Source organism: Mytilus edulis, chromosome 13, assembly GCF_963676685.1.
Source record: "Mytilus edulis chromosome 13, xbMytEdul2.2, whole genome shotgun sequence".
NCBI lineage: Eukaryota > Metazoa > Mollusca > Bivalvia > Mytilida > Mytilidae > Mytilus > Mytilus edulis.
Window position 1 is genome coordinate 16789750 of NC_092356.1, and position 57846 is coordinate 16847595.

At 31.5% G+C, this 57846-nt stretch overlaps 4 protein-coding genes and 2 long non-coding RNA genes across 10 annotated transcripts; 3 read left to right on the forward strand and 3 right to left on the reverse strand.

Annotated features, from left to right (window-relative positions):
• Window positions 1–3016: 3016 nt before the first annotated feature.
• LOC139500734 (uncharacterized) lies at window positions 3017–9053 on the reverse strand. Of its 3 annotated transcripts, XR_011658345.1 has the most exons (4): window positions 8959–9053; window positions 8574–8644; window positions 6402–6502; window positions 3017–3364 (listed from the first exon to the last, which is right to left on the reverse strand). It is a non-coding gene; the product is annotated as an uncharacterized lncRNA (long non-coding RNA). The 3 variants fall into 3 exon arrangements; XR_011658346.1 differs by lacking the exons at window positions 8574–8644; window positions 8959–9053 and adding an exon at window positions 8299–8351; XR_011658344.1 differs by lacking the exons at window positions 8574–8644; window positions 8959–9053 and adding an exon at window positions 8099–8236.
• A 3096-nt stretch (window positions 9054–12149) lies between these two features.
• On the reverse strand, window positions 12150–19232 carry LOC139501348 (cilia- and flagella-associated protein 107-like). Of its 2 annotated transcripts, XR_011658525.1 has the most exons (4): window positions 18840–19232; window positions 16786–17074; window positions 13439–15453; window positions 12150–13376 (listed from the first exon to the last, which is right to left on the reverse strand). XR_011658525.1 is itself a non-coding variant. In XM_071290394.1 (3 exons), exons 1-3 carry the CDS (start codon window positions 18942–18944, stop codon window positions 15179–15181), a joined length of 669 nt encoding a protein of 222 aa, XP_071146495.1. In that variant the 5' UTR covers window positions 18945–19045; the 3' UTR covers window positions 12150–15178. The 2 variants fall into 2 exon arrangements, 1 of the variants encoding a protein (XP_071146495.1); XM_071290394.1 differs by having other exon boundaries at window positions 12150–15453; window positions 18840–19045.
• A 2912-nt stretch (window positions 19233–22144) lies between these two features.
• Window positions 22145–25824, forward strand: LOC139501349 (uncharacterized). Its single transcript, XM_071290395.1, has 3 exons — window positions 22145–22324; window positions 24548–24878; window positions 25690–25824. Exons 1-2 carry the CDS (start codon window positions 22246–22248, stop codon window positions 24868–24870), a joined length of 402 nt encoding a protein of 133 aa, XP_071146496.1. The 5' UTR covers window positions 22145–22245; the 3' UTR covers window positions 24871–24878; window positions 25690–25824.
• Window positions 25825–31119: 5295 nt separating this feature from the next.
• Window positions 31120–45708, forward strand: LOC139501126 (uncharacterized). Of its 2 annotated transcripts, none has more exons than XM_071290108.1 (4): window positions 31120–31402; window positions 34464–34532; window positions 40525–41246; window positions 42032–45708. In XM_071290108.1, the coding sequence occupies exons 3-4, from the start codon at window positions 40532–40534 to the stop codon at window positions 42142–42144; spliced, it is 828 nt and encodes a 275-aa protein (XP_071146209.1). In that variant the 5' UTR covers window positions 31120–31402; window positions 34464–34532; window positions 40525–40531; the 3' UTR covers window positions 42145–45708. The 2 variants fall into 2 exon arrangements, with proteins under 2 accessions (XP_071146209.1, XP_071146210.1); XM_071290109.1 differs by lacking the exon at window positions 31120–31402 and adding an exon at window positions 31470–31625.
• Window positions 45709–46138: 430 nt separating this feature from the next.
• On the reverse strand, window positions 46139–48796 carry LOC139501127 (uncharacterized). Its single transcript, XR_011658468.1, has 2 exons — window positions 48595–48796; window positions 46139–46500 (listed from the first exon to the last, which is right to left on the reverse strand). It is a non-coding gene; the product is annotated as an uncharacterized lncRNA (long non-coding RNA).
• A 3667-nt stretch (window positions 48797–52463) lies between these two features.
• On the forward strand, window positions 52464–56851 carry LOC139501128 (uncharacterized). Its single transcript, XM_071290110.1, has 7 exons — window positions 52464–52652; window positions 53450–53504; window positions 54111–54225; window positions 54355–54426; window positions 55329–55571; window positions 55881–55976; window positions 56687–56851. The coding sequence occupies exons 1-7, from the start codon at window positions 52573–52575 to the stop codon at window positions 56692–56694; spliced, it is 669 nt and encodes a 222-aa protein (XP_071146211.1). The 5' UTR covers window positions 52464–52572; the 3' UTR covers window positions 56695–56851.
• The last annotated feature ends 995 nt before the right edge of the window (window positions 56852–57846 follow it).

The window sequence follows — 57846 nt, forward strand, 5'->3', positions numbered from 1 at the left end:
ATATCCCCAATTAAAAGTTGGATAAAAACAATAAAATATCCCCAATAAAATTTGATAAAAACAAATAAAATACCCTTTTCCCCTTAAAAGCATGTTACAGAGCTTCACATGCAGACTCAGCCACTTCACTCCCAGTTTGTACCATTAAAAACAGTAAAATATCCCCAATTAAAAGTTGGATAAAAACAATAAAATAACCCCAATAAAATTTGATAAAAACAAATAAAATACCCTTTTCCCCTTAAAAGCATGTTACAGAGCTTCACATGCAGACTGAGCCACTTCACTCTCAGTTTGTACCATTAAAAACAGTAAAATATCCCCAATTAAAAGTTGGATAAAAACAATAAAATATCCCCAATAAAATTTGTTAAAAACAAATAAAATACCCTTTTCCCCTTAAAAGCATGTTACAGAGCTTCACATGCAGACTGAGCCACTTCACTCTCAGTTTGTACCATTAAAAACAGTAAAATATCCCCAATTAAAAGTTGGATAAAAACAATAAAATATCCCCAATAAAATTTGATAAAAACAAATAAAATGCCCTTTTCCCCTTAAAAGCATGTTACAGAGCTTCACATGCAGACTGAGCCACTTCACTCTCAGTTTGTACCATTAAAAACAGTAAAATATCCCCAATTAAAAGTTGGATAAAAACAATAAAATAACCCCAATAAAATTTGATAAAAACAAATAAAATACCCTTTTCCCCTTAAAAGCATGTTACAGAGCTTCACATGCAGACTGAGCCACTTTACTCTCAGTTTGTACCATTAAAACCAGTAAAATATCCCCAATTAAAAGTTGGATAAAAACAATAAAATATCCCCAATAAAATTTGATAAAAACAAATAAAATGCCCTTTTCCCCTTAAAAGCATGTTACAGAGCTTCACATGCAGACTGAGCCACTTCACTCTCAGTTTGTACCATTAAAAACAGTAAAATATCCCCAATTAAAAGTTGGATGAAAACAATAAAATATCCCCAATAAAATTTGATAAAAACAAATAAAATACCCTTTTCCCCTTAAAAGCATGTTACAGAGCTTCACATGCAGACTGAGCCACTTCACTCTCAGTTTGTACCATTAAAAACAGTAAAATATCCCCAATTAAAAGTTGGATGAAAACAATAAAATATCCCCAATAAAATTTGATAAAAACAAATAAAATACCCTTTTCCCCTTAAAAGCATGTTACAGAGCTTCACATGCTGACTGAGCCACCTCGCTCTCAGTTTTTACCGTTAATATGTTTTGACTGAGCCTCCGCACATCAGTCAGACTGAGCCACCGCACATCAGTCAAACTGAGCCTGCTCACTCTCAGTTTGTATCAGTAAGAATGGATACTTGATACGTATGGTAGGGGACGTTACTATACCTAGAGCAAAGGTATAGTATCTGTGAACCCTAAACACAGAGTGCGGCTTAACTTCCCATACGTGTACACAAGTATCCAATGCTTACTAATACATAATGTGTCATGTTTTTCATTTTCAGTCACTGAAAATAATTTTTAAATGTAACAACTGAAATAATAACAAAAACCTTGATTCCGAGTTGCCTGTGGTAAGAAGTGAAATAATATCAAAAACCTTGATTCCAAGTTGCCTGTGTTAATAAGTGAAATAACTTTACTGTAAAATATATCTAGTTTTGATATTCTTGATGGTTTTCTTAAGGATTGTAGAACATGTGGCATTCCGGTAAACAGTGTGACAGCAACTCAACTATAGAGTAAAACCAGAAAGATATGAAAATGTCAAAATACAGTCTTTAATCATTACTTTTTCAAATTATAACTTGGATGGAGAGTTGATTCATTGGCACTCATACCACATATTCTTATATCTAATTGTTATTAGTTTATAATATGGCAAGCCATTTTACTATTTATTCGAATTTCAAGATATTTCATATAATATATAAGATATCTTATTGAATAAAAGATATCTTATATAATTTCAATTTTATACAATATCTTATATATTATATGAGACATCTTATATATAATATAAGATATCTCAAAGTATGTAAGATATATCATATACTTTATAAGATATCTCATTAAGTATATGAGATATCTTACAAATATTTTTTTATATAAGATATCTTGTATAGTTTATAAGATAGCTTTAAAAGAAAATTTTATAAGAAATCTTATATTTTATATGAGATATCTTAAAAACTATATAAGATATCTCATATAATATACAAGATATCTCATATAACATTTAAGATATCTTATATTAATCTGTTTTTCTAAGATATCATATATAAAATAGAAGATATCGTATTTTATATAGAAGATCTTTTTTTTATATAGAAGATATCTTATATAGTTTAAAAATTAAATTTATGATATCTTATAAACTATATAAGATATCTCATAACCTATATAAGATATCTTATAAACTATATAGGATATCTTATAAACTATTTAAGATATCTTATAAACTATATAAAATATCTTATAAAGTTTATTAAATATCTTGAAGTTTGAATAAATAGCAAAACGGATTGCCATATTATTGATACCTAGTAGTATTTAAATGTTATACTGTAAATTCAGAAATCATTGTGAGCATATAGTATTGCGATTTTTCGACTATGGACAAATGTGAGTTTAATTATCATGATTTTAAAAAAATCTTATGTTTCAGTCATCAAAATGAAAGTTCTCCTTATTGCGATACCCACCCAGTTACAATTGTTCACATTAAATAAAACTTGCAATAATCGCTTAATTCATAGTACAGTAATCTCTTTTTTGTATCAAATCCATGATACATTATAATGTATTCATTATCTTTGATCACTGGCAATTTGAGGGATAGTTGTCTCATTGGCATTTCTATCATACATCCTTTGATATTTTTTATATGGCTGAGAGATAAATTTAGTTTTCTGTGTGACTAAAACCTGTGTATAAAGTTGCACTTTCAGGCTAAAAATTGTAAATTTCTGGCAGCACATCTGTCAAGAATTATGTATATTTAAGATATAAAACATTTTCATAATTCATTTTATTTTAATGAGAAAAAAATCTTCAATTCATACCCAGATTTAACAAATTCTACTGAAATCTGAAGAAGACAGTACAAGTTCTTCAAGTCTTTAAATGTATACAATTGTTTGTCACAGGCTATTATTTGCCTTGTAAGTCTTCAAATGAAAAATACCACATTTAGGTCATACAAATGCTAGTCCAGATAACATCCATGTAGTCTTTAAATTATTTGATTATTGTCTCATTTCTGTTGAGGCTTCACTTCTAATACAATTGACTTTATTCAAAGATGACGTCTTGACAACTCCTCTGCAAACAAACTAGCTTGTTCTGAACTTCTCACAACATACTGAAAAGTAAAAATAACATTTATAATCCATAAAGTATGCTTGTTTGAGTTTAATCAGCCATTCATATTACAAGTTTAGTTTGATCAATTTTGAATGGTAAATGTTTCTAAAAAAGATGTGGAATGATTGCCAATAAGACAACTCTCAACAAGAGACAAGACCAAATGCCACAGAAATTGACAACTATAAGTCACAGTACAGCAAAGTATGTAATGTTAACTTTTTATAAACTGTTATCACAGAGATATATGTCTCGCCTTTTTGTAATTTTGATTATTCAATTATGTTGAAATCAAAATAGCAATACTTTAACATCTTACACAAGTTATGCAAATATTCAAAGTAAATGAACCATGACCGATCGAGTTACATGGCTAAACAATCTCCAAGTAAATAAGATGTGCCAATGCTAATACAACTGCATACCAAATACCATTGACTTATTATAAGTCGTTCCCAAACCTAAATGCAAAAATTAACTTGTAAACTATGTAAAAGTTTCAAAGTCAATGAAGCATAAAGAGGGGGTGGGGCTATATAATCTCCATGGAAACAATACTTGCAAATGTAAATAAATTTGAATACCAAATATCAGATTGATTTAACATTAGCAGTTCATCTTAAACTGATCTAATAAAAAAAAATAATACATGTAAATTAAGATAAGTTTCAAAGTCATTAGACTTTGACTGAGGGGCGAGGCCAAATATTCTCCATGGAAATGAGATGTGCCTATGCTATATACAACTGAATACCAATTTACATTGGCCTACCACTAATGGTTCCCCTTGAACTGACCTAATCAAACTAATACATGATAACTTACAAAAACTTTCAAAGTCAATAGACCATGACAATGGGGACAGAGCAAAATCATCTCCAGGGAAATGAGATATGCCAATGCTCATACAACTGCATACCAAATATCATTGACCTACCACTTGTGGTTCCCCATTAACTGACCTAATCACAAAGTAATACATGTAAAATAAGCAAAGGTTTCGAAGTCAATAGACTATGACTGAGGGGGCAGGGCCAAATAATCTCCATGAAAATGAGATATGCCATTTGCTTACACAACTGCAGACCAAATATGATTGACCTACCACTTGTGGTTCACCATAAACTATGCCTAACCACAAACTAATATATTGTTGCTGTCACCGCCGCCAGAATCTACATACCTATGTCTGGCTTTTTGACTCCACCAAAGGGCAGAAAAAAATATCTCATCTGGCCAAGTATTTAAGATGTCTTTTTAAACTCAAATTAAAATAAGATATGACATAAAAAATACTACATTTATTATTTACTTTGCAAGATATATAAATCAATTTGTAGGATATTGTTTTAGTTTACACAATATCTTTTTTAATTTATAAATTTGGTAATTCTTATCTTATTATTTAGCTTAAATAGATATACCGGTAAGAAGATGTGGTATGAGTGCCAATGAGACAACTTTCCATCCAAGTAACAATTTATAAAAGTAAACCATTATAGGTCAAAGTATATCTTCAACTCAGAGACCTGGCCCACACTGAACAGCTACAAAGGGCCCAAAAAAAAATACTAGTGCAAAACCATTTAAACGAGAAAACCAATCTAATCTATATAAAAAATTAGAAACACTTATGAACCACATCAACAAACTACAACTATATACCAAACATCATTTATTTCATTAAATTTATATATATATATATATATTTTATTCTGAAAAACTGCTGATGCTGAAGATACAAGTTTATAAGATATTTCTGAAAAAATAGTAATAAGATATCAGTTTAGATAAACAAGATATCTTTTTTACTCAATAAGTTATTTTTCAACCAAAAACAGATAATTAATAAACTAAAACAGATACCCTTATAAAATGTTAATAAGATATCTCATCCAATATTATATATAGATTCTACCGCTGAACTGAGTGTGATATGATATTTATACATGACAGTTAAAGGAGTAGGTTCAGTAAGACCCCATTTTGGACCCAAAATATAGCAGTTTTGCAAAATTGTGAAAATGTAATCCTTTAGCTATTTATTGGAAAGTAGAATGCTTCTGCTACACAAATATGGTCTGTTTTTGACAATACAATGCACATATATCGGGTACTAACATCATTAAGTCATGCCAAATTACTGAAATCTTCACAATTTTAGCATTTTGGTTAAATTTTAGACGGTTTCCGTCTCAAATGAAAGTGGCCGCATTCGTGTTCATTCATAATATTGAAATGTTAGTTGTATTTAATGATAATACATGACATATATAAAGATTGAGGATGAACACGGATGCGGCCACTTTCATTTTTGACAAAAACCATCTGAAAAGTGACAATTTTTTGCATACTAGTATTTGATAGATTTTTCATATTTTTGCTTGAATCGGAGGGTTTTTAATGACTTAATCAGCTAAAATCTTTCACATATACTAATTGAATCAATTGAAATAGACAATTGAGTGTTTAAAAAGTGTCCAAAATCTTTCGTTAGATGAACCAGAAATTTGAGGCCAAAATCAGCCCTTACCGGCTCCTTTTCAAATTAAAAGGCGAGGTTTGCCAAGTTTTTTTAATATTCAAAATTTAAATGTCGAGAGTGGATAACTACCCTATTGCACAAGATTTGGTGGTGAAATCTGTTTCTCTAATGATTTTCAAACAATATGCAGGCAAACTTATTCCTTCTTTTTGAATGATCTGCAAAAAAATGTGTTTTTCTATGTGACGTCATCAGGTATGGTTGCCTTTTTTTCATACCGTCACAATAGGAAATCCAGAGGAAAGCAATAAAATTCGAGGTCATAATTGGATTTTTACCAATGAATAACTGAAATCAAACGAAACCACACATTGATTAAATGGGTGCAGAAAGGATTAAATTGATGAAAAATTCGAGATATAAGATATATCATGTAATATACAATGTATCCTTTTTAGTTTATATGCATGATAAGATATTTCAATTGGTTTATATATTAGACATAATATATAATTTTCAAGTCGAAACATTAAACAGAATACAAACCTACCATGTATGAGGTACAAATGTCCTTTGTACACAAAAATAAGGAACCCTGGGATGTGGTACATACTACATCATGTACAGTATTGGAACAGTCTGGTTCAATATCTGCAATGAAAAAAAACATAATCATAACTGATGTTGCTTAAAGTTTAATAAATTTGTTTATACAAGTTAAAATTAAAAAAATTGTAAGTGTTGCACAGTACCCAGTGTCTTGTCTACTTTTGCTGTTAATCGCAGGCTCAACAAAAATGAGGGGAAAAAAAACAATAAAAATATTCCTCTCGAAACTATCTTTTGATTGTAAGAAGCTTCTGTCCAAGTTTGATAAATCCAGGATAGTTTATGAATCTAATAAATGTTTTAAAAACTTTAACTGCAGACTGTATGTAATGTTAACTGGAGAAAAAGACTAAGTTTATAAGTAAAATACAGAAAAACTGTGAGGTACAAAATTTTAACAAAATTTCCTTCTAGATACTAGATTTGATCATAAACAATTTTCTGTCCAAGTTTGGTATAAATCCAGGATAGTTTAAGAAAGTTTATAATTAAATTTTTTTTAAACTTTAATCACAGAGTGAATGTAATGTTTCCTGGCAGAAAAATTAAGTCCATTTACAAGTAAAATACAGAAAAAAAATGATTTTTTAACAAAATTTGCTTCTGAATACTATCATAAAATAATGATCATAAACAAGTTTCTGTCCAAGTTTGGTAGAAATCCAGGACAGTAAGAAAGTTATTAAAATTTCAAAAACATTTATGTGTTTTAGCAGGTCAGGACTAACCATTAATTGGTCAGTGAATTGTATCCCAACTTAGGACAGGATGACACGCAAATTCATGAAGCTTTCCATATTTTTTTTTTAGATGTTGTTGAAGATGAAAAACATGCTTTGTTAAACTGTCCTGTATATTCATATATCTGTAATGTTATTTTTAGTCATGCTAGTATTGTTGATCAGAATTTTTTACATGTGTTTGATAATGAAAAGTTGATATTTCTTTTTACAAATGAAAATATGGTATTTTATACTGCCAAAATCTGCTGACATTTTAATATGCGAAAATGTATTTTATCCTCATGATAGTTGACTTTTATTTGTACTATAAATCAAGAAAAATTGTTATAGGATCTGCCTACCCTTCGGGAGCAACTGAGATCACCCCCAGTTTTTGGTAGGGTTTGTGTTGATTAGTCTTTCGTTTTCTATGTTGTGTCTTGTGTACTATTATTTGTCTGTCTTTTTTTTTTAGCTATGGCGTTCTCTGTTTATTTTTTATCTATGAGTTTGACTGTCCCTCTGGTCTTTTTCCCCCCTCTTTTATAGTCTCTCATAACTCTTTATAGAGTGGCTCTTGTTGTTAACTTGTGTTTTAAAAAGCTGTATATTTTATATGTAACAAGTAGTGAGACTTTAATAAAGTATTTGTCTTGTCTTGTCTAAAATTTATTTTTTGTCATATAATGAGGTATAATGCAGTTTTTATAAAAAAAAAACATTAAAGAAATATTGGAACATGGCTTCTTGCTTTTCTCCACCATTGATGTAGAATCAATGCTTATTCCTGACATGTTTAATCTTTAAAATATCTGGAATCATTCCCCATGATCATTTATACAATAAAATTATATCAGTATATATATATACATATATGTTGAAATATGAGATATTAAAAATGTAATAGAAAACTGACCTTTTTTTTTTTATATGAAATCAAAGATGTCCATTAAATATGAATACAAATGATATCAGCACCACTCAGTTCAAGATATAAGAAAATTCTAACCAAACAAAAGAATTTCCCTCCAAAAAAAAGACATATGACTTAATGAACCAATCATTATAAAGAAGAGAGAGTTGTCATACCCCAAACTTTTTTTAAAACATACTCACCCCTTCTCGTCCAATGAAAAGTCAGTTTTTAGCCCTCTAATTCTCATAGTACATGGTTTTCCATGCACTATGAAATGCTATACACGAATGACTTTTCATTGTCAGTTAAATAAAAACTAAGGGGTTATAACTCATTGATCCATGAAGAAGTTTAACAATAAACATAATCACTAATGCATGGCTAGAAACTACTCACTAAGTACTTATAGAATTTAAAATATTAACTCATCAGATAATATATACAGAACATTATTAAAGAATTAATAATTGTTTACCTCTCGACTGCTAGTATGTATAGAAGATTATTCACTGGAAGTTTTGCAAGTTTCTTGTGATATGGGTCAATCTGTAAATAAAAAAAAATATATATAATTATTAAAATTTCTATGTTGGAGAGTGCAGAACTATTGCAAACAAGTGCTATTTAATACCAAAAGATAAGCTTTAATAGTCATTCTGATAATTTCAATAGCTTATTAGTACATGTATCTTAAAAACACTGCCAATCATCAATTGGTCAAGTTATCATTGAACAACTCAGAATTAAATTGTGTTTCTATTCATTTTGTTTTCTTTTATCATGGTAGTATTAAACATACAACTTCAATAGCTAAAATCCAGTATAAAGCAAGCTCTCTCTGTATAAATTTCTTTTCATACCTTGTTTAATTTTATGACCAGTGTTTCTTCCTCAGTTTCTTCATATCCAAAGTTCTGTTCGTGTTGTGTATGGGAAAATCAAAATACATTCTCCAAAAAATGCCTCATTAATTAATGCTGTAGGTAAAAATTAGCTGAAAGGTACAGACTTCTGGAAATACAGTCTTTTTAACGACCAAAATAACCCTTATGGAAACAAACTAAGAATAGACAGAAAATTGAAAAAAGATTATACAAATTAGAATTTTTTTTTATGAATAGATTTAGATCAATACATGATATCAAATTTTATCAAAATAAGAACAAGTAATACTGGTTGTTATCTAAATATTGAACAGGGTAGACATTGTAAATTACCTTTGAAAAAAAAATTGTGTCCTCTCTAAAAAGGAGGTAGAAGATAAATATTCTTTTGCTTTAAAATGTCAAATTTTAGAAGAATGTAGGCAAAAACTTTTTCAGAAAGTAGAGAGTATAGTTCCAGAATTCACCAAAATGTCCGATGAGGAAAAATTTATATTTACATTTACATTTAATGAGTATGACGTAACTAAAATTATTGTCAAGGGATCGTGAGTTAATGATTTATATGTTTTAAGAAATAGCCTAGCTGATAAGAACAAGAGGCTCTCAAGAGCCTGAATCGCTCACCTGAATTTTTTTGGTTTAATCTCATATCAATGATTATTTTGGCTTTTCAATTTATTAAAATGTTCTTTGAATCGTCCTATTTTCTTCAAAAGCAAAAAAAAAAATCATTTTCTCCTATGTTCTATTTTAGCCATAGGAGCTATGTTTCTTGACATACAAGGAAATGAAATATAAAATTTATACTAGATACTCTGAAACTCTAAAACTCATTTAGCCTAAGTTTGGCTGAAATTGATACAGCAGTTTCAAAGGAGAAGATTTTTTAAAGTAAGTCAACATGATGAACAAATTGTGAAAAAAGTCTTTATAGGGCAAGAACTCCTTAAGAGGTCAATTGACAATTTTAGTCAAATTGACTTATTTGTAGATCTTACTTTGCTTAACATTTTTGCTTTTAACAGTTTATCTGTATCTATAATAATATTCAAGATAATGACCAAAAACTGCAAAATTTCCTTAAAATTACCAATTAAGTGGCAGCAACCCAACAATGGTTTGTTTGATTCATCTGAAAATTTCAGGGCTGATAGATCTTGACCTAATGAATATTTTTATCCCTGTCAGATTTGCTCTAAATGCTTTCGTTTTTGAGATATAAGCCAAAAACTGCATTTGACCCCTATGTTCTATTTTAAGTAACAGCGGCCATGTTTTTTGACAGATCAAAAATCGAAGCACACACTTTGTGCAGGATAATCTAAGGAACAATCATGCTAAGTTTCATCCAAATCCATTCAGCAGTTTCAGAGGAGAAGATTTTTTAAAGTTAGCAAATATGATGAACAAATTGTGAAAAATTGTCATTAAAGGACAATAACCCCTTAAGGGGTCAATTGACAATTTTGGTCATCTTAATTTATTTGTAGATCTTACTTTGCTGATCATTTTTGCTGTTTACAGTTTATCTTTATCTATAATACTATTCAAGATAATGACCAAAAACTGAAAAATTTCCTTAAAATTACCAATTAAGTGGCAGCAACCCAACAATGGTTTGTTTGATTTGTCTGAAAATTTCAGGGCTGATAGATCTTGACCTAATGAACATTTTAACCCCATGTCAGATTTGCTCTAAATGCTTTCGTTTTTGAGATATAAGCCAAAAACTGCATTTGACCCCTATGTTCTATTTTAAGTAACGGCGGCCATGTTTTTTGACGGATCACAAATCGAAGCACACACTTTGTGCAGGATACTCTAAGGAACAATCATGCTAAGTTTCATTCAAATCCATTCAGTAGTTTCAGAGGAGAAGATGTTTGAAAAATTGTTAACGACGACGACGACGTCGACGACGACGGACGCCAAGTGATGAGAAAAGCTCACATGGCCTTTTAGGCCAGGTGAGCTAAAAACTAGTTGATGTAACAAAGTTATGACTATTTTATATTTTTCTTTTAGTATTTGTTATAAGGAATTACACCACTAATTCATGGTCCCATTGCTTTTTATGTTAAATTCCTCCATTTCAAGCAGGCACACCTCTTTTATTTCAAGTTCAAATAAAGTGGCAATCATTGCATTTCAAAGCAACACTTTATGGTGTCTTGTACTGAAAAAATCAACATACCTTTAATGGCATATAAGAACTGGTTCCTGGAACTTCGGATGTACCAAAAACAGGTACTTTAGATCTAACAAACAGAATAAATGTACCTTCCTTTTAAAATGCAGTTTTTTTAATCTTCAAAATTATAAGTCCAAAAGCATTCTACAATGATCACAAGTCCTTCAACTTTCATTTGATGCCAAAAATACCTAAATATTCTACATATTTTGAAAGTTACACTCATGCGTAGGAACTATTTTGTGTTAAATATTTACTACTTTCTGGTATGTGCTTCCTGGCCTGGCCCGAATTAGTTGTGTTACACCATTATATATGTAGTAACAATTGCATTATGAAATTGTACTTGTAATTTCAAATTTGCAAAAGTATCACCTCCTCCAAAACATCTACATATAGTCTTATAGAATATGAATGTTGTTAAAATTTAAATATTATATGTTTGTCTTGGTAACAATCCAATATTTGGATTTTACACCAATAAAATGATTTGATTTGATTTGATTCGACTCTGTTTTTCGTTTGTTGTCAGTCTGATTAAAATCAAATCGCTCAGTGCTCCCGTTTCTGATATTTCGCCGACATGATACCAATATACAGCCAACATTTTTTTTTATTTTTGCAGTCATATAAAAAACTGGATGGGTCCATAAAAGAAGATTTTGAAAGCAGAGAAAATTGTGCACCTTAAAATCAACACAAATACATCAGGTGATAATATGAATACTCAAAATCCAGGTTTAAAATGAGGCATAGGTACTTCAGTCACAGATCTTTTTGTGTTCTTAAGTCTGTTCTTAAAATGTCAATGATGGCATTTTAAAGTAATATTTAAAATTGGAGTTATCTTCCTTTGTCCATAAATGTAGTTGAAACAACATACTGTCAAGTTGTACTTGAAACGAGTTTTGGTATGTCCTGCCATTTTTTACTTTCCTTGCAGATTAGACAAAAATCAATTAACAAAAAAAAAAACTTTATCACAGTTTTTTATTGAAGTTATCACAGAGTGCTAATGTAAATATGATCATAAAATTCTCAAACTTAACAACACACAGCTTCTAATAAGTTCTAAAAACATGAAAATCTTTCTAACGTTCAAAAGTATCAATTCAGCATTTTGTACAGCTAAAAAGGAAAAATACTTTACGGTTAATTTCTAAATGAAATTAAATACTGACCATTTTTTCTAACACTTACAGTTCTGCATTTGTATGGTTAATTAAGAAAATGTTGTATTTCAGTCAATTTATAAAATATGTTGGGACTGAATATTATTTAAAGAGCCATTCTTGTTTTTTACAAAAAAAATAAACTTGAATTTGAATGTAAATACAACCTTTCAGAATAAACTTACAAAATAGTGGTTTCCTATACATGTATGCACTTCAATAAACATCAAAGTGTTCAAATATAAAACAAAGATTAAAGCTAAAAGGTAATGTTAAAAGTAAGGCAAGTATAATAATGATTATAAACACAGCATATGTGTAGTTACAATTACTATGATAAATGCTATTTAATAATATACTCATGATTCATATGAAAAAGATAAGAATACTGATTTTCAACATTGCTTAAGTTAGCTCTGTTGGTGAGCAATAAATAATATGAAGAGTTATCTCCACTTAGTGCAACATATTTTTGTAAGAATTAAACTGACCTCAAGAATTTTTAAAAACTTTACTACAGTTTCTTTCTTTTAATACTTTCAGTAAAACATGTGTTTATGATTTTCAAACTTTTCTTAAAAAAAAGTTATTTAAAAACTGTTATAGTATTTACTGAGCAAAATTTTAATACTTATTTCTAGTGATGTATATATATATATATTAAATTCAAGATTTATACCTCCAAACATATAAAAATGTTGAAATACTTAGTTTATAATACTGATAATGAAAATGTATATATAAATATATGCATACATATAAATTTGAGCAAAAGAGAAAATAACTAAGAAAACAGTAACAAGCGTAACAAAAAAGTGTAAAGATAAAAACCACACACCTATATTGTTGGTGCAATAATACTTTATAATAAATACTATACATCTATCAAGATTCCACAACTGTGGTTACAACATTCTCTTTGTGTCGTATAATTCATCTATATAAAAAAAACATATATTTCAAGTCATGGACTGAAGTGTAGAAAGGTGACAATAAGGGGTATATTTAAAATTATTCAAAAAACAAATGTTCAATAAAAATTGTTTGGGCGGTTAAAATAAAAGCTTTTTGAAGGCGAAATCAAAAAAATGATTCAGTTCAATTTCTTATTTATATTTTTTTATAAATTTTACAATTACATGTATATGAAGATTTCAATTATTAGGTATTTTGTACCAATTTCAAGGGTACTGTCCCCTTCAATTCATAAAAATTTAAAGGTGTTAAAAAAAAAGTACAAACAGACAATGATTGCACTCAGATTAACGCACAACAAGAAAAAAAGGTAATATATCAACAATGCTCAAGTTCAAATTATCAAAGGAATAAATTTCTATTTCTTATTCTGTGTTTGTAAAACTTAAATTTAAAATTTGATTTATTTTTCAAATTGTTCAAATTTTTCAGATTGCATTTCACTCATATGACTTTTTGTCCCAAATCTATAAATAAATCTGCAATCATTATAATAATCATGTGCATATAATATTTATATGATTGTAATCTATAATTCATAGTTTTTATTGTCATTATCAAAATAGTATCAAAAAAACAAATTTCCCTTCGTGTAACACTTTTCTAATATTAAATGCATAAAGCTAAGACATAACATAATAAATATTTTTCAGTTGAAAAAGCTATAAAAAGCAAAAGATACATACATCATATGAATAAAATATATATACATTTTATAAAGAAATAAATATACACTCTAATGACCCAACAATGAATAATTGGTCTTTCATAATAATTTACCATCCATCCATGAACTATAAAATATGTAGTAATACTGAAAATGAACACACTAATGCATTTTATAAGTACATGATAACAAAAACAAGTTTTTCTAAGAAAAGAAAATGATAATCTAAAGTAAATTCTATAATGCCATTTTTTAAAAGGGGCCTTTTCCCTTAAAACGGACAAGGGGATAGGGACTTTCGAAATCCTCATTCAACAAACATCTTTTTTAGAGTAATTTTGTTTACAAAAATGGACATAAAATCATGAATGCTCAAACAACACATGTCCAAATATGAAACGTCCCTGCCTACCTACCCACATCTTTTCTAATGAAATAGCCCGAAATAAATAATATCTTAGAAAAATATAGTTTCCCCCTGTATAACAAAGTAGGTTAAAATTTCCATTTTTACCAAAAAAAATTAAAACTCCTTTATTGGCTTTAACGTTTACTAGTAGATTTCATTTTTATAATCAACAACCAACTCATATTTTTTTTTAATATAAAAAGAAAATGTTTCATACAAAAGAGATATATCACATATACATAATAACAGTTTCTAACGTAAAGTAACGCCACAAGGACTAGAAATGCAATATTTTGATTATAAAAAAGCAGTTATAAAGGACAATCTTATTTAATATTCGCCTTTTCAGAATCTTAAGCAATTGGGGTTATATTTTCAACAGACTACACAACTAATATTATTTGATCACTTACACCTTCTTAGCAGTGGCTATTCATTTAATGGAATAATTTTATTTTATTTTTGGTGTACACATTAACAAATGTCCCACAATCCTTTAGAATTTGAAAAGTTGAATTAAATATGTAAGTATTAGTCTAGAAAGCACTGAATTTTCAAGCAAGAAGTTAAATATAAAAACAACAGAATTATCTCCCCTTTATAAAGATAAACCAGGGGATACATCTAAATGATGTTTCTCATCTTCAACTAACAATAAAAAAAATATCACATATTTCTATGAATGTACATAATTTTCATAACTAATATTGAAATAAATACAATATAAATGGGAACTTCAAGTTAAAATTATAATAATATTTATAAATGTATAAACAGAATTAGGCGGTAACTGGAGTAATTTCTGGTAGTCTTTCAGGTGACTTGAAGGAGGTACCTCCACGTAACTTTAAATCTTTGTTTACACTGTTGTATGGGTGGAGAGTTGTGGATTGTGCTTTAGGTATTGCATAGCGAACAGATGTGAACGCTTCTCCTGAGGGTTTGATGAATGAATTCTGGTATGTGGATAGATAATCTCCCTTTGTTTCATCAGCGATCTGATCTGCCCATTTCTGCTTCATGGTATCTAATAAACCATAGTTTGTAGGTTTACCTAAAAGAAATAAAGAATTTGTATTGGTTAACAAATGTGCAAACTTGGGCTATTCTATTTAAATTTTAGTGAGAGGACAGGATTGGTATCCCTAACCGTGCGAGGAATGTTAATCCAGTCAAGGTCGTTAAACACTTTCATCATCAGATGGGTATCCTAAATTATTTTGCAAACATCAATATTTAAAGTATTAAAAAAGTAATAGTGAGATGTGGTAGGATTGCCAATGAGTCTATTACCTATCAGAGACCAAATTCTGAGGATATAAACAAACATAATTCACCATACAATGAATTACATATAGCAATTCCTGTACTGATCTTTATGTAAACCAAGTAAAAGGTCCATGTATGAATTGTAAAAGAAGTCCATTAAACCATTCATAGATCTATATGTTTCTTTCTTTGAGAGAGAAATGGACCATGTCACATAAAACTGGCATTTCTTATGCCTTTTCTGTGCTTCATTGAGGATTTTTAAAAGACTAAAAAGTATAACATTGAAGTAATATTTAATATAAATTTACAAAAGAATGTATTTATACATTTTATAGTAAAATATTGAAATAATGTGATAAAAAATGTCTCTGAACAAAACGCATCATACAACAAAGTCACATGTATGATGTACATTCAATAAAATTAATTCATGGATTTCATGTTTTCATTCATGACTGAACACGAATTTTGTGTTTATGTAAAATAATGTTCTAATTAGTTTTTTTGTGACTTATCTAAATTTAACCATGTAACTACCACAAATATTATTAATGGTTTAATTAGTGCAATAATCCTTCTTAATAAGGTCAATTACTGAAATAATGTTTTTTTTTATCACCACATAAAGAAAATAAAAATAACACAGATGTTATTCCATTTAATCAATAATATATATTGCTGATACCTAAAAATGTCCCCAAAAATCTTTACTATCTGTAGAATTAAAATATTATAATGGATTTCTTGGGTTGAGGTTACTGAAAGGAAAATGCACATGTTTTATACATTTGTATGTTAAATGTTTGTGTTCTGTATTTGTGTTATTAAATTCTTTGCCTCAATCCACAAAGAATGGTACCAGTACTTGCATGATAAAGGAACCTTCCCACAATTATTTTAATTTTATTTTCAACAACTTGTACATGTGTAAAAAAACTTTTGAAAAGTTTAGGAGTTCTACAAATGTACATGTACATGCATATATTTATATAATCATACAAAAAGTTAAATATATACATGTATATACCACAAATTAGATTTTTTTCTAAATCCACATTTTTTTTTAATAAATCTACAATATACGAATTTTATTCAATTATCATTTCATTTTTACCTTGTAAGGGAAAGTCTGACTTTTCTGGGGCCCATGCCAGTTGGTGACCATTCCAGTCACGTAGGTCAGGTAATGCATTGTCCTTCCATCTTCCGTTAAAGTTCTCATCATACCAAGAAACCATATTATTTGAGTATCTGTTACCATGGTGATGGAAGAGAGCTTCTGGTCCAATTCCATCATTCTTCATCAAAGCTTTCCTCCTAACAAGCACATCTGGTCTATGTCCAGCAAAATTTCTGAAGTCAGTTCTGTTAGTGCTATTGTGTTTCTGGTCACCTCTTAAAAACTAAATTGATAAAAGAAAATATGTATGGTTTATTCATTTGAATTCTTTTCTTTTTCTTTGTTAAACTACAATGTATATATTTTTTTTTCATTGCTTATAAATCTTTATTTTAAATTAATCCATATTAAGAGAAAAACTTACCATGAGATTAAGTGAAAATAAAAGGTATATATATTAGAACAAGTACTGTATATTCATTATTTTTTTTGGGATGTCAATTTCATGGATTTTTTTGACACAGGCCTAGGTGAACCATGAAATGAAATGTTCAACAAAGTACAAATTTTCTTTAGATTTATAATCTTTTTATTCAAACTTTGGAAAAAGCATGCCATCAAATATCCATAAAAATGTAAGTTTTCCTCAATCTATGAAAATTAGTACTATATACACAACAGATAATGGCTCAACAAATTTCAATCATAAACTATTAATGAGGAAGTTGAATAATTTATTTATATCCTTGACCTTTTTTTAAATGTCTTTTTCTTTATCAAAGTTATATTCCATGTGGTTAAAATTAAAGTTCAGCAAGTTGTTAACGTTGTTTCAAACCCGGTCCATTTTGATTAACAATTTTTTCAAAATAAGTGTCTGTTTGCAGGGGGTCTCATTGGGGGGTTCCGATCCCGGATCCCGCTTACTGTTTTGTCAGATTCCTGTATCCCGCTTACACTATGTACGTAAGCAATTCTCATTTTTTTTTGTCATTTCCCGGGTCCCGCTAGACCTCATTTCCCGTTTTCACGACACAATAATTTGACTTTCCCGTGTCACGCTTACCAAAAATCGGTAATCCCGCGTCACGCTTAGACCCCAATGAGACCCACTTTGCAATGCGCCAACTATCATCATAGTCATCAATGTACTGATGGATCGTGTGTGATTGTTCTATGATGTAGATGTGAGAAAACCAAACTTTGAAATCATATATATATATGGTCATTTAATTACATGCATTTTGTTTTCATTTTCTCTTGAAATGTGTGTGTGTAATAGTGTGATAAAGTTTGTTTTTAATATTACAACCATTGCATGCCAGTTCTTTGAGGTATGTTTTCACTCTTCTTCTTATCATGCTTATGATATCCAGTTATCCTCTAGATTGTTTTTATGATTACTTTAAACTACCACTCAAGGACTAAAATCAGTCATTACCTAGGCCTCTTATTCACAATTACAGGACACACAGAACTACATTTTTTTTATTGATTTGAACAAAATTTAGTATGATTTTGACAACCAATTTTATGAGACCTCAAATTGTTTTTTTCAACACTTTCCAGGTGGAAATAAAAATAAAAACTAATGCGTTAAAACATGAATCTTATTCTATTATTTTTTAAATATCATTTATAAATATTTCAAAGACTCCAACAATGTTAGAAAATTCATTGGAAAGGTGTCAACATGGTCAATGCAACAGAAGTATGAGAAAAAAATTGCTGAACTCAAATTTAATGAAATAATGTTTAATTCTAGTGCAGTACATTACCAAAATTTCTATAGGATTTTGATAAACAAAAAGGGAAATAACCACAGAGGCACAGTGCAAAAAGGGTATTTTTGGTACACTGTCAAAAGGTAATTTCATTTATTTCAAAAGAGGGATAGAAGGCATTAAAACAGCCTAGTTCATGTTTCAAACTATGATACTGTTTTGACAGAAATCATAATATCAAAAGCATATCAAATGAGGCAAATGGCAATGTTGATTGACCTCCTGTCCTGAAAGTGAAAGCTAAATTTCCAAGGGTTTACTCACTGTGTATCTGTCCTCTCCCCAGTTTCCGATCAATACTCCGGGTGCAAACTTCTGTTCGATCCTCCATCCTGGCATACCCCATTTCATAGGGTCTCCCTGTGCCATCTTTCCAAATAATCTTCAAATAATGATAACGAAAACCACGAAAATTATTACTCCTGTTCACAGAGCCTAACAACACCCAAAATAAACTTTCAAATTAGTCCGCGTTTCAGTTTTAAAACTTTTCTTTATTTTAATGCGCTGATTATTATATTTTGAATTTTAAATATTTGTATACTATATATTTATTTATTTTAATTTGTGTATTCTAATGGAATATTGCAACGTTCACTTTAAGAACGACGTAATAGTAGGACGGAATATATTTTTGGTGTAGACGTTAGTTGCTATGAGGAAACATAATTTTTGGTTTTAACGGATTAGCATCAAAATTACGTGTTTCCATTCTCAGGATACTGATATAAAGGTTGCAGTCTTGTAATTGACTGCTCCTTAGGCTTACATGCAAAACAGCTGATCTTTGAAGAAAAAAAAAATAAAAAATGCTACATAGAAAAAAAATTCCATGTTCATATCATGTATGTACTAATGTGAAATTGTGATTTAATCGAAAAAAGGGGGTCTTGCCACGAAGAATAAAAAGTTACGCAATCCTGAAGTCAAAACATTTTTTTTCTACTTTCTGTTTGCTATTTTTACTAGGCCGCACCACTTCCAGTAAACATGATATCCTTCCACTTTCCTGGATTAATATCCCCAAAAGATGCAAGATTGTCTATATATATGTTTCAATTCAGCATAAACCTATAATCAAACAGAAAAAATTGAGTTCAGAAAAAAATTCAGAAAAAAATGCACTATTTTGTTTCCCTCTATGTTGTAATACAAGACTGGTACCTAAAAATTAGTACAAATCCTTGATTAGTAGAATAAACAATTAGTTATATACAATACACAAAAACATTGAAACATAATCAACATTTGGAATGTAACATTAATTTATCGTATCGGCATACTTATAAATATCGGCATAGATATATATACACGCCGGAATGAGCTAAGGTGAAAAATGGTCAGTAACGCATAATGACCGTCATGATGCAAATTGATTTCATTTCTGTATTCTTTGATTTTATACCTTTTTTTCTTTGCTCATCGTTCCATTTCCCTTTACATGTGTATGCTTGCTTAAATAATCAGTCAACTAGAGCTGAGTTGAAATACATTGTAGAAGTCACTGCACTTTTCGTCCATTATTATCTATTCTGTAAAGCCTACCCAGACCTCGGCTATACTGACTTAGGAAAAATTACCAGCAACCCAGATTTTTTTCTTCGATATTGTGAATAAATACATAGAACCTATCAAGTACAGTTCTGGTAAAGTATTTCAAATCTTGTTGTTTATAATCACAGACATAAAATAAAAATAAATTGTATTATGTTTTATTTATAATTTAATTATATTTTTTATCATTTTTTTTCCAACAGATTAACATTTTTTTTTATTAATAACTATTTATTTCTTTTGAAAATTCTATAGATAAAATTCAGCAAAGGCGGATAGAATGGGTGAGGGCGCCTGCCCATCTCTTTAGATGAAAAAAAAAAAGTTGATTAAATAAGGAATCGCTGAAAAATGACTGGAGCGTGGCTCCTCTTATGCATTCAGTACCCCTCCCCCTTTATGAAAATTTCTGGGTCAGCCACTGAATTTTAATCAAAAGTCTAACTTTTACACTGAATGCCGGTTCGTAGATGAGAAACAAGCAGAAACATAGTCGGATCCAGGGAGCACCGCCCCCCTATATTGTGGACAATATTGATTAGGGAATGATCACCGAAGCCTGACTGGAGCGGATCCTCCTTATTATACTACTACTACTAATAATAATAAATTCTTTAATCAAAGAGAGTACCTTAATAAGAACTAGTCTAATTTTCATTGAGGCCCTTAGGTCAGTCAACGGGCCCTCTTATAAAAAGTTCTATTTCCGTCTTGCACTGATAAAGACCGGCGTTATTTCTTTTCCATAAATTTGGCGTATATATATATTATAACTTGGACTTATAATGTTTCCAGATTTTACATTGTTAATATACAATGTACAAAAAAAATGTCAGTATGAAAAAACTTGTTATTGTTTTGCGTATTAGCGACGCACATCTTTATCATGAGGCTTAACATGCTGCGTCATTTGTTTTGATGTTCTTATATTATAGATATTATTCCGTGAGGGCACGACCGTTAAATATCATTTATATTTATCAAATAGTGTTGTATTATTCAAAATATAATGAATTATAGTAGTATACTGGCCGAAGGTCAGTTATCCGGCCACTCGATCATCGCCACGTAACCTTTTATTCAATAACGCATAATACGACACAACGCAGTTACCTCCCGACACATACTATTTGTCTTCTTAATGAGGGTCTTGTTGGGGTCATTTATTATTGTATTATATAGCCATTATGTCATCATCTGGTCAATATATTTTTACCCAATATTTGATCTATTCTTTACATTATAGCATCCCATTATTCTCAATTCTTTATTTCTGCTACTTCAAAATCAAAGATAGAAGAAGACGCATGCCAAGCAACCCAAAGAACTGTTTAGAATTTTCGGTTTTAATGCTCTTCGACTTCGTATAGATTTGACTTTCAAACTGTTTTCTTCGTGTGTCACTGTGGTACATGTAAGTCTTGTGTAGACGAAACGCTCGTTTAGCGTACAAATTCAGAAGTCCGATATAGTTTATGTCAAAACATACAGTAGACCTCCTGCAAGAGCTGACATGTCAAACATCAGATTCACAATATAGGATCACGATTTCTTCCATATGTATATGAACTTTGTGTATTTAAAAAAAAAATATAAAGAAGTATGTTTATCAGATTTTTATAACATAATGTAGATGTGGAATGGTTCCCAATAAGACATATATTCCATGCACCAGAGAGCTAATGATGTCATCGAACGCCCTTCAACAATGAGCAAAACCATAACCGTATAGTGAGCTATGAAAAGACTCCGACATGACAAAATGTCAAGCATTGAGACGAATAATACTTTATATTATTGCTTTTATATTTCTATTTATAGACATTCAAGTCTTTTCTTATACCCTGACACGATGCTAAAAACGAGATGAAATAACACTTATATATTTATATGCGTGTGTCAGAAAAGTTAGTCTCCACTTTCTTAGCCATTACATGGTTTATTGTCCTATTTGGTAAATACCGACTCGTCATATTATGACAAGAATGATTGCTACTGCTGTAAAAACTACGTAGGGAGTGTTTTTATTACTATATTTATAGTAGTTGTCAATCTAGTTGCGTATTAAGACAAGTAGACAGCGACTGAGCTCGTTCACATTTTGGACCGTTGCACGATGCGGCCGGTACCATGCACTATTCTAGCAATAGTGCTTTTCGCTGCACTAAGTGCAGCCCAGATGGGTGAATTTCAAGGTGAGTTGTGTTTTACCATTTTCTAATCTGTAAACTGAAGCTTGTTCGTATTCTAAAAACGTTAAACATCTGGTAAACATTTACACTCAGAAGAGAATAATAATGCCGATGTTTATTTGATTAATCCAGATACTTTTTGCCAATTGTATTTTTTTCTTTTATATACTACACCTAATCTTTTTATTGTGAATTAGGAAATAAGTTTTTTTTTTTTATTAAATGTGAATTTTCTTGTAAAAGTAACCATTAACGAAATAGTATAACATCCTGTGTGGTAATGCAAAAAAAAAAAAAAAAAAGGAGAAGAAAAATACAAACTCGGAATTTTGCTTTGTTTTAAAGGTAAAATATAGATATGCAATTTTCATTCAAAAATAAGCAGACGAGACTCGATACAATTTTGAAAAAATGTTCCGAAGTTGTACCTTATTGAGGGTAATATCTTCAGCATCATATTTTGTAATTTAACGTGATTTAAAAAAAACCAGATGAAAGTAGAGAGTTTTGACCAATTAAGTTGCTTCTATTGGATCTATAGACAGTTGAACAAAAATTATTCGGACACTCTGCGTTTAGAACCACACGCAGATCCTTCATAAATACATATGTGTATGAAATTTGCCTTCATCTTCTTATTTTATATTCATCGGAATATTTCAGATTTCATTTTCAGGATTTTCAAATTTATGTGACATAAAATAAAAAGGAAGAGATTATCAGGACAAGATTTTCTTAAATTAACATTCCGTCTCCGTAAATTACGTTGCCCATGATTTTTGGAAGGGGGTGATGCGATATGCAATAAAACGGAAGAACTAGCGACGAGCATAACGATCCCTTTTTTTTGACAATGATATATTTTCCAATAAAAGGGGACGTACGCGCTCCACGCCCCTTAATATGTCGAAATGATAAGAGTCTTTTATGAAGAGTTGTCTCATTGGCACTCATACCACATCCTCCGTCTATATCTACTTAATATCGTCTTGATTCGTACTGACTATAAGAATGCGGCCAAGTTAACGTGACGTTAAACTCCAAACAATCAAGCAATCATTTTGTCATTGACCCTTAATAAAGACATTTCAACGGTTAAGACATCCGGTCTCTTTTTTTCTAGTGTAGTCATGAGCTTTTATTATTTCAATCTTTTAGTTTTGTCGTATCCTTTCTAAATTTGGTAGCTGCACTGTTGGTAATGTCTTTATTTTTGTATTTTATTCTTTTCACCAACCCGAAATATTTATTTTGATATATAATATTTATGCATTACTTTTTTTTACCTTCAAGTCTTTTTTTTATATATATATATCTTCTATAAATGACCATATGTTTTGGCCCCTGGGCACTAATAAATGTAAAGTTCATTCTACCGTCTTTGACAGTTTTATGCTGTAATGTTCGATGTGATGTGTATTTACAGTGACGATATTGCAATTAAAAAGTAAAATAATATAGTCATCTACGAAGCCCATAGAATTTCTTAGATATTTTGACAGGAATAGCAAAATCGAAAAAAGAAAAACGATCGTTCCTTTTCTTTCTTATAAAATATTCGAAACTTAAACGAAATTGTATATCGACAGTAAATATATAGTTGATGTCTGAAATTATTAAAATGGAGGTGGGATATAGGGAGTTAAAATTGGGGAGGGGTATAGAGGTGTTAAAAGGTGGATCAAGTTGGATATAGCGGGTTAACAAAGTGCATGGAAAATGGAAGATATAATTTAAAGCGGGATTCGGGATACGGAGCACTCTACTGTCATCTCCACAATTATTCTTTTTCATGTGCCAAATTTTATACAGCAACACGCACACCTCCTGTTGTCGCTATTTTCTTAAAATAGTAACACAGTAATATTTCATTCAATTTCGATTTCATTTCACAACTTTTTCCTTAAAATCTTGGACTCATTTACGATAGAAATTATTTTTATATTGATATAAACCTTTTGATAACTTTAATAATTGTAGTCATTTTAAGCTGGAATATTGAAAAACAATAGAAGACATGTTCGGTCACTATACATTATACTATACTCAAATGTCCCCGACTTTTATCCCGAACGGCCTCTAAAACTGGACCTACCTCTTGTATTGTATTTAATGTTGATTTGTTCTCATCCTGAACATGCATTAAATATCCTAACTGGACTTTTATGAACCATCATTCGATCATCAATCAATCACTTCCTCATACATTTTGTACTTTATTTGTAGACATGATGAGAGGATGCGTTGCCGAACGTGGGTTCTGCATTGATGTAAATAGAGTAGCAGCTCAGGGTACTCCCCCGGGAGAAGCCGCCGAGGCAGCCGAGGCAGGAGCCGGTGCGGCACCAACACAACCTCCCCCACCTGCACCACGTGGTAGAAGACGTGGCCGTGGGCCTAACCCTCTAGGGAGAGCACATCAACCAAGACAACCACCACAACTGGACTTTTTTGGACAAATGAACATACTGAATACCCACTGTGCAAGCTATGACTTCGAACCAGCATGCATGAGTACGGGTGGCTATTGTTGTTACCCACACCCGTAAACGATTCTGTAAGTAATAAATTACTATAAAAATAAGAAGATGTGGTATAGTTGCCAATGAGACAACTCTCCAGCCATAACCAAATGACTTAAACCCTAATAACTATAGGTCAGCGTACGGCCTTCAACAATGAGCAATACTACTAGTATACATGCTAATAAATTCTTTCTGTGAGTAATCTACTACTAAAAAAACTTGACCATTTTCTGCTTTACAAATTAAGTTAATGAGATTGATTAAGTAGTCCTAGGTAGGATGTCAATGCTAAGGAAAATATTTGTTTCTTAATATATAATATATTGTTAGTTTGTAGACAAATTTAAAGCATACAATTAACCTTCAATGCAGAAACGATTTCATGAAAACGTTAATTTAGAATACTTTTATGATTATTATTTTCTTTGTGGTAAACCAGGGACTTTCTATACTAAGATACTAGAAAAATAATTTATGAGTACTATTATAACCGCTTTTTTTCCTTGAAGTCAGGTCTGAGACCTTCACACGGAATATTTCACAGCATGCAGCTTCTTAATATTAAACTTGACAGACAACACGCTAACATTTTGTATGAAATTTTCAAACGAACACAAAAGAAAACCAACAAAAAAAAAAAAAAAAAAAACCGCTGTGATACCAAGCCCACCAAAGAAAAAATCAATTCAACATCAATGTTTAGGTCTTTTATCGAATATTGGATTAACAAAGTCGGTGATTGAATCATTGTCTCAAAATTAACGTGAATTAACACGGATACAACTAGTGATATTCATCTTCTATAGCAAATGATGATATTCATTGTACCTATTTCTATTACAGGATTATTAGACAACAAACAGCCATAACTTATTAGCAGCAACTAAAATGTATTTGTATTGGTACAGGGGATTATCATCATGTATTGTATTATTATCACCAACTTTTGTTTTTTATAAATAAAATATGAAAAACGTCCGTGGTCAATTTTCATTGTAACGATATTTGAAAAACATCTGAATATGCTCAACATGCGAAAAAATCATTGTAATTTTATCTACCGGCAATTATCATGGTTTTTTTTATACGGACTGAGCCCTAATGTCCAACTGCCCACGTCAGGTTTCCTAACGAACCACATTACTACTATCATATAGAATACACGTATCCATGTATCTACTGACAATTGGATATACGGTGGAGGACCCAACGATGGAAATATGAATTAAAGAGATGTTTAATGTATTTCAATGAAGTGTCGTCCAATGTCAAACTGATGGCCCAAGGATTTGTATAGTAAGACTAAACAAATCCTTGGATGGCCTAATTTCTCTTTTTTACCCAATTTTGCAGTTAGTTTGCAATCTGATTGATGTTCATCCATCACATGAAATCGATGTACCCTGCAATGTTAAAGTTTCATGAGTACACTTGGGGCAAAAGGTTTTAAAAGACAAACACACACAACATTTTGGAGAAACCTCGCCCTTCCCCAGTTTCTAACACTCACACACTAACAAAGCTGATATTTTTACTAGTATGTATTTAATGGTAATTAATTTTAAGTGTTATAAAAAAGATGTGGTAAGATTGCCAATGAGACAACTAACTCTCCACCAGTGACCAAATGATACAGAAATTAACAACTATAGGTTATCGTACCGCCTTCAACAATGAGCAGTTCCCATGGCGTTTTTTAACTGATTTGTATAGTTTGTTCTTATGTTGTACTGTTACACTGGCACCACTGTCCCAGGTTAGGGGAGGGTTGGGATCCCGCTAACATGTTTAACCCCGCCATATTCAGTATATATGTGCCTGTCCCAAGTCAGGAGTCTGAAATTTAGTGGTTGTCGTTTGTTTATGTGTTACATATTTGTTTTTCGTTAATTTTTTGTTCATGAATTCGACCGTTAGTTTTCACGTTTAAATTGTTTTACATTTGTCATTCGGGGCCCTTTATAGCTGACTATGTGGAATGGGCTTTGTTCATTGTTGAAGGCCGTACGGGGACCTATAGTTGTTTATTTCTGTATCATTTGGCCTCTTGTGAACAGTTATCTCATTGGCAATCCTACCACATGATTATTGGCTTTAAACTAGCTTTCTGTAACTGCGAGTATTTTCAGATCTGTATACTTAAAATGGGCAAAAAATATAACTTCGGAAAGGATTCTTACAATGTAAATAATGAGAGATAGGACTCAAGACAGAAGTTGAGCCGTTGGTAAAGCTAGTTTGGTCGCTTTTTTTAAACATCATTATATGTATATATAAGGTTCAACACAGATTAGATATGTGAAAACGTTGCTGATTATATCATTTATAAGTACTAAAGCGGCTGATAGAGAGTCTGATAAATGTTAATTAGTTTTTATAAAGGTGCAATTAAAACCAGTCATAAATGTATTTCAAATATTTGATGATCTAGTAATGCTTGTGATAGGGTACTATAGCTGTTTATTATACATGTTTGGCTTGCAGGATAAACGATCTTTTTAAGCCGAAGGTCATTGGCGATGAGTCATGTACAGTAAATTTTATTTGAATTTCCAGGGTTTCAAAATAGTGTTGTTCTGAGATCAGAGAACTGTATTTTCTAGGAGATGACTGTGGCTTTTAATTTTAGAATTACAAAAGTCAAGGACCTTTATTGTACCATTCTTTACACTGATGTTTGATTATACACAATCATTGATTTCTTTTTGGAGAACCTTTCACTTAAAATTTCAAATGGATTTGTCATAATATAAAGCAAATTTGAACACCTATAGCTGATTTCGATATAGCACTATAGCCTAGCCGCAAAAACAAACACGTATACGTACTGAGGACCAGAGACATATAATATATATGTCTCTGGTAGGACTAAAGAAATAATCTTTCAATGGTAAAAGGATTTTTACAGCAAATTACCAAATCCTCAAGTATGCAGAACTTTTCAAGATATGTGTTTTAAAAAAATAAAGCTACACACACAGTAACAGTAGTTTTTTTTATTATTATTATCATTGTCATTTTGCTTAGTAGTTTCTTTTGTCACCTTTTCCCCGACATCGGACTCGGGTTTCAGTTTAACTGATTTTTATTGTATTGCTTATTTTTCCTTTAAATTCTTCATTGGTTATATAGGTAGAGGTATTAGGGGTCGAGATTTTACAAAACTATTTAACCCGCCGCATTTTTGCGCCTGTCCCATGCCTCCAGGATCCCCTGTCCTTTGTTAGTCTTGCATGTTTTTAATTTTTTTTTAGTTCATTTATATGTTTTGGAGTTTAGTATGACGTCCATTTTCACTGAACTATAGTACATATTTTTTATTTAAGGGTCAGGAGGTGAGGTCCACCTCCGGTGCGGTATTTCAAGTATCATGATAGTTGAAACCTATTGGTGGCATTCGGCTGACCTGTTATCTGATTCCCATACTGATTTTACATAAAATTATCATGCCACAAACAACTGAATATTATGGAACGCCGTAGCTGCCTTATGTGTACTTGTTTTTAGATACGCTTATACTTTTCTATATATGCACATACTTTTTCTCTATATGCACATAGTTTACTTTATATGCACATAGTTTACTTTATATGCACATAGTTTTTCTATATATGCACATAGTTTTACTATATATGCACATACTTTTTCTCTATACGCACATACTTGTTCTCTATATGCACATAGTTTACTTTATATGCACATAGTTTTTCTCTATATGCACATCTGTTACTTATTCGTTTTTAATGCGCGGAGTATACGGTTGCACTTTGAATTAAATCGTTTTTCAATTGTGTTCATGTCTCTGGTGGTAACAATGTGTTCTTACAGATGAAATGACCCTATAAGCGCGATTGCAACCGTTCCAGTGCTCGGTTAATACCCTGTTACTTATTCACTTATAATACGTTTGTTGTACGTTGCACCTTTTAAAAAAAAATTCAATTGTGCCCATGTCTCTTGGTGTAACAATGTGTTCTTAGAGATGAAATGACCCTATTAGCGCGCATGTACCCGTTCCAGCGCTCGGTTGACACCCTGTTATCTATTCGTTACCTATTCGTTACCTATTCACTTATAATACGTTTGTTGTACGTTGCACCTTTTAGAAAAGGATTTTCAATTGTGTTCATGTCTCTGGTGGTAACAATGTGATCTTAGAGATTGAATGACCCTATTAGGGCGTATGTACCCGTTCCAGCGCTCGGTTAATACCCTGTTACCTATTTGTTACCTATTCGTTACCTATTCACTTATAATACGTTTGTTGTACATTGCACCTTTTAGAAAAGGATTTTCAATTATGTCCATGTCTCAGGTGGTAACAATGTGTTCTTAGAGATGAAATAACCCTATTACTGCGTATGTACCCGTTCCAGCGCTCGGTTAATACCCTGTTACCCATTCGTTACTTATTCGCTTATAATACGTTTGTAATACTTTTTATGTGTAGTGTAGTATGTTCAGACTTATTTTTGTTTGTACGTTTTGGATGATTTTGTTTAAATATTCCATGTGTAATGGCAGTGTAAACATTCAGAGTTTGAATTTATTAGAATAGTAAATTTAACATTTAAGAGAAAGCTGTACTTGTCACAAAGCTGCCACCAAAAAATAGGGACATTGCTTTAATCTACAATTTTCTATGACAATGATAAATGTTCATTAAGAAGAGAAAATTTTTATCTTTTATTCATCATATTTGATTTTCAACCATATTTGTCAGGGTTCTCCAAGGAAAATATGTGCAAAAGCAGAAACATGTAAATACTTATATATTATATAACAGGTAACAGGTTATTTACCGAGCGCTGGAACGGGTACATGCGTGCTAATAGGGTAATTTCATCTCTAAGAACACATTGTTACCACAAGAGACATGGACACAATTGAAAATCCTTTTCTAAAAGGTGCAACGTACAACAAACGTATTAAAAGTGAATAAGTAACATGGTATTAACAGAGCGCTGGAACTGGTGCATGCGCGCTAATAGGGTCATTTCATCTCTTAGAAAACATTATTACCACCAGAGATATGAACTTAATTGAAAATCCTTTTCTAAAAGGTTCTACGTACAACAAACGTATTATAAGTGAATAGGTAACAGGGTATTAACCGAGCGCTGGAACGGGTACATGCGCGCTAATAGGGTAATTTCATTTTTTAAAACACATTGTTACCATCAAAGATACGGACACAATTGAAAATCCTTTTCTAAAAGGTGCAACGTACAACAAACGCATTATCAGTGAATAGGTAACGAATAGGTAACAGGTTAATTACCGAGCGCTGGAACGGGTACATGCGCGCTAATAGGGTCATTTCATCTCTAAGAACACATTGTTACTCCAAGAGACATGGGCACAATTGAATTTTTTTTTTTAAAGGTGCAACGTACAACAAACGTATTATAAGTGAATAAGTAACAGGGTATTAACCGAGCACTGGAACGGTTGCAATCGCGCTTATAGGGTCATTTCATCTGTAAGAACACATTGTTACCACCAGAGACATGAACACAATTGAAAAACGATTTAATTCAAAGTGCAACCGTATACTCCGCGCATTAAAAACGAATAAGTAACAGATGTGCATATAGAGAAAAACTATGTGCATATAAAGTAAACTATGTGCATATAGAGAACAAGTATGTGCGTATAGAGAAAAAGTATGTGCATATATAGTAAAACTATGTGCATATATAGAAAAACTATGTGCATATATAGAAAAACTATGTGCATATAAAGTAAACTATGTGCAAATAAAGTAAACTATGTGCATATAGAGAAAAAGTATGTGCATATATAGAAAAACTATGTGCATATATTGAAAAGTATTTAAGCGTATCTAAAAACAAGTACACATAAGGCAGCTACGGCGTTCCATAGAATATACTATGGAATGCATGAATCGATTGAATATCAATTGTTTATAAATGTATATCAGATTTATAAATTGTCATGTTGAGCTATCTAAAAAAAATACTGAAAATCCTAGGTATATAGATTTAGTAAATAGTAAGTGCACATGATTGCTAAAAAACCGCAATGAAATGTGATATTGATGCCAACGTTAGTAACGATAATAATGTAATAAAAATAGATATATAGGTCGGAAATACGAAAAAAGACTTGAAAACATTGATAATCATAACAACATACAATTCCAACCTAAAAATTGAAATTAGAATTATATATCTATAAAAATGTTAGAAAAACCACTCGACTCTTTCTCCGAAAAAGTTAAAAAGGAGGAAACAAAATACTTGAAAACTTGACTTGTATTTCATTCATGTAGGTTACGCAATGGCAACATGTTGCAATCACGTGGGAGATAAATTTTACACATTTTGTTTCATTCATAAAATTCCACAGGTGTCGGATTACACATATGACGTCATCCCATCAGCATGAATGAAAAAGGGAAGCTGAGAATTTTAACCGGAAGTTGTAATGAGTAAATAAGATTTTTTTGTAAACAAGTGAAACGTCTTAAGATTTATATAAAATGTTATTTTGTCGTTGTTTAACAAATGGAGATGTTTTAATATGAAGATTGGTAAGTCATTAAGTAATTGCTATTTTTGAAATTCAACCTATGAATCATACAAGCACTGCATCAATGCAGTATCGATATTGGCAAAGTTCTCAGTGAAATAAAAATATGACTCATCCCTCGACATTTTGTTTGAAGAATGCGTTAATCCTAGAATAGCTGAATGTATAACACATCATCAGTCATTTTCGTGATTACGGATATATGTAGATTATTTGTAAAAAATGTAAGTATGATATTAAAGAACATAAATCATATAATGGACAAAATAATTGTAAAAAAAAAGGGGGGGGGGATTTATTTTTTATTCTCTGTAGATTTAGGTTATTACATTCAAAAGAAATAAATTAAGGTTTCTTGTGTATTATCTTGCCCTCAAAAAATAGGTATTGTCATTATTGTCTTGAAGGCATGTAGGAAAAACTTTTATTTTATTTTTATGACCAAATGAGACACATGCACATCATGCACATGATTCAGTTTCATTCTATGGAGATTTTTTTCTTAACAGAACAGACTGACAGGATATGCTAGAAAAAAACCTTGAATAACATTACATTATGTCATTATATATTGAGACAATAAGCAAGTTTAACATTTAAAAAATGATGAATTTAAAATGTTTAAAGAAATAATTAGAGAATTAATGCATTAAAGATAATTGTCTCAAAAGAGAATTTTGCTCTCTTTTATTTTTGTCTGTTGAAAAAAATGACTGCAAGGTTGAGGGAAACAAACATGCTTTTCTGCTTGGAATAGTGCAAAAAAATAAAACAACATTGTAAAATAGCTCAGTTTTTTTTATAGATTTATACTACGTTTTGTGACAACTTTTTCTTTCTAATATTAGTTTTTCAACACAGGTCAAACCTAAATTGAAAACTGCCTATCAGTTTACATGTAAATAATAATCAAATCAAATCATGTCATTAATTGCAATTCTTACAGACAAAAATTGGCCAACATACATGAAAACAGGATTTCCTGCTGATTAATATTGTTTGGGTTCCATAGTAATGAATATTGTGGTGTTACATGTACACAAAAGTTATAAAATTTAAACCAAAAAAGAATATTATTTAATACATGTATACTATTATTATTTTTGTATGTACATGGAATATAGGCATGATAGGGTCTGATATTTATTAGTATGAACATTGTAACAAGGACTTGTATATACAAATCCTTGATTGTACATGAAATACTAAGGTAAATTACATTAAAAAAAATAGTGTATGCATGTGTCCCCTTTCATTGATATTTGAATTGTATTGTTTATATATATGCCTTCAACTCCTTGGAGAAAAAGTGTGCATTTCATTAATAAATAATAATAATAAAAAATGGGATACAAAAAATTAAGAATGGAAATGGGGAATGTGTCAAAGAGACAACAACCCATCCATAGAAAAAACAACAGGAGAACGTCATCAACAGGTCAGCTGGCCCCTAAACAAATATATACTAGTTCAGTGATAATGAACGCCATACTAATTTCCTAATTGTACACAAGAAACAAAAATTAAAATAATACAAGACTAACAAAGGCCAGAGGCTCCTGACTTGGGACAGACGCAAAAATGCGGCAGGGTTAAACATGTTTATGAGATCTCAACCCTCCCCTATACCTCGATCCAATGAAGAAAAGTAAACGCATAACAATACGCACATTTAAAATTCAGTTCAAGAGAATGTACATCTTTATAGCAAGATCTTGTCTAAAACAAATTGAAAAGATAATGGAGTGTTGGATGAACAAACTATACACAATTCACAGATGACTATGGAATTATTTCATGATATACAAATGGAGCTGTCTATGTTTAAGGGTGTTGGTAGCTGAGTGGTCTATGTAGTTCATTTACTGTTTAAGGGAGCTACCATTTGATTTTTATAGGGGAGCTAGAATGAAATTTGAAAAAAATAGGCAGGACAGGAGTTTAGAGTTAAAAAAAAAAGGGAGGATATTATAAGACACTTGCAAAAAAAAGTTAGGACGACAATTTAGGTAAAAAAAAGTCAGGATAAACTAAAAAAAGGCAGGACCAAACAGAGTGAAAAATAAAAAGGCAGGACAGAGATTACAGCTAAAAATGCAGGACAAAATTTTTCATCGTAGCAACCCCCCCCCCCCCTCCATAAAAATAAAATGGTAGCTCCCTAGCTTGCCGGTCAAAACTGAGGTCACTGATATAACTTGTATTTGCTATTTACTATCTTTGTTATATTTTATAAGTGACTGCTGTGGATAGTAAACTTTGAATTGAATACAAGTTATTTGTATTATATTTATGTTCATTTGATGCAGTAATACGTGGAAATAATTGAACTTAAAAAAGTAGTGTATACTTGTCTGACTGTGTTCCTTGAATTGTATTGTTTATATATGCCTTAAAAAATAACAATTTCCTGGCCCCAAGTACATATGTATTTGCCAAGAGTAGGTCAACTGAATCACAATGCAAACTCAATTTGTTAGTCATTATTGTATATTTTGTATAGGTTTAAATAGACAAATGTTTTGTTTTCACAAACTTCATCAGACACAACAACAACAAAAAATCTTTATAAATTAAAATGTTTAAATTCCAAAGGATTACAGACTTAAAAGTATCACTATATAACACTTAGAGGAAAGTGCATTATGCCATACATGTACATAATTTATTGTGAAGTGAAAGGTCACCCTTAAGAGAGTCAAGGGTTTCATATACATGTATAAGACATCACTGTAAGGGATGGGAGGTCCTGGACTTTAGTAATTGAGAAGTCAATGATGCCATTTAAGAAACAAAAAGTTCCCAGACCTTATAAGTTATAATAGATATAAGAAGATGTGGTATGAGTACCTATGAGACAACTCTTCATCCGAGTCACAATTTATAAAGTAATCTATTATAGGTCAAAGTACAGTCTTCAACACAGATCCTTGGCTCAGCTGCAAAGGGCCCCAAAAATGACCAGTGTAAAACCTTTCAAACAGGAAAAACAACAGTCTAATCTGTACCACACTAATGAAAAAACTTTAGAGAATTTTATAATTTTTGCATTTTTCTTGCAGTGAGTGCTATCCTAGAATGAAGATGAACGACTGGTAAAAGATTATGCATGTGATGGAAGGTACCATGATGTAAGTATACTGGCATTTCTTTACAACATGTATAAATAATCGGCAGCTACAGTGTTAAGATATACACAAATATGCAACTACAGTTTTGTACTCGTACATTGCAACTTTACTATACAAAATAGCAAATATTAAAAATGCTAACAAATACACATCTAAATAAGAAACTGAATTTCAAACATATACATTTTGTACAATGTATTGTATACATGTATATATATAAATAAGCAACTGCAGTGGTAACAATTTAACAATGAGAGGGGGTTTCAACCCTAAAGAGGATAGAGACAAAATTGAGGAACAGACTGTCCAACAAAATAACACTATCTTGAAACATTATCCCTAGAAGGAGCAGAGAGTGCAGAGATGAATATTTATATTTTGACTTATAAATAACTTTTGTGTTTAAAATCAATTTATTTCATATCACTTGAGAGCCCAGGTGGTCGTGTGGTCTAGCGGGACGGCTGCAGTGCAGGCGATTTGGTGTCACGATATCACAGTAGCATGGGTTCGAATCCCGGCAAGGGAAGAACCAAAAATTTGCGAAAGCAAATTTACAGATCTAACATTGTTGGGTTGATGTTTAGACGAGTTGTATATATATATATATATATTCTTGTAATTCATTATTAAATACTCTGCATTATCAAACACATAACACAAAGCATTATAATTCATATTGCATGTCATGGATTAATGACTGATGGCTTCAGATCACAAAAATTCACTCTAAAAAAAGAGTTACGCGCCCTTGAATTTTGCGCCTTAAAGAAATCCTGGGGAGAACACTGAACATATATGAAGAATCAAACAATTTTCCAAATACAAAACCTTGTATCTAGTAAAGTGGGGCATCGATGGCCGAGTGGTCCAAGTAGTTACTACTGTAATCACTGAGGTTGTGAGTTTGAATCCCGCTTGTGTGGGTGCACTCGACTTCAATCTTAATTGACTAGGATTGTCAGTTTTCCTATCCAAGTTCAGTGGTTTTCTCCTGGCACTCCTTCTTCCTCCACCAATAAAAGTGACGTTAAAACACCCAAAAAAATCAATTTATAGTAAAGTTATATAGTATCTTGTATACATATTATAAAAATGAAAAATATAGAACAATACTTTTAAAGTCATTGCTGCTCTGAACAGAGCTATCAAGGATTTGAGGAAAGGAGGGTAAAAATTGCATGAAAAGGTAGATATAGTTTTATAGTTTTTTAGCTCACCTGGCCCAAAGGGCCAAGTGAGCTTTTCTCATCACTTTGCGTCCGTCGTCGTCTGGCGTTAGCTTTTACAAAAATCTTCTCCTCTGAAACTACTGGGCCAAATCAAACCAAACTTGGCCACAATCATCATTTGGGTATCTAGTATAGAAAATGTGTGGCGTGACCCGGTCAACCAACCAAGATGGCCACCACGGCTAAAAATAGAACATAGGGGTAAAATGCAGTTTTTGGCTTATAACTCAAAAAACAAAGCATTTAGAGCAAATCTGACAGGGGTAAAAATGTTTATCAGGTCAAGATCTATCTGCCCTGAAATTTTCAGATGAATCGGTCAATCGGTTGTTGGGTTGCTGCCCCTGAATTGGTAATTTTGAGGAAATTTTGCTGTTTTTGGTTATTATCTTGAATATTATTATAGATAGAGATAAACTGTAAACAGCAATAATGTTCAGCAAAGTTAGATTTACAAATAAGTCAACATGACCAAAATGGTCAGTTGACCCGTTTAGGAGTAATGGCCCTTTATAGTCAATTTTTAACCATTTTTCGTAAATTAAAGTAATCTTTTACAAAAATCTTCTCCTCTGAAACTACTGGGCCAAATTAATCCAAACTTGGCCACAATCATCTTTGGGGTATCTAGTTAAAAAAAAATGTGTGGCGGGACATGGTCAACCAACAAAGATGGCCACCATGGCTAAAAATAAAACATAGGGGTAAAATGCAGTTTTTGGCTTATAACTCAAAAACAAAAGCATTTTGAGGAAAACAGACATGGGGTTGAAAATGTTTATCAGGTCAAGATCTATCTGCCCTGAAATTTTCAGTTGAATCGGTCAATCGGTTGTTGGGTTGCTGCCCCTGAATTGGTAATTTTGAGGAAATTTTGCTGTTTTTGGTTATTATCTTGAATATTATTATAGATAGAGATAAACTGTAAACAGCAATAATGTTCAGCAAAGTAAGATCTACAAATAAGTCAGCATGACCAAAATGCTCAGTTGACACGTTTAGGAGTTATTGCCCTTTATAGTAAATTTTTAACCATTTTTCGTAAATTAAAGTAATCTTTTACAAAAATCTTCTCCTCTGAAACTACTGGGCCAAATTAATCCAAACTTGGCCACAATCATCTTTGGGGTATCTAGTTTAAAAAATGTGTGGCGTGACTTGGTCAACCAACCAAGATGGCCGCCACGGCTAAAAATAGAACATAGGGGTAAAATGCAGTTTTTGGCTTATAACTCAAAAACCAAAGCATTTTGAGAAAATCTGACATGGGATAAAAATGTTAATCAGGTCAAGATCTATCTGCCCTGAAATTTTCAGATGAATCGGTCAATTGGTTGTTGGGGTTGCTGCCCTTGAATTGGTAATTTTGAGGAAATTTTGCTGTTTTTGGTTATTATCTTGAATATTATTATAGATAGAGATAAACTGTAAACAGCAATAATGTTCAGCAAAGTAAGATCTACAAATAAGTCAATATGACCAAAATGGTCAGTTGACCCGTTTAGGAGTTATTGCCCTTTATAGTCAATTTTTAACCATTTTTCGTAAATTAAAGTTATCTTTTACAAAAATCTTCTCCTCTGAAACTACTGGGCCAAATTAATCCAAACTTGGCCACAATCATCTTTGGGGTATCTAGTTTAAAAAATGTGTGGCGTGACCTGGTCAACCAACTAAGATGGACGCCACAGCTAAAAATAGAACATAGGGGTAAAATGCATTTTTTGGCTTATAACTCAAAAACCAAAGCATTTTGAGGAAATCTGACATGGGATAAAAATGTTTATCAGGTCAAGATCTATCTGCCCTGAAATTTTCAGTTGAATCAGTCAACCCGTTGTTGGGTTGCTGCCCCTGAATTGGTAATTTTGAGTAAATTTTGCTGTTTTTATACGACCGCAAAATTTGAAAAAATTTTCGTCGTATATTGCTATCACGTTTGCGTCGTCGTCGTCCGAATACTTTTAGTTTTCGCACTCTTACTTTAGTAAAAATGAATGGAAATCTATGAAATTTTTACACAAGGTTTATGACGACAAAGGGAAGGTTGGTATTGATTTTGGGAGTTTTGGTCCCAACATTTTAGGAATTAGGGGCCAAAAAGGGCCCAAATAAGCATTTTCTTGGTTTTCGCACTATAACTTTAGTTTAATAGAAATCTATGAAATTTTGACACAAGGTTTATGACCACAAAAGAACGGTTGGGATTGATTTTGGGAGTTTTGGTTTCAACAGTTTAGGAATTAGGGGCCAAAAAAGGGCCCAAATAAGCATTATTCTTGGTTTTCGCACAATAACTTTAGTTTAAGAAAATAGAAATCAATGAAATTTAAACACAATGTTAATGACTACAAAAGGAAGGTTGGTATTGATTTTGGGAGTTTAGGTCCCAACAGTTTAGGAATAAGGGGCCAAAAAGGGACCCAAATAAGCATTTTTCTTGGTTTTCGCACCATAACGTTAGTATAAGTAAATACAAATCTATGAAATTTAAACACAAGGTTATGACCATAAAAGGAAGGTCGGTATTGATTTTGGGAGTTTTGGTCCCAACAATAAGGGGCCCAAAGGGTCCAAAATTAAACTTTGTTTGATTTCATCAAAATTGAATAATTGGGGTTCTTTGATATGCCGAATCTAACTGTCATGACTGTGTATGTAGATTCTTAACTTTTGGTCCCGTTTTCAAATTGGTCTACATTAAGGTCCAAAGGGTCCAAAATTAAACTTAGTTTGATTTTGACAAAAAATGAATCAGTTAGGTTCTTTGATATACCAAATCTAACTGTGTATGTAGATTCTTCATTTTTGGTCCTGTTTTCAAATTGGTCTACACTAAAGTCCAAAGGGTCCAAAATTAAACTTAGTCTGATTTTAACAAAAATTGAAATCTTGGGGTTCTTTGATATGCTGAATCCAAAAATGTACTTAGATATTTTATTATGGGCCCAGTTTTCAAGTTGGTCCAAATCAGGATCTAAAATTATTATATTAAGTATTGTGCAATAGCAAGTCTTTTCAATTGCACAGTATTGCGCAATGGCAAGAAATATCTAATTGCACAATATTGTGAAATAGCAAATTTTTTTTTAATTAGAGTTATCTTTCTTTGTCCAGAATAGTAAGCAAGAAATATCTAATTGCAAAATATTGTGCAATAGCAAGATTTTTTTTTAAATTGGAGTTATCTTTCTTTGTCCAGAATCAGCTTAAATCTTTGTTATATACAATATACAATGTATATTCACTTTTTACTACCAACTGATAAATTAAAATAATCTTTACCATTCAGTGATAACAAGCAGTTTTTTTACATCTTAATATTTTATGATGTATTTAAATGAGTAGTTATTGTTGCAAACTCCATTAGAAATTTTAATTTAGATTAGTTTTGGTATAAGGGAAAGGGGGATGTGATTAAAAAAATTGGGTTCAATTTTTCTCATTTGAAATTTCATAAATGAAAAAGAAAATTTCTTCAAACATTTTTTTGAGAGGATTAATATTCAACAGCATAGTGAATTGCTCTAAGAGAAAACAAAAATTTTAAGTTCATTAGAACACATTCATTCTGTGTCAGAAACCTATGCTGTGTCAACTATTTAATCACAATCCAAATTTAGAGCTGAATCCAGCTTGAATGTTGTGTCCATACTTGCCCCAACCGTTCAGGGTTCAACCTCTGTGGTCGTATAAAGCTACGCCCTGCGGAGCATCTGGTTGGTTATTATCTTGAATATTATTATAGATAGAGATAAACTGTAAACATCAATAATGTTCAGCAAAGTTAGATTTACAAATAAGTCAACAGGACCGAAATGGTCAGTTGACCCCTTTAGGAGTTATTGCCCTTTATAGTCAATTTTTAACCATTTTTCATAAATCTAAGTAATCTTTTACAAAATCTCCACTGAAACTACTAGGCCACAATCATCTTTGGGGTATCTAGTTTGAAAAATGTGTCCGATGACCTGGCCATTCAACCAAGATGGCCGCCACGGCTAAAAATAGAACATAGGGGTAAAATGCAGTTTTTGGCTTATAACTATGAAACCAAAGCATTTAGAGCAAATCTGACATGAAGTTAAATTGTTAAACAAGTCAATATTTATCTGCCCTGAATTTTTCAGATAAATTGGACAACTGGTTGTTGGGTTGCTGCCCTCCAATTGGTAATTTTTAAAGAAATTTTGCCGTTTTTGGTTATCTTGAATACTATTATAGATAGCGATAAACTGTAAACAGCAATAATGTTCAGCAAAGTAAGATCTACAAATAAGTCAACATGACCTAAATGGTCAATTGACCCCTTAAGGAGTTATTGCCCTTTATAGTCAATTTTTAACAATTTTCATTAATTTGGTAAATTTATGTAAATTTTTACCAAATATAGTTCTCTGTTACTAATGGGCAAAGTTCATTATAGATATAATTGTAAGAAGCAAAATCGTTCAGTAAAGTAAGAACTTCAAACACATCACCATCACCAAAATACAATTTTGTCATGAATCCATTTGTGTCCTTTGTTTGATATGCACATAGACCAAGGTGAGCGACACAGGCTCTTTAGAGCCTCTAGTTTATGATTTTATGCAAAACAAAAAATAATTTGCCAGTGCCACTAACTTCCAAGCTCAAAACCTATAACTCATTATTGAAAAAGATTTAAAAGATAAAAATTTCATATACATACATGTATACAATGTACTTACAAAATGCATTAAAAGCAGTGACTATAAATAATGTGTATTTTTTTTCAGTTAAACAATGGGTCATGTACACTCAAAAAAGAAAAGACACAAGTACAACAAAGAACTAGCCGATTATATCAATAGAAGTGTGCCTGACTACCATAACAACCAACACACGGTAGATCCTGTTGACATTGATCGTATATCTCATTATAGCGAACCTTTTCTACAGAGTTCATCCACCATTCAACAAAACAGCACAAAAAAGTGTTTGACAATGCCGATTACCCATGATTCTCGAGAAGGATCACCGCTTCTTAAAGCTGCACATATTTCGTACAAAGACATTAAAGTTGACGACCATCCCGCACTTACAAAACTCCAGAACGAACAAAATACCCGTCTGGAAAAAATGGAGGAAAGAATGAACCAGATTCGACTGCATGCTATGCAAGAAGCAGACCGACGCAAATATGCATATTTATTTAGAGCAAAATCTAGACAAAGTCCAACTAAAGACTTAATAAAAGTACGAAAATGTCAGATGGACAACTATTTATTGAAAACGCGACAAAGTCCTACAAATGACCTCTTACTGAAAGCCAAAGATAAAATAATACTAAATTCTAATATCTGTGATGAAAAAAATAATCAAAAACTTCAGTCCAGCATTGATGACAAAGGGGAGGTAATCCCTGTCACTGTTGTGACCGAAACCAAGAAATCCACGACAGAAATTGAGAAGTCCAAAAAGCAACAGATTGTACCTGCATTTGATACTATTAATCTAAGTAAGTTATTTAGATCTATGCAAAGGCCTGGACTTTTTTTATACACCTGCACAATTTTAGTCATAACCAATGAGACACTGACCTGTATAAAACAAAGCTAAATAGAGTTTTCAACCTTGATTGGTTAAAAAGAAATAAATTACTAGTATCAATTGAATGAAGACAAAATTAAAAAAAAAATGCCAAACAGAAAATAAAACATGGACAAAAAAGTTTGGTTGAAGAAAATTTCCAAATCACAGAATTCAATTTTGCTAAATATGAATCCTCACGGATATAATTAGCAATTTTATTAACTGCATGCAATAAAAATGTATATATAAAGGAAAATTCAATTGAAAGAAAACAATAATTCTCATAAACCATAGTTTATTGTTTAATTATTGCTTTGAAGGGTCTATTTTATTTGCAACTTTTCTCTGTAAGCTAATTCCTTTAAAAAGAACACTGTGGATAAAACCAAGTAGAAAATATATATATGTATGAATACCATAAGACTGTTTCTGTTCTATTAAAGATACTATACACATTTAAAAAAAATATATGTTAAGCAATCAACAATCCATCAATCATATGCATATTCATGATATTTGCAACGTTTTTACAATTATTCTTTTACAAAAATTACACAACAAATGGAAGTTTTTAACAACCTTGACTGGCTATACAGCCCTTGCACGGTCAAAAAAGTTGTGCAGAGATAAAAGACAAGTTAACAAATTCTGACATATGATTGAATTTGTTTTTAAACATTCTTGTTTGAATATAATTATTTTCTTTTTCAGGTGATCCAAAGTCTGTTTTACTCCTGCCATTTTTGTTGCCTATATTTTTACTGTTATTCATGGTTAGAAGTTTTGCACAGTCAGAAAAATGGAAGAAAGATAAATCCAAATAAAATAAGGGCAGATAATTCTGTAAATTCAGAAATTTCTAAGTTTTGATTAATGGAAATTTATTTATATTTGTGGGCATTAATTTCCATGGACAGGATTAAAACAATACCTTTTTGGAAACTTGATGTTTTGGTTTTGACAAGATCTACATATATGTACAAGCCAATAGGAATTTTTTAAGTTCATTCAACACTAAAAATGATGGTTCACCTTTCACACAGAAATCCATGAAAATTGTTGCCTCACAAAAAATAATGAATCTACAGTATAAGTTATACAACATAAAGATATTAAGTCAAATTATGCAAAAATCAATTTAAGTAAAAAGCACTTATGGATTTCTGAAATTACAGTTCTTCATTGACAACAAATAAAAGGCGGGTATTTTATAAGAAGCAAAAAATGACAGACAGAAATAGGGCAAACTTAATTGGAAGAACAGAACAGCATCTTGGTAATGTGCAATCGATTTTGATAACAGGTGCTTAAACTTTTTCAGTTTTTGTGTACAAACTTGTTGTATATGTCCTACGTTAATCTTGGTATAGTGCTTTATTATATTAATGCATCAGTTTTTAGATACAATGTAATTGTGAATTTATTGAAACAGTGTAAACATGTACAGTGTTCTAGCTAGTCAAAAATAGGGGGTTTAGTGCCCCTCTGTCCTTTTTGTGCCCCCTGACATCCCTTTTTCTGACCCTCTGCCCTATGAGTTAATGTTTTCTAAAAATCAATACTTTTCAATGCAAAAAATATGTGTCAGCTGGGAAAATATCTTTCTTAAGTACTATAAGAAATACATTTTTTTTTTTATCTTTTAAAATGATTTTATGGCCCATTTCAAACAAGAATTTTTCATAAGAGGGGCTCAAGTCATGCTTCCCTACATAATAAATCAACCAAATTTTTCAGAAAATCAGGGGGGAGGGGCCTGGCCCCCCTTCTGAATCAGCCTCTGTCATGACACTACTCTCACCTTAAATCCTAGCTACAACACAACTGTATATTTTATTCAAGATTGTTATTTACACATATGTTGTATGAAATACTTTAAAAGTAATCATTTTTCAGGTGTACTAGTTTTCGCTTTTTCGTTTTGTCTATTTACAAATGTTTAGAAGGTCTAATGAAGCAAATTAAGAAAGTTCCTTAGAAGGTTAAATAAAGCTTGTATTGAAAGTACTCTAGAAGGTCTTATAATGCATTTTTAGAAAGTACCCTAGATGGTATAATGATGAATCTTATTCTAAAAAAGAAAAGACAAGTTTCTGAAACTGGCACCAAGAAAATAGATAATATCAGACATGAAAATAAGCAAATTGACCTGCCACACTATATCCCAATTCATTAATTCAGAAGAAACAAGTTTTGATTATATTTTATTGGAATTTTGCCTGAAATGTGTCAGTTTGAAATTATTTCGAAAAATTGTCCCTCAAAGGTTACATTGGGAGATGGACTTATAGTATGTATATGCAATAACCATATATGTAGCTCAATAAGCCACCCCCTGTTTCCACCTCAATAGAATGCTCAGAACGTGTCAGCTCCAGATATTTTTCTGAAATACGGTAAAAAATGTTTGTATTTGAATGTCTTTTAATTAGTTTGTTACTTTTTGTTTTGTATTATATTTGTTTCAAACACACCCATTTAGGTCACAGCAGCATACATATACAAGTAAACAATAAATTTATATACAAATTTGGAAAAAAACTTAATCCAATGGACGAATATAATATATCCCATGTGTGTATTAAAATGAAAGTTTTTACTTTTGCTAGAACTGACTTCAGCTCTCAAGGTCAAAGCAATAAATAAATAATTTTATTATTTATTATATATATTGTCACAAAAGTGGGCTTATTTTATGCAATTTTGAATTTTATTGTATTTAATGACTATATAACTGTACATTTCATGTATAGACATTAAGTCATGGTTTTTTTTTATGGTCAGAAAGATGTGCAATATTTTATTTTGGATATACTCAGCATTTTGTGCAATTAACTTTACATTTATTGTGTGTTCATACCTCATTGTGTACATTGTGTAATTTTAAATGGAGTTATGATGTTTTTATAATCACACAGAAAGGCCATTCTTAACAAATTCTGTGTTTGATGTTGCCCATCCATACCTTGTAGGGTGGGTAGGAAGGTAGTTTATTTTTGTTGCCAAACATGAGTAACATGTTTTAGGCAAAAAACATCGTTTGAGCACAAAAGTGATAAAAAAAAATTAACGAACTGTCATCAAAATTATTTGAGTATGCTGCTATATAGATTGGTAGGTAGGCAACATTGAACAATTTGAATTTTATTTTTGGCCCAACTCATAAGGAGTAGACTTTTTTCATATTAATGACTTTTGAAACTATTATTGACTTATTATTCTCCACAGATGTCTCTGTGGTAGGACATTCTGATTCTCAGTCAAGTGAGAGCAATCGAAAATTACTGTTTTAACTTTTTCAATGATTTTGTTGTAGAACGAAAACATTAAGCTGTTAATTTCACCAATTGCTCCAAATGTAAGCTTGATTTTACTTTTCTGAGTTGCTGTTACTTCACCTTAATACCAGAATATCCTACCACAGTGTAGGAAATATGTTGAAAAATTCTTAACTCTGGATTCAAAAGTTGGTAAATATATAAAATTTGTCTACAAGGTTTTATATTCCCTATTCACAATCAACAGCCAGTCCATGTCCATTGAAGTTCTATATCATATATTTGTGTAATGTTGAAACCAATTTCTTATCTGCTTGTATAAATTGATCGTATTTTTGGTGTACAACAAACGAAATGCATATTCACTTCATCTGTGGGTTGATACAAGCTAGAATTTCTGTCCCCACTCCATACTGTGGATAGATTATGATTATTTTCATTTTGTAGGTAAATACCAAAATCTTTCAAATTACAGTTTTGAGCCACTTTTAAAGTTTACAGTTTGTTTTCATCATAAGAAATTTGCCATAATGTTGTAAAAAATATTTAATACTCACAGTAAACTATAATATTGCAAATTTTAGTAAAAATTTAAATACCATCTAACTGTAGGAAAAAATAAAGGACTTTTTTTAAAATGACAAACCCTGAGAAAGGACCTACCTCAGTTGTTTGCCGTTATTTTATATTTTTATTCCAAACTTTTTGGCTTTAAACAGGACATTAATTTTTTAAATGCACAATTGATACATCAGAGTTTTTACCCCTCACACATTTTAAAATCACGAATTAAATATTTGAGACTTTTTCAAGTTCTGACACCTTATTAATGTGAACATCAGATATTGCTGTGTAAATTAGAATCTCATCAATGTGTAAAATGTTATTCATATGTGTTCTAAAATGTCATAACATTATAAGTATGATAAGTGTGTTCATGATTTTTTTTGGTCTATAGTCAAAACTAAAATTATGGGGGATCAATCTCTTTGATTGGAAAAAAAAAATGTTTTACCATATAATCTTTTAGAAATGTTGGTACAACACACTTAATCCACATTTGAAAATAAATTAAAAAAAAGAAAGAAAAATACTGAACTCCAAGGCAAAAAGGGGAAGTCCTAAAATTATTTCAAAGTAGAAGCATGATTTATATACAACTTTAGCAATATATGTATCATTTCTTCATTTATTAATATGTTATAATAAATGACACTATAAGGACTTTTGTGTAGGTTGTTTACTTTTGAGAAAAAAATGTAAAAGTCACAAAACTCTCATCTTTGCTAGCCAAGGGTAATGATCCATTCCTGTGGAGAGAGCGGGAGTGTATCGTAACCCTTGGCTAGCGAAGATGCAAAACTCTATTCACAATATATTATTTATTGTGGGTACTAGTCCCCCCATTTCATACACTTCATATTGGTTATGGTAATTTTACCAGTGCATGATGGAAGTTATCATAGAGAAGTCAAAATATTTTGTCCCCTTTATAATTTTTTGTGTATATATGAGGGTCTAGATTGGTCTTTATCTCTGCATCTAATTTTACAGCTATATTTTTCTCTTTTTTAATATCTTTATTTCTCATTATTCTCTTCTCTGAAATTGTTTGCTCACTTTTCTCTATTCTATTTATTCCCCCCCCCCCCCAATTTATTCTCTATTTTGTAAAAGCCATCCAGACCCTTATGTTTCATACAGGTTAAAATATTTTTTTTAGAATGGTCAGGTTAAGAATCCTTTTTAACTTACAAGTATGTTGAATAGAAATCTTTTAGAAATCCAAATATTTTTTTTAGAAATTCTCAATAAATTTTTGATATGTAATATAAATTTTACTTACGAAGAAAATATCTCACTTATTTTATTCAGGTAGAGCATTTCTTCTCCATTTTTTATCTTTTTATACGACCGCAAATTTTGAAAAAATTTTCGTCGTATATTGCTATCACGTTGGCGTCTGCGTCGTCGTCGTCATCCGGCGTCCGAATACTTTTAGTTTTCGCACTCTAACTTTAGTAAAAGTGAATAGAAATCTATGAAATTTTAACACAAGGTTTATGACCATAAAAGGAAGGTTGGTATTGATTTTGGGAGTTTTGGTCCCAACATTTTAGGAATAAGGGGCCAAAAAGGGCCCAAATAAGCATTTTCTTGGTTTTCGCACCATAACTTTAGTTTAATTTAATAGAAATCTATGAAATTTTGACACAAGGTTTATGACCACAAAAGAAAGATTGGGAATGATTTTGGGAGTTTTGGTTTCAATAGTTTAGGAATAAGGGGCCAATAAAGGGCCCAAATAAGCATTTTTCTTGGTTTTTGCACAATAACCTTAGGTTAAGTAAATGGAAATCTATGAAATATAAACACAATGTTTATGACCACAAAAGGAAGGTTGGTATTTATTTTGGGAGTTTAGGACCCAACAGATTAGGAATTAGGGGCCAAAAAGGGACCCAAATAAGCATTTTTCTTGGTTTTCGCACTATAATGTTAGTATAAGTAAATACAAATCTATGAAATTTAAACACAAGGCTTATGACCATAAAAGGAAGGTTGGTATTGATTTTGGGAGTTTTGGTCCCAACAGTTTAGGAAAAAGGGGCCCAAAGGGTCCAAAATTAAACTTTGTTTGATTTCATCAAAATTGAATAATTGGGGTTCTTTGATATGCCGAATCTAACTGTATATGTAGATTCTCAACTTTTGGTCCCGTTTTCAAATTGGTCTACATTAAGGTCCAAAGGGTCCAAAATTAAACTTAGTTTGATTTTGACAAAAAATGAATCGGTTGGGTTCTTTGATATGTTGAATCTAAAAATGTACTTAGATTCTTGATTATTGAAGTTTTTTTGGTCCAGTTTTCAAATTGGTCTACATTAAGGTCCAAAGGGTCCAAAATTAAACTTTGTTTGATTTCATCAAAAATTGAATCCTTGGGGTTCTTTGATATGCCAAATCTAACTGTGTATGTAGATTCTTCATTTTTGGTCCTGTTTTCAAATTTCAAATTCTACATTAAAGTCCAAAGGGTCCAGAATAAAACTAAGTTTGATTTTAACAAAAATTGAATTCTTGGGCCTCTTTGATATGCTGAATCTAAACATGTACTTAGATTTTTGATTATGGGCCCAGTTTTCAAGTTGGTCCAAATCAGGATCTAAAATTATTATATTAAGTATTGTGCAATAGCAAGTCTTTTCAATTGCACAGTATTGTGCAATGGCAAGAAATATCTAATTGCACAATATTGTGAAATAGCAAATTTTTTTTTAATTAGAGTTATCTTTCTTTGTCCAGAATAGTAAGCAAGAAATATCCTATTTGTGCAATAGCAAGAATTTTTTTTAATTGGAGTTATCTTTCTTTGTCCAGAATCAACTTAAATCTTTGTTATATACAGTATACAATGTATATACACTTTTTACTACCAACTGATAAATTTAAATAATCTTTACCATTCAGTGATAACAAGCAGTTTTTTTACATCTTAATATTTTATGATGTATTTAAATGAGTAGTTATTGTTGCAAACTCCATTAGAAATTTGAATTGATATCAGTTTTGAAAAAGGGAAACGGGGATGTGAAAAAAAAGGGGGGGGGGGTTAAATTTTTCTCATTTCAGATTTCATAAATAAAAAGAAAATTTCTTCAAACATTTTTTTGAGAGGATTAATATTCAACAGCATAGTGATTTGCTCAAAGGCAAAAAAAACCTTTTAAGTTCATTAGACCACATTCATTCTGTGTCAGAAACCTATGCTGTGTCAACTATTTAATTTTAGATTTAAAAAGTTTGAAGAAGAAATCTTTAATTGATTTGTAAAATCTTGGCATTTGTTTTGTGTAAAAAAAAACATGTAATGTCAAAAATTTGATCACAATCCAAATTCAGAGCTGTATCATGCTTGAATGTTTTGTCCATACTTGCCCCAACTGTTCAGGGTTCGACCTCTGCGGTCGTATAAAGCTGCGCCCTGCGGAGCACCTGGTTAGTTATGAAAATTACATGTATTTTGTTTTCTTGTTTTGTATTAATAGGAAAACAGCACATTGTAATTATAACGATTTTTATCTACCTTTTATTTCTTTACCTGTATAGTAATTATAAACTTTTAATTTGTCATTTATTGCATAACGGGGGTATGTGCATATAGTTTATAATAAAAAATCCTATATTTTTAAATTTATTTGGTGTTTATAGAATTTATTAATATAATTTAAATTGTCCTGAACATGAACGAAATATATGCCACTGAATGTAAAGCAAACAACAACCAAAAAAAATAAGATGTGGTATGAGTGCCAATAAAACAATTATCCCTCCTATTCACAATATATTAAAAGTAAACAATGATAGGTCAAAGTGTCGCCTTAAATATGACAAGTTTAAATTAATTCAAACAGGAAAAATTGAACCATCTACATGTGTAACCTATATAAAAAATGTAAGAAACAAAAAAGACTTATGAACCACATCAACAAATGACAACCACTGAACAGGCCCCTATATGTTATAAAATAGTATGTGGTGTAGATTGTTCTGAGTTCATCAATGACATAGCAACTAAAAACACAGTCTCTAACAGTGAACAACTAGTCAACAGCAGACAGTCTCTAACAGTGAACAACTAGTCAACAGCAGACAGTCTCTAACAGTGAACAACTAGTCAAGAGCAGACAGTCTCTAACAGTGAACAACTAGTCAACAGCAGACAGTCTCTTACAGTGAACAACTAGTCAACAGCAGACAGTCTCTAACAGTGAACAAGTGGGGAGAGGCTTTACCACTAATAATAACAAACAAAGATTCCCTCCAAAACATACATAAACAAGAAATAGTTTTGTAACTCATTATTTTATATTTTCTGCCCTTCGATTTTCCTATCAATGTATGCAACTGGTCCACATCTAAATTATATTTGACCACCCCAGTCTGTCTTGAGTGAGTAGAGGGTGTAGATTCGATACAAGCCAGACCTAACAAAAGAATTGGAAATCGATAATTGCTATTTCTCTTTTAAGCATTAGACATTGAACTTTTGCTTTCGTTTTCAGAATCATTTATCTTGATAGAACGCCAAGTCTTCTTGCAGACCTTGTGAACTAGCATGTTATGGTTAAATGTGTGTCAGTGGGCCTTTCTAGTTCGAATCAGTTGCATGTAACATTTGCTACTGGATGTTAAATACCGATTCATCATCATCTTCGTCGTCGTCGTCTTCCTCCTTCATCCCCTCATAATATTAAAGAACTCTCTTCCAATTGGAAGATTAAGATTCACCAGAGAAAAACACACTGAGATGTAATAGTATGGCCTTCAACATTACAATGAGAATTAAAAAACATACAACAAACTAATCATCTAACCAATCTATAAAAAGCCCCGACGGGAAACTTGAAATTATTTGTGTTTCGGTGTAAAATAACTTATGGTGAATATTTGGATGACATTTAATTATAATTTTACTGATAAACAACAGAAACTGCATACTTCAACAACGTTGTGTGCCAAATACTAATGTACCACTTCCAGGAAAAATACACTGGTCTGCTTGTAGTCGGAATAATGTGTCCGAGTATGGTAAAATGAGACACTGACAAGTGGTCCTACATTGTGAACTAGCACGTTAAAATTCCACCCTGCGTCAAAGCAAGGTTTGTAGTAAATTCATAATATATTATCATTTTCTCATCCTTAATTCAAATATGCATTTCTAAATACTTGCCACTGGACGCTTGACAGTCATCCATCTAGCGGCATCTCAGTTTCGAAAACCAATAATATACATATGAGTGTACCGGTGTTTATATGATGTTGTGCAAGTAATCGCCTTGTAAACCTTAATGTCATAATAAACGAGTGACCGGTGAAAAATAATGTTATTCCAATTCTGGAACCCAATGCATACACACATCATAAACTTAGTCTTCTGTGCACGATTTTATCATTTTTTTTTTCGCATATATTTCGTATAATCGTCAATTTTTTTCAATCGGTCAGTGTTGTTGTGAAAATATGGGAGGTAATAATTAAAGTTCGTGTTTTAAAGCCGAAGTTTAACGATTGTCACCTGTTTGAATGAATGAATGAATGAATACTTTATTGCAAAAAGCATATACATGCTATAGCAACGAAAAACATATTTACAACATGACAAATGATAAACAGCAGAGATCAATACATATAAATCATTACAAGAAAGCAAATAACATTAAGTAACAATATGTGATTTGATTGACCACGCAGATTTAATGTAGTTACACAATGTTTTAATATGTAAAACAGACTTTAATTTAAATAGATACTGTAATTTAGTAAGGTTTGGCCAAGAAAAATAGAATTTTGGCAAATATATAGACCTAATTGATCTATAGGCAGGGCATACTAATAAAAAGTGGTATTCGTTTTCAACACACTGCATACTACAACATTTACATAAACGTAATTCTCTAGCCATGCCAGTATATCTTTCTGTTTCAATGTTCAGTTTAAATGTACCACTTCGCAATTTAGTTAACAATCAACAAAAAAGCATGGATATTGAGCACGTGTTTAACATGTACAATCAGATAATAGTTTATTTTAAGGACATCCATGCGTATTGCGATCACGGGATTTTTACGGGATGGGTCACACGGAGGTCACTTTGCATATGGAACATATGTCGGGTAAGGAAGCAATTAAAATAAAGTAAACTTCTTCTTAATATGAACAAATTAAAGAACTTTCTTCAGAAAAAAGTATTATATGTACATAAGTTTTATAATGAAAACTAACTATCCATTGAGTTATGAAAAACATATGCATTATTTTTTTAATTTGAGGTTTCTTATGACTTCAATGAAGACAAGAGATAAGATACATATCGAATTCCAATCTGAACTGCAAAAAATGAAATGACCAACTTTAACTTTGTAACCACGACCGGGGGCCCAATTTTGCAGTTTAGTCTACTTTATTTAGTCTTAAAGAAAGGGAATCGCTGTATCTTAAACTACACGTGAATCCCTTGCAAGCTGAGGTGTTAACAATTAAATGATGAGACAGTAGAAATATTTTTGCTTTCTTTTCTCTATTCTTCATTTTTATTAGCCTTTAATTTTCGTTCTCTTATCTGTTAACCCTACCAGATCCTCATCATACCCTTTCATTTTATTGTATTTTGATTTTTGCTGATAAGTTCCTTTCCAAACAATAGTATTCCGGAAGAAATAAATGAGTTTTCCTTATTGCAAATGTGTTCGTGCCTATATATATATGAATCGTAAGTTGTGAACGTCCCTAGTAGAAATCAACCAGAAATCAACGGCTCATTGTTGAAGGCCGTACGTAGCTTAATTTCTGTGTCATTTGATCTCTTGTGGAGATTTCGTGGCGGAGTTGTCGCATTGGCAATCATACCATGTCTTCTTTTTTGTCACTAGCATGAACAAAACACTCCATAAAATTGTTTAATATTAACTGCATTTTACAGTTATCGTTCTTGTTTCGTGAATAAAACCACCCAGAAAACATACTGTACCATTCCTTTAAAACAATCCATTATATTCTGATTTATCAATCCTGATATAACAAAGTTTAAACTTTTTTTCAATTAAATCATTTCCTTAATTGAAAAAATAAACGATGTTGTAACATTATATGCAATCTTTTTTTTCAGTTTAAAAGAAATCCACATTTAAGTACACCGATGTTTGCAGCTAAATTGTATTCATAAATAAAGGTAGACCCCTTTATACCTGCCTTATTCGATCGCATACCCCATGAAGTTCAACGGAAAGGACTGCCCGACGTCACTGTGCATGTAACGGTCACAAAGTAAAAATACTGTGACGTTACGTGAACCTCATTAACAACCGCAACAGCGCGACAGCCTGAAGCGTGTGTTTTAGATTGTCTTCTTTGTGTTGTTACTTTACTGATATCGTGTTAAAAGTACCACTTGTATCGTCAACATTCGCCATGGCTGTCTTTGTATGGTTGACATCACTGGTAACAGTTATGGTTCTGCAGTCTGCTAATAATCCAGAAGATAAAATAAGGTAAGCCTCAACACTATTTTACTCTACTGAACTGGTCGTGTTTGCTTGGATTCATCAAATACTTGCAACTGCATTCTGAATTTTTGGACTGTCACTTTTTCTCTATTCTTTGTAAATTTTGCCTATTTATCTCTATCTTTTATAATTTTATTGAGTATCCCATTTTTCTCTATTCTCTATTTTTGTGGCCTACTTTTCTTTACTTTGCTCTTTGTGCATTATTCCCTTTTTTTTAACCCCCATCCAGAGTCTCATTGATAATTCAAACAGTGAATTACTTAACATATTTTAACCATGCATAATATCTTAATTCCATATAAAAAAAAAAAAAAAAACTGTATCAGACTACCGGCAAAACACCAGTGTTTATATTGTGCAAATCCTGAAATACCATTTTTACTGTTACCGTTATGAATTTCTACTGAAAAATGATAAATAATTCATGATTTTAAAATAAAATAAGAAATAATATATAATATGTACTATTTTGTAAATTCATGATAGTAGGCAAGAGATACGAACGGATTTTCATCGCGCCTGTAACAGTGTAAGCCATCCATGTTTAACATACTGTACGTATCTGTTGATACTATACAAAACTCGGTAAAATTTTCAGTACCACAAAATTCAGTGAAAGCATCTGAGCCCGACCGACTATAGTTACATAATCAGTAACGTAACTGTATTTTGTACATATAGCTTTCATTTTTATTTAGATAAAATATACATGTATATATGTATACAAGCAGCAAATTAAGTTTGTTATATGCTAATCCGTTTTTTTTTGTTCGTTTCAGCATGGAACCAGTATTCACCTTCGACCCCGCTGACCTAGAATTTATAGATTACGAGGTAAGGGTTCACACCATAACATTGAAGTATTATATTGGCTTTTTTAAAAAAAATTGAGATGTCGCAATTTCATTTTTAGAGCTTGTCACAATTAATTTTAAGCTTAGCTTATATTTTAGATAGGTTCATTAAAATATTATAACCATTCCCACAACGAGTCGATACCGAATGCAAGCGATTTAACTGTTTTTAAAAAAAATATATAAAATCACAAATATTTCCCTTTAGACAAATCTACGTGTATTTTTACTTGCATAATGAAATAGCTATCTGTTACCATGGTCTGTCACATCTGCAGTACTGATAGCAATGAATACGGTGTCGGGATTTAGAATTCATATATTTCAACACGGTACGGTGTATAGTGATAATCCATTTGTATGGGTTATGCTCATTGTTGAACGCCGTACGGTATAGCAATTGTAAACTTCAATGTTTTGGTCTGTGGTGGAGAGTTCATACAACATTCTTATTTTTTATATAAAAATCGCCACATCGAACGACACAGTGTTACAAATGGGATAGATCCTATTTGTAACATTTTTTTTTATAGTATATGATATATATTTGCGCTGATGTATGAAAGACTCTTTTTTTCTTCTTCAGAATATGACTTTTGGATGTCCTTATACTTGTCAGGAGATCATAATGAGTGTTCTGATTGGTGCATTGTTCCTTGCAGCTGTCTATCAACACAAACTACTAAAGAGAGAAATTAAAGGTAAAGTACTCTAGCATAAAAGGTGGAGAAAAGGGGGACATGGTGAACAAAACTGTGTTTTTTGCTCCTTATACTCTATTTGGCAAAACAATGACAGTTTTATTACAATTTCACTTAATTATTTTTCAGAAATGAATACAGTTTTCGGCCAATGTATTAAAGGTGATGGAGAAATGTCTGCTGTTTCAAATTTTTACTCAGGTAATTCATAAATGTAAATTTAAGTAAATTTAAGTTGAAATTATATATTTTTCAGTTGCTTTAATACATTTATCACTGAACCAGTATATATTTGTTTATGGGCCAGCTGAAGGACGCCTCCGGGTGCGAGAATTTCTCGTTGCATTGAAGACCTATTGGTGACCTTCTGCTGTTGTCTGCTCTATGGTCGGGTTGGTGTCTCTTTGGCACATTCCCCATTTCCATTCTCAATTTTATTTATAATCATTAAGTTATATTAGTCGTTGACATATAGCATTATTAAAAAAATAATGTAATGAAACAATGCAAGGTTAAGCATCATAACTAATTTCGAGAAAAAGAAGATTGGGGGGGGGGGGGGGGGGGGGGGGGTGAAAAGAAGGTAAAAATTCAGTTTCCAACATGAAAGATAAGTGAGTGTAACCCCCCCCCCCCCCAATGAACTGGATGGGGGTTTACAGAATAGAGAATAATGGCCAAACATATATAAAAAATGGAGGAAAATGGATAAAATATTTAAAAAAAATAGAGAATATCGAGATGCTAAAATATAAAGAATAGAGAATAATGGGGATTACATATTATAGAGTAGATAAAATGGTATACAAATTAAAGAATACAGAACTGAAGGACCCCATCCATTCCCTCATTATCGGTATCAATGCTTATTTATTACTCGTAACAGAAGATCGTTATGGAAACTTTGTTATTTGATAAAACAGTGCTATAATATATTTTCTGGTTGAAAATATATATATATTCTATATTCTGTTTTTTCGTCAAATAATGTTATATCTCATATTGTGAAAAAAAATCTAGAGTGTTTTTCTTAACTCCAATAAAGAAATCTCTATTCCCCGACAGCAACACTATATACATCTCTAACTAACTTTTACTTCCAGAAACAGAACGTTTAATTAAAGAAATGAAGAGAAAGTCGAAGGCTATGGAGAAGAGGTTCAAAAAGATTGAACAAAGAATTCCTATAAAAGAGGATCTTGAACAAATTAAAGACGATGTAGACTATCTCAAGGACAGTTGGTCCAGTCAATACACGACTTTCAGCTTACTAGACATCAATTTGAATGTAAAGGCAAATAGCGAGGAATTGAAAATCCAGTTGGCTGAAATTCGGGGACGTTTTGGTATGTTATTTTCTTTTTTCTTGTTTTCTTTTTCTTACAAAACTTTTCATCTATAAAAAAAATAAAAAAATAAAACAAAAACACGCATTTGTATGTACGTATTAGTTTCGTCTTGAAATATGACATAGGCTTGTTTGTATCATATCAATTTTTAAGTTTATATTTATGAGCAATAAGCTTTGGAATTTTCTATGGGTGTTTGACTGTTCTAATGGACGTATAACGTTTATATACACAAACACATTGAGACAGAAGAGTTGAGACGTTTTTAACATCATAAGGCTATATCATAAATATTTTTTTTAACAGACGCAGCAATTAATGAAGTTGAAGGATATATGGTTGAAGATGAAGGAATCCTAAAGTCCATAGTTGGAGATGTGCAAATGTTGGAGAGTTATTTCGGTGAGTTTCTTTAATTGTTCGAAATAACTGGAATATTTCATTCGTGATTGATCCTGGGCGTTTAACGCCACTTTCAGCACTCTTGGCTACATTCTGGTGGTCAGTTATTCATATTGGGGGAAGTAAGGGTACCCGGAAAGAAATACCAACCATCGGTATCAAAACAACAAGTTTTGTCGATTAAGATCGAACGGCGGAATTCGAACTAAATTTTTATTATTTAATTAGTTTTGCCAATAATCCTTTATACTCTGCTGGTCAGCGTCATAAACAATCAACCATTCAAGTGCTTCGTATAATAACGGTATGCCATTGCAGTATGCTATTGTACTAATTCTTGTATTTTAGCAACACCACAATGCTATATACGTTTGGAAAAAATATGCTCTTTTAGTCTTTTTCTTTTCTTCGTCATACCGTTGTCATTGGTGTAACCGTACAGTAAAAGGACAAGCTTTGAAAATTAATTGAAAAGGGAATTTATACCTCGTCATACGAAACAAAGCCCCAAAGTAAACACCCTACAAAAGACACACAGTAAAGATCTGAGAGTATTCGCAGTTACTGAATGTTGCAGTTCTGTACAATACCAAAATATAGGTATCGACAGGACGCATTTAGGTAGAAATTTTACTATTTTCTGTATTGGATATCCGAATTTTCTGTAATGGATATAAAAAATTTAATTAGAATATTTATTTTCGTTTTAGGAAAATAGTAAATATGGTGACATCTTTGAAAGAAATACAAATGTATGCAGCTTTAACGATATGATGGATTATGAACTCTTTTTTTGTTTTGTTTTTGTTAGTGATTATTTTTGATTTTGTTAGTTTTTTTTGTTTTTAAATAAATTTTAATTTGTGAGTTGTTAATCAATTGTATTGTTTCACTGATATGACTTATTGTGTTTTGAATAGAAATAAGGGTACGACAATTTAATTTCAAGGGGGGTCCTAACTAATATTCTGTTCCAAATTTGCTGGGAAAAATACATTGTGGTCAAGCAGATGACAAACATTGTTTTTCTGAATACAGATTTCCCCATACCTTATAATGTTTAATTATGAAGAACAAAAAAAAGTGAATAGTGAATAGTGAATAGTGAACGTACTTCAGCCTGGTGTTGTATTAGTGCCAATGAGACAGCTCTCCATCCATGTCACAGTGTATAAAAGGAAACAACTATAAGTCAAGGTACGGCCTTCAACACGGAGCCTTTTCCAATAGGAAAATCAACGGTTTAACATATGTATATAAAACGAGAAACGATAAGTGCCTGTTTGTACCACACGGCCAACAAACGACAATTTCACTGAACAACAGGCTCCAGATATACATGATGTTCTTTCACTAAATAATTCAAAATTTGTTGACTATGTTGAACACATCTATCCTATCGAACTAGAGATAAAGGATACAACAGATACAGTTAAGTCGGCCTCATACCTTGACTTACACCTAAAAATTGACAATGAGGGGCGGTTGAAAACAAAACTTTATGACAAAAGAGATGATTTCAGCTTTCTAACTGTGAACTTTCCATTTCTAAGTAGCAAAAGTCCGGCAGCACCCGCATACGGGGTATTTATCTCCCATTTGATCGATATTCCCGTGCTTGCATTTCTTATCATAATTTTCTTGAAAAGAGGGTTGCTGCTTACAAGGAAGCTATTAAACCAAGAGTTTCAAATGGTGAAGTTGAAATCATCCCTTCGTAATTTTTACGGACGCCATCACGAGTATGGAATAACCGTTTCACAAAATGATATCGGATATGTTCCTTGCGTCGTAACTACAATCCCCTTCCCTTTCATGGATGTGACCTACCTAATTAGACTATTTACCGTATTTGCTATAACATGAGCAA

Bases quoted from the DNA above. Each gene is read 5' to 3' on its own strand.
- LOC139501348 (XM_071290394.1), bottom strand. From the start codon at position 18,944: ATGGCACAGGGAGACCCTATGAAATGGGGTATGCCAGGATGGAGGATC. The intron at 17,075-18,839 runs GTGAGTAAACCC...TTATCAATTTAG, and splicing joins GGGGAGAGGACAGATACACA to TTTTTAAGAGGTGACCAGAA. The intron at 15,454-16,785 runs GTAAAAATGAAA...TATTTCTTTTAG, and splicing joins GTCAGACTTTCCCTTACAAG to GTAAACCTACAAACTATGGT.
- LOC139501126 (XM_071290108.1), top strand. From the start codon at position 40,532: ATGGGTCATGTACACTCAAAAAAGAAAAGACACAAGTACAACAAAGAA. The intron at 41,247-42,031 runs GTAAGTTATTTA...TTTCTTTTTCAG, and splicing joins ATTTGATACTATTAATCTAA to GTGATCCAAAGTCTGTTTTA.
- LOC139501349 (XM_071290395.1), top strand. From the start codon at position 22,246: ATGCGGCCGGTACCATGCACTATTCTAGCAATAGTGCTTTTCGCTGCA. The intron at 22,325-24,547 runs GTGAGTTGTGTT...CTTTATTTGTAG, and splicing joins CCAGATGGGTGAATTTCAAG to ACATGATGAGAGGATGCGTT.
- LOC139501128 (XM_071290110.1), top strand. From the start codon at position 52,573: ATGGCTGTCTTTGTATGGTTGACATCACTGGTAACAGTTATGGTTCTG. The intron at 53,505-54,110 runs GTAAGGGTTCAC...TTTCTTCTTCAG, and splicing joins TAGAATTTATAGATTACGAG to AATATGACTTTTGGATGTCC. The intron at 54,427-55,328 runs GTAATTCATAAA...TTTTACTTCCAG, and splicing joins TGTTTCAAATTTTTACTCAG to AAACAGAACGTTTAATTAAA.